This window comes from Beta vulgaris, chromosome 5, assembly GCF_026745355.1.
Source record: "Beta vulgaris subsp. vulgaris cultivar EL10 chromosome 5, EL10.2, whole genome shotgun sequence".
NCBI lineage: Eukaryota > Viridiplantae > Streptophyta > Magnoliopsida > Caryophyllales > Amaranthaceae > Beta > Beta vulgaris.
This window is the reverse complement of record NC_079206.1, coordinates 29,144,767-29,216,855: the sequence shown is the minus strand read 5'-3', so window position 1 is coordinate 29,216,855 and position 72,089 is coordinate 29,144,767. Positions and strand designations below refer to the sequence as shown.

The 72,089-nt window shown below is 36.4% G+C and overlaps 1 protein-coding gene and 1 long non-coding RNA gene across 2 annotated transcripts; one reads left to right on the top strand and one right to left on the bottom strand.

Moving 5' to 3' along the window:
* Window positions 1-38,719: 38,719 nt before the first annotated feature.
* Window positions 38,720-67,969, bottom strand: LOC104893371 (exocyst complex component SEC3A). Its single transcript, XM_010679466.3, has 25 exons — window positions 67,602-67,969; window positions 62,897-62,967; window positions 62,479-62,559; window positions 62,237-62,304; window positions 62,045-62,147; window positions 61,256-61,407; window positions 55,298-55,415; window positions 53,798-53,902; window positions 49,741-49,842; window positions 49,535-49,672; window positions 48,824-48,952; window positions 48,654-48,734; window positions 48,503-48,577; window positions 47,553-47,726; window positions 47,311-47,464; window positions 47,144-47,208; window positions 46,141-46,311; window positions 45,989-46,068; window positions 45,310-45,391; window positions 42,985-43,082; window positions 42,792-42,900; window positions 42,575-42,643; window positions 39,492-39,557; window positions 39,286-39,375; window positions 38,720-39,143 (listed from the first exon to the last, which is right to left on the bottom strand). The coding sequence occupies exons 1-25, from the start codon at window positions 67,774-67,776 to the stop codon at window positions 39,033-39,035; spliced, it is 2,667 nt and encodes an 888-aa protein (XP_010677768.1). The 5' UTR covers window positions 67,777-67,969; the 3' UTR covers window positions 38,720-39,032.
* LOC125497517 (uncharacterized) lies at window positions 57,406-58,496 on the top strand. The gene is made up of 2 exons (XR_007274377.2): window positions 57,406-57,647; window positions 58,212-58,496. It is a non-coding gene; the product is annotated as an uncharacterized LOC125497517 (long non-coding RNA).
* Window positions 67,970-72,089: the final 4,120 nt, after the last annotated feature.

The window sequence follows — 72,089 nt, the reverse complement described above, 5'->3', positions numbered from 1 at the left end:
GCTCGAGGCACCACTAGGGATGATATTTACCATGCTTACTTCAGGTATGAATCGGAAACTGAACCTGAAGAGGATGAGGATACCATACCCATTAGAAGATCAAAGATACAGAGGAAATTCATTGATTATGATGAGGATGGGGAAGAAGAGGATTATGAGGATGCTACACTCCTGCCTGAATAATATAAGGAAGATAAGGATAAAGATGGCAATGTAGGGCCATAGGTTATACATATATATATATATGTATATATATATATATATATATATATATATGTATATATATATATATATATATATATATATAATATATATATATATATATATATATATACAGATATACATAAGATATTAGTTATAGGAATAATGTTGGATGTGTGCAAACAAGGACAAAGGTGTTTTATAGAGTTATCATTTTAGGAAAAATATAGATACTATTATATTATTTTTATTTTTATATTTTTTTCCCTTTTATGGAGGAATAAAGATATTATTTACCTTACTTGAGTGAGTAAGAAATTTTGTGCACGTGATGGGAATATTTTTTTTATTTTCATTATGTGATCATATTTTTTTGTATTTGCTCAATCCTAGTTCATGTTGATATGTATATATTTACGTGAACAATTATGTGATCATTAGAGAACACTTCATGTTGAAACTTAGTGGAATTGTTTGTTGATGCGATCTTTAATGATCAAATCAAATGTTGCCTTATTAGATGACTATGTAAGTTATACAGGAACCTAAGTAGAGTTATATTACTTTTAGGTCCCGGAGTAGAATGGCTAACAATACTGAGCTAGCTGATGCTATTCGCCTCTTGGCGGAGAAACTGAATCAGGACAAGGTCGAACGTCCTGAGACTGCTGGAGAGATGTTCGAAAGACTGGCCAAAGTGAAACCACCCTACTTTAAGGGACGATCTGACCCTACCTTCCTAGAGAATTGGATTAGGGAATTTGAAAAGCTATTTAAGGTAGCGAACTGCCCTGCCAATATGAGAGTAGGTCAGGCTGTGTTATATCTGAAAGATGAGACTGACTTATGATGTAAAGAGAATGAGATTATACTTAGTATTGTGAAAGAGTTAATTGGAAATCCTTTATTGCTGCCTTAAGAGGAAAATTTTACACTGCTTTTATGAGGAAACTAGAGTTTATAAACCTTAGGATGAGAAGTATGACTATATCTAAGTATTATAACAAGTTCATAGCATTGTCTAGATTTGCACTTGAAGTAGTAGCCACTGAGGAGTTAAAGGCTCAGTGATTTGAGCAAGGTTTGATTGAGGAAATTCAATTCACTAGTAGAATAAATGCTATTTGCTGCGGTTAAAAAGTGCCCTATTGCGGCGGTTTTGGACGCGCAGCAATTAAGGGGGCAGCAATAGGTAATTAATATATTGTTGCGGTTTAAAACCGCAGCAATATTTGAACATATTGCTGCGGTTTTTGGGTAAAACCGCAACAATATATTTGTTGTATATCAGATTTATAAAGCATATTGCTGCGGTTTCTGGGTAAAAATCGCAGCAATATGCTATATTTAATAATAAAAAATGGACATATTGATGCGATTTCTTGGGAAAACCGCAGCAATAGGTACTGTACAAGTAAAAAAAAAATTTTTTTTTTTTTACATTTTGCCATCAAATTTGAATTGACAAAATTTAAAAGAAAATAAAAGACTATTGATTGATAGTAATGACAAAAAATTATTATACAAAATTTAAAAACATAAAAAATACAATATAAAAAATTATTATACAAAAAAACTACAAATATGAAATGATATATGAATATCATTAATATATAAAAACAAAAAAACCAATTATATAAATGATACAAAATAAAATGAAAAAACTAAAAAAATAGTTATTACAACTCACTCACCAATTAAAAAAATAATAAAAACAAAAAATTAAGAACTGACCCAAAAAAATCCTATAACAATAATTTACCTACACATATTAAAAAAACGAAAAAAAAAGAAAAAAAAAACGAAAAAAACAAAACAGATGAACCCACGATCTGATGAAACCGTCACCGACGAACCTTCGCGGCGGGATTGAGAAGGTTGAACCCACGAGAGAAGGTTGACCGACGAACCTTCGCGGCGGGATCTGATGAAACCAACGTCGACATTCACCGTCGACAATCACCAGCCACCATTTCGAACATTCACAGACGAACCTTCACCGACGAACCTTTGCGGCGTGATAGAGAAGGTTCACAGACGAACCTTAGCTTCGCGGCGTGATAGAGAAGGTTCACAGACGAACGTTTATAGACGAACCTTCACCGACGAACCTTTGCAGCGTGATCTGATAAACCCACAAGAGAAGGTTGAACGACCGGCGTGAGAAGACAGCCAATTCAACCATCGCTGAGCCAATGAAATGGATCTTTCATAGACTAAATGATCTGATTCTGACTTGCAAGCTTCATCATTCAGTCAGTCTCTCAAATATATATACAAGTATCCTTCAGTGGATTGACAGAAGCTCCAACTTTCTCATCATTGTATAGCACCCATTTACCGTCTTTCTTGATATGAGCAACATAATGGCCACAATGGGTTGAAGTTCCCATGTGACTCACAAACCCAAGAAGCCTGTATCCTGTGTTATAATGTTGAACGAACGAACGAAATCTGGCGAGGGATCTTGATTGGGAGGAGAGAGAGAAGATGAGGAGAGGAGAGAGAGAAGATAAGGGGGGAGGCGTGAAATGATGAGAGGAAAAGAAGAGAGAGGAGGAAACCCTAAATGTTAAATGAGAGAAATAAACGTACTTATGGGCCCTTTTATTATAATTCTAAAAGCCTATTGCTGCGGTTTTATATAGGAACCGCAGCAATAGGTTTACATAATATTTTTTTATTTATTTTTTAATATATTGTTGCGGTCCTACGAGGAAACCGCAGCAATATTAGCTGGCCAGGGCCCCACATTTTTTTCAAAATATTTCCGTTGAACAATATTGCTGCGGTTTTGGGCGGGAACCGCAACAATATTGTTATTTTCTGTTTTTTCTTTTCTTTTTGCATGTTATATTGCTACATATAGGTAAAACCACAGCAATATCACCGCAGCAAATAGCATTTATTCTACTAGTGATTGGGGTTAGTAGAATTCGAATCAATTGACTTGTCTATTAGTATTCCTAATGGGGAATTCATATGGTGTACTAAGTTGTTCAAAAACCTGCCTTTGAAGATAGGAGGGAGCGTTTTTCCATCCGACTTAATTGAGTTTAACTTGGGAGACCTAGATGTGATTCTTGGGATGAGCTGATTGAGTCTTTACAAGGCTAACATTGATTGTGAAGTTCAAAAGGTAGTGTTGAGAAATCCTTCGGGAAAATTGACCTCATATAGACGATTTGGGAAACCAAGAAGTTTGGAGTGATCTCTGCTATGCAAGTGCAGAAGTTGATGAGAAAGGGGTGTGAGCTATTCTTCTGTAGCGTGCAGGATGTTAGTATGGAAGCTGAACTAAAACTTGAGGATGTCCCAATAGTGAACGAGTTTATGGATGTATTTCCAAGTGAGATTTCAGGCATGCCACTTGCTAGAGCTGTTGATTTCACCATAGACTTAGTTCCTGGAACTGCACCTATATCTAAGGCACCCTATAGAATGGCACCTCCTGAGATGAGTGAGTTGAAGATGCAATTGCAAGAGTTATTAGATAAACGTTATATTAGGCCTAGTGCATCACCTTGGGGAGCTCCTGTATTGTTCGTAAAGAAAAAGGATGGTAGCATGAGGCTATGCATTGATTATAGGGAGTTGAACAATGTAACCATCAAAACAAATACCCTTTGCCTACAATAGATGACCTATTCGACCAATTGAATGGAGCGAGTGTGTTCTCGAAGATTGACTTACGTTTTGGATATCATCAATTGAGGGTAGCTGATAAGGATGTACCTAAGACTACCCTTAGAACGTGTTATGGTCACTATGAGTTCATTGTAATGTCATTTGGGTTAACCAATGCTCCTGTAATATTTATGGACTTGATGAATAGGATCTTTCATGAGTTTCTGGATAAGTTCGTAGTGGTCTTCATTGATGACATTTTGATATATTCAAGGAATGAAACCGAGCATGATGAACATTTAAGGGTTATTTTGGAGACTTTAGGGAAGAACCAGCTATATGCCAAAATTCTCTAAGTGTGAGTTTCGTTTGGAGAAAGTAGCATTTTTGGGTCATTTTGTGTCTAAGGAAGGAGTCTCAGTAGATCCTGCTAAGATTCAAGCTGTGAGTGAGTGGCCAACTCCAAAGAGTGTGTCAGACATTAGGAGTTTCTTGGGTCTAGCTGGCTATTATAGGAGATTTGTCAGAGATTTCTCAAAGATAGCAAGACCTATGACCAATTTGATGAAAAAGGAGTCTAAGTTCGAGTGGAATGAAAAGTGTGAGGAAGCTTTCTAGATCTTGAAGGATCGTTTAACCTCTGCACCTGTTTTAACCCTGCCTGATGGAAATGAGGGGTTTGAGGTCTATAGTGATGCATCGAAAAATGGTTTGGGTTGTGTGTTACAACAGAATGGTAAGGTAATAGCTTATGCGTCGCGTCAACTAAAACCTTATGAGGCTAATTACCTACCATGATTTAGAGTTAGCTGCCATAATGTTCGCACTGAAAATTTGGAGACATTATCTTTATGGAGTAACTTGTAAGATATTTACAGACCATAAGAGTTTGAAATACATCTTCACCCAAAAAGACTTGAGTATGAGACAGAGAAGATGGCTGGAGTTGATTAAGGATTATGATCTAGACATCTAGTATCATGAGGGGAAAGCCAATGTGGTGGCTGACGCTTTGAGTAGGAAATCGAGTCATAGTTTGAATACTTTGATAGTCCCTGAGGAATTGTGTAGAGATATGCAAAGGTTGAGCCTAGAAATCTTAAATCCTGGGGAAAGTGAGGCTAGGCTTAGTACTCTTTCTTTGGGAGTGTCGGTTTTCGAGGAAATTATTGAGGGTCAAGTTGGTGATGAGCACCTAGACAAGATAAAGGAGAAAATGAAGCAAGGAAAGGAAGCTGACTTTAAAGTCCATGACGATGGGAGTCTAAGGTTTAAAGGGAGGTGGTGTGTACCACAGAAGTGCAATGACCTTAAGAGACGTCTTATGGACGAGGGGCATAATACTCCATATTCTGTGCACCCTGGGGGTGACAAGTTGTATAAAGACCTTAAGGTATCTATTGGTGGCCAAACATGAAGAGAGAGGTAGCTGAATATGTGTCTAAGTGTCTAACTGTCAGAAGGTGAAGATAGACCATAGAGACCTATGGGAAAGGTTCAATCGTTAGAGGTCCCTGGATGGAAGTGGGATTCTATTTCTATGGACTTTGTGACTGCCTTACCTAAGACGAGAAGTGGAAATGATACCATTTGGGTTATTGTGGATAGACTGACCAATACCGTTTCATACCATTAAGGAGACATGGAAAAAGAAGCAACTCGTTAAGACTTATATCAAGCATGTAGTGAGATTGCATGGATTTCCAAAGGACATTATTTCGGACCGAGACTCTAGATTCCTATCGAAGTTTTGGAAAAAGGTCCAATTAAACCTTGGGACAACATTGAAAATGAGTAATCAGCCTTTCACCCTGCGACGATGGTCAGACTGAGAGGACTAATCAGACTATGAAGGATATGTTGAGAGCATGTGCGATCGATTTTCAAGGAAGTTGGGAGGACCAATTAGATTTGATTGAGTTTTTCTACAACAATAGTTATCATTCGAGTATAAAGATGGCACCATTTGAGGCATTATATGGACGGAAATGTAGGAGTCCCATTTGCTGGAATGGCTTTAGTGAAAATATAGTCTTGGGGACTGAATTTATTGAGGAGACCATTAAGAATGTCCGATTAATTCAGGCTCGAATTCAAGCTGCGCAAGATAGGCAGAAAAGTTATGCGGACTTAAAACGACGCGAAGATGAGTTTGTGTAGGTGATAAAGTATTCTTGAAAGTATCACCCACTAAAGGCGTTATGAGATTTGGGAAAAAGGGCAAGCTAAGTGCAATATGTAGGCCCATATGAGATTTTGGAGCGCATTGGGAAAGTAGCTTATAGATTGGCATTGCCAATGGAGTTTGAAAGATGCATGATGTGTTCACATATCTCCAACTTAAGCGCTATATCCCTGATGAGCGTCATGTGTTAGAGCCTGAAAGAGTTCGGATTGATAGTAGCCTCACATACGAGGAAAGACCTGTCAAGATTCTCGACAGGAAAGTGCGTAGTACACTCAACAAGGATGTTCGCATTGTCAAAGTTCTTTGGTCTAACCACAGTCAGAGAGGCAACGTGGGAAGCCGAAGATGATATGAAGAAAAAGTATCCAGACCTATTCCTTGAGGTGAGTTACGAGGGCGTAACTCGTTTTCTTTAAGGGGGGTAGAATGCGATAAATTTCGCGCTTTTGTCTATTTTTATGAGATTTTCATGCATATGTATGCCTATGTTGGGCAATTTGCACATGTTAGTGCAAAAGAAGTAGAGTCTCCACATAAGAAAAGTGTTCATAAGTAACACAAGTGTTTTAAAAATGGGAAAGTGCACAAGAGGCACTACCTTGTTTCAAAAACTTTCGAAATGATGAGTTCAAACTTTTGAAAGTACGAGGATTTTGTGTCAAGTTTCGGGACGAAACTTCTTTTAAGGGGGTAGACTGTAATCCCCACAATTTTAAAGAATTTTATAAATATATTTAAGTAATTATGAGTTGTATTTAAATCCAAATGAGTTTGGAAAATGTTTGACTTTTAAAAAGGGTTGACTATTTTAAAAGTCAATGAAATTATTTTTCATAGCTTAATAAAATTAGAAATATTTTAATTAAGCATGTTTTAATAAAGTTTTAAATATTAAAAGTATATTGAAAAGGAAGTTTAATGGAATCGAAAGCCCAAAAAGTGATAAAAAGGAAAAGAGTCATTTGATGACTAAAGTCTTAAATAGCCCATCTTATTAGCCATCAAGTTTCTTTAATTAAAATCTCTTTTCCTAAGCCCATAAGTAAAAGCCTTTATATAAATATCCTAAAACCCAAATATTTTCACCCTACACATTATTTTCCATTTCACGTCACTTTTCTCTCTCTCTACTCGACATTCCCTCTCTTCCCTTGTGCGTCGTTCTTCAGTTTTTTTTCTCTCAAAAATTTGTTTCTTCTTCTTCAAGTAACGTTTCTTGTTCAACAAGAAACGTCACAAATCCTCCTCAAGCACCGAAATTCTGCGGTTCCTCCTTGCTGCCGCTGCTGTCCGGCGCCCCTTCCTTCCATTGTTGTCGGTTGTTTTCTTTCTTCCTTCCTAAGAGTCCATTAAAAGACTAGTTTTTATGTTAGTTTTATTATTATTTAGCATGTTTGTGAATTAAATTACTGTTTTATTTATGTAAACAATTTCGGTCATCATGATTATTAATATATAAATTTCAGATTTATATGTTAAGTTTATTTTTAGTTTTAATCATGAAATAATAGTTTTCTAGGTTTTTAATTCTAGAAACTAAATATATATATTATAAATCATGAAATTCATGTAGTACGTAATTTTAAGTACGTTTTAAATGTTTTAAGGATGGTTATTAAATTTTATAAGTGTTGTAATTTCATAAAAGAATGATTTATGGTGTTTTTAAGGATTTTTAATTGCTAGAATAGTTATACTATACTAGGAATTAAAAATAACGTAAGTATGGTACTTAAAAACGATTTTTAAAACGTGTTTCATGGGGTTTTAACCGTTTTAAAGTTGCTGGAATTTTTAGTTCAAGTTATTAATTTTCATTACCTTATATTCTAGGCGGAGATTACGATGTAGGAGACTTTTAACGACTTAAAAGTGGCCTACAGGCTAGTGTATTCAAGGTACGTACATATTCTACGTGCTATGTGATTTAGAAGCATGCTCTAAGAGTATTTTAATATTAGTATCATGTATAGGAACTTGTTTGTTCATATATGTGGATGCTGGAATTTATTTTACATGTTATGTGCCTATGTGCAACATGTGATCTAGAAGTGATTATGTTATCAGATTATAAATGTTTGTATGGAATGATGTGCAAGCATGCTAAGTTAGTTTATTTATTAATTCGTGAGTGAATTAATATAAGTTAAAGTGAATCATGTATTACATGTATTCTTTGAGTATTATTTACTATCTTATAAGGAGCGTGGACCTTATTTGGTAAGTTACAAGTTATACCTATATAAAGGTAAAGTTTGTTGTTGGCTAGGTTCAACAAGTAAGTTAGTAAAGTATAAAAAGGAAGTTAAAAGAGTCTTGGTTGATAAGTTGTGATCACTTGTTAATCCAAAGATAAAAAGAAACTCTGTTATGACTGTTTGGTTATTAATTATGTGTTACTTGCTTGTTTGTGTCAACACAAGTAATAAAATGTAATTAATGTAAAGTGCAACGAGAATAAGTTATAGACTTTAGACTGGTGCACGTCTAGAGTTGGACATAAGGGTTGGGTTTATGGTGAGCGTGCCATAGCTTTTCTAGGAATGGATTGATCACCATCCTCTTTATTTCAAAGGTTCCTCGATATCGCAGGTCACTCTGAAATGCGGAGTCGCGCCCGCATTTCACATTAGTAGGCAACACAACTCGTCCCAATAACTATTTAATTTAAGTGATAAAAAGTTGGTTTAAGTTTAGTTCAGTAAAAGTTGTCTGCAGATTATTATATACATATGTTATTATTTATTCCTGCATGTTATTTTTTGTAGTATCATGTTTAGGATTACTTATGTCTGATATGTAGTACTTAGCTTTGCTGATTACGTGCTTGTTTGTGTGTGTGATCATGGCTTTGCCTATTGATCCTGTGATGCTCCTTCTGGTGAACGGAGTCAGTATTGCATTGATATTACAGGTTCGCAGATGAATCTCATTGGGAATCTGGAATGGAGAGACATTACAAGTTGCATTCGTTGAAGTACGATTTTTCGTGTTTCTTTCCTACTCATCTTGGCCCAACATCGTAATTTGGGCCTAACTCCTAGCTCGGACATCATAATTGAGCGATTCCAAAGCCTAACATGTTTTTTTTACCATTTCTAAGGGGTTCGTGAGCTCAAAAGCTGAATTCCTTGCAGTCAGATTTTTTGTGTCTGTTACTACTCATCTGTGCCCAAAATCGTAATTTGGGCCTAACTCCTAGCTCGGACTTCAGAATTGAGCGATTCAAAAGCTTGAATTGGTTTTTTAACATTTCTAAGGGGTTTGTGAGCTCAGAAGCTGAATTCGTTGAAGTCCGATTTTTCGTGTCCCTTTCCTACATCTTGGCCCAACATCGTAATTTGGGCCTAACTCGAAGCTCGGACATCATAATTGAGCGATTCCAAAGCCGAACATGTTTTTTTTACCATTTCTAAGGGGTTCGTGAGCTCAGAAGCTGAATTCCTTTGCATCAGATTTTTTGTGTCTGTTTACTACTCATCTGTGCCCAAAATCGTAATTTGGGCCTAACTCCTAGCTCGGACAATAGAATTGAGCTATTCAAAAGCCTGAACTGGTTTTTTTACCATTTCTAAGGGGTCATGAGCTCAGAAGCTGAATTCGTTGAACTCCAATTTTTCGTGTCTGTTTCATGCTCATCTTGGCCTAACATCGTAATTTCGACCTAACTCCTATCTCGGACATCAGAATTGAGCGATTCCAAAGCCTGACATGTTTTTTTTTACCATTTCTAAGGGGTTCGTGAGCTCAGTGTGTAACCTTCAAACTCCTTAAGTCGCTTAATGTCTAAATTGATGATATGATAACATCATATGTTCATCATACCAATATTCAAGTCGTTCCTTGAAATCTGAGTTCGAACTGTCGAAACAAATGATTAACTTCTTAATCCATTTGAGCACGGCCATGCATTTTCAGTTCTCACGCTTCAAGAGGCCAAGACACCAATCCTAACTCTTAGGAGGACTTTATCCCATCTTGTATGACCAAAGCTCCCACTCAATTCATAGCATTTCCGATCGCTGCTTTTATAACCTCCTTTTACGGCACGACGTTTTGCAGCGTCAAAAACATACTAATCCTTAAGTAAGAACAGTGTCATACTCATGTCAAAGGAATCCACTAAACATATTAATAAGAGTCTCATAAACCTTTTAGAGAACTCCCACTAGGTCTGCCCAGCGTGTATCAACTATACAAGCCTATGCAAATGACTAGACATCTCCATGTCCCTATAGCCCATGAAACTGCGCTATCAATCAACTTGCAATCTAGTCCATGAAACTGAATCATTTACGTTCAACTTAATGATTGAACTAGGGACTAAGGTATATTATAACTCCTGTTCATTGGATAGAGTTCCATTTGTCAAATCACGTATTTGACAATTCTATCAAACGTTATAAAATACTTTGAACGTTTTATTTAATACTAAACCAAGATTAAATAAGAACAAAACTTTTATTGATAAACATAAACATAACATATCAAAGCGAGTAATTATAACTGTGAACTAATTAAAAGTAAATAGTACACAATTAAACCCACTCTCCTATATGCTTAAGCCCTATAGCCCTAGTATGACTCTCATGCTTGGGCTGTGGCAAAGGTTTAGTCAAAGGATCAGCGACATTGCTATCCGTATGAACCTTCCAACTATTACATCCTTTCTCTCAACGATTTCTCGAATGAGATGAAACTTTCTAAGTACATGTTTACATCTTTGATGTGATCTTGGTTCCTTAGACTGAGTTGGCACCATTGTTATCACAATGTAAAACAATACCATCTCCAACACTAGGCACTACTCCTAGCTCCAGAATGAACTTCTTCATCCAAACGACTTCCTTTGCTGCAGCAATATACTCAGCTTCTGTCGTAGAATCAGCGACAGTGCTTTGCTTTGAACTTTTCCAGCTCACTGCCCCTCCATTTAGACAAAAGATGAAACCAGATTGGGATCGGAAATCATCTTTGTCAGTTTGGAAACTTGCATCTTGTAACCCTCAACAATTAACTTACTTTCACCCCCATACACTAAGAAATTATCCTTAGTCCTTCTCAAGTACTTTAGGATATTCTTAGCTGCACTCCAGTGTGCGTCACCTGGATTTATTGGAATCTGCTACACATGCTCAAGGCATATGAAACATCTGGGCGAGTACAAATCATGGAGTACATAATGGACCCTATAGCTAACACATAAGGAACATTACTCATTCGCTTAATCTCATCAGGCCCAGAAGGACACTGAGTCTTGCTAAGCGACACTCCATGTTGCATGGGTAGGAAGCCTCTCTTAGAGTTTTCCATGTTGAACTTAGTGACGATCTTATCTATATAAGTTCGTTGGCTAAGTCCGATCATCCTCTTAGACCTATCCCTATAGATCTTGATCCCCAAAATGTACTCAGCGTTTCCAAGGTCTTTCATAGAAAAACAACTTTTTAACCATTCCTTGACTGACTCAAGCATGGGAATGTGTTTCCTATGAGAAGTATGTCATCTACATACAAGACCAAGAAGACTATGTTACTCCCACTTTCCTTCTTGTAAACACAAGACTCTTCTCCATTTTTGAGAAAACCAAACTGTTTGATTGTCTCATCAAAACGAAGATTCCAACTCCGAGAGCTTGCTTCAATCCATAAATGGATTTTTGAAGCTTACATACCTCCTAGGATTTTCTGGATCCACAAAACCCTCCGGCTGTGTCATATACACATCCTCTTTCAAGAACCCATTCAAGAAAGCGGTTTTGACATCCATTTGCCAAATCTCGTAATCATAAAAGGCGGCGATCGCTAGGAGTATCCGAACGGATTTAAGCATGGCTACCGGTGAAAAGGTTTCGTCATAGTCTATACCATGAACTTGCTTGAACCCTTTTGCAACCAACCTTGCTTTGTAAACCTGAATATTACCATCCTTGTCTGTTTTCACTTTGAAAACCCATTTGCAACCAATAGGTGTAACCCCATCGGGCAAATCTACCAAGTCCCATACTTGATTTTCAGACATGGATGCCATTTCGGACCTCATGGCTTCAAGCCATTTTTCGGAGTCTTCACTCATCAAAGCTTGCTTGTAAGTAGTAGGTTCCTCAAATTCTAAAATCATTATCTCAGAATTTTCGGTTAACAAGAAATCAACAAACCTCTTGGTTGGTATTCTTGTTCTACTAGACTTACGAGGGGCTGCAACAGGAGAAATTTTCTTTCAACAATTTGAGAATTTTCGCACGAATTTGATTCGAGTGGGACAGTAGGAGGTTCGTGTACGGGATGCACGTCCTCCAACACTTGGTCAGTTATGGGAGAAGATTCCTCCAAAGGAGGAACTACTTCAAGCCCAACATCTGGCTCTTGTGTCGTTGTCTCTAACATAGGATGAACTATGTCCATTTGTTGCTCTTCTCGAACTTCTTCGAGAAATACTTACTCCCACTTGCCTTTTTGGAAATAAAATCTTTTTCCAAAAAGACACCACGACGAGCAACAAACACTTTGCCCTCAGTGCGATTGTAGAAGTAATAGCCCTTGGTTTCCTTGGGATAACCCACAAAGAAACACTTATCTGATTTAGGGGCGAGTTTATCTGAAAGTAAACGCTTTACATAAACCTCACATCCCCAAATACGTAGAAAAGACAAGTTTGGAACTTTTCCACTCCATATCTCATATGGTGTCTTATCTACTGCCTTTGATGGAGTTCTATTAAGTGTGAAAGTAGCAGTTTCGAGAGCATATCCCAGAAGGATATTGGAAGATCAGCAAAACTCATCATAGACCGAACCATATCAAGTAGAGTTCGGTTCCTCCTTTCCGAAACACCATTCAACTGAGGTGTTCCAGGCGGAGTGATTGTGAAAGAATTCCACAACTCTTCAAGTGATCATTAAACTCTTGGATCGCAGTGCTTTGATTGTTTTGTCAAGCTGGTTTTGGACTTCATTTTGGAATTCTTTGAACTTTTCAAATGATTCCGACTTATGCTTCATTAAATAGACATATCCATATCTACTTAAATCGTCCGTAAAAGTAATGAAGTATCCAAACCCTCCCCTAGCTTTTGTGCTCATTGGTCCACATACATCAGTATGTATTAGGCCCAATAGATCACTGGCCCTTTCACCCTTTCCAGTAAAAGGTGACTTTGTCATTTTACCCATTAAACATGATTCACACACATCAAATGGCTCAAAGTCAAAAGATGTTAGAAGTCCATCTTTATGAACTTCTGAATGCGTTTCGCGTTTATGTGTCCTAAACGACAATGCCATAAGTAAGTAGGATTAGTATCGCTTGATCTATGTTTTTTGCTGTCTATGTTAAGGACATCTTTGTCTAAGTCTAGGAAATATAGACCATTAGACCTTTAGCAGTGGCATAAAACATTGAATTCAAATAAACAGAGAAACAACCTTTCTCAATTGTAAATGAAAACCCTTCATTATCCAAAACAGGAATAGAAATAATGTTTTTGGTAATAGCAGGAACATAATAACAATTATTAAGCTCTAATATTAATCCAGAAGGCAAAGGTAGACTATAAGTCCCAACTGCAACGGCCGTACTCTTGCACCATTTCCAACTCGCAGTTCCACCTCTCCTTTAGCCAAGGTTCTACTCCTTCTTAGTCCCTGCACATTCGAAGTAATGTGAGAAACACAACCGGTATCAAATACCCAAGAAGTAGAGTTGCTAAATTAATGTCAATGACATAGATACCTGAAGAAGAAGCCCCAGACTTCTTATCCTTCAAGTACTTTGGGCAGTTACGCTTCCAATGACCTATTTGATCACAATAGAAGCACTTGGCATTTGCGGCCACCTTTGGCTTTGCCTTTGCCTGTGGCTTAATAGCAGTCTTAGTGGCAACTTGCTTTTTCTTGCTTGCCCATTCTTTCTTAAAACCCTTTTCCTTTTGAACCATAAGAACTTCCTTCTTAGGTAATAGTGATGTTTTCTCGGAGTCATGAGCATCCCATGTAACTCAGCAAGGGTTTTCGACACCCCTTCATATTGAAATTCAATGAAACGTATTGAACCCTATGAAGTGAGTGCAGAATGATGTCAGTAGCCAACTCTTGGCTATAAGGAAACCCAACCTCTCCATGGCTTCGAAATAACCAATCATTTCGAAGACATGAGTGGCGACCGGCTTGCCTTCAACTAACGAACACTCAAGAATAGCCTTGTGAGTTTCATACCTCTCTATCCGAGCTTGTTGTTGAAACATGGTTTTCAACTGTCGGATAATGCTATAGGCATCCAAGCTTGCAAACCTCTTTTGAAGGCTTGGTTCCATAGCCGCTAGCATAAGGCAAGTAACAATTACTGACCTTTCTGCAACGGCCTTATGGGCCTCTTTTCAGCATCAGTAGAGGTAGTAGTTAAAACTGGGATCGGGGTTTCAAGAACATCCTCTCGACCTTCGGACCTAAGAACAATTCTTAGATTCCTTTCCCAATCAAAGTTGTTCCCTTCAATTTATCCTTCTCAAGGATTGAACGTAAGTTAAAAGGTGAATTATTGTTGTTACCAGACATGATATCTACATAGAAGATGCAAATAAAAGTATGTTTATCATAATAGCTTTTAACAAATTTTAAACACTTTAAAATATAAGCTATGCACTTGACCAATTTTAACGTGTCCCTTTTTTTTTTGAATCAAGTGGTTCTAAAATCCTATCAAACATGATTTATAAGTGGACTTTGGCCTCAACTTAAAACCAAGTTTAAAAGGTAAGTAAACTCCTTTACTAATTACAACATTTGTATTCTTAGTTAATGGGTGTTTGTTAAGGTGATTACGCTCCCAGGTAAGGAAGTTACCCACAACGTTGGGGAGAGCCTTCCTAATCCTAGACAGAGCTTGTCACCCAAACACAAAACCCATAAACTTTGCTACAAAATCCAAAACCTTTTTGATGATTTTGTTGGGCCAAACCAAACTAAACTTGCAAATTTCGGAAATTTACGCTACTTAGCCCAAGATTGAAAGTAATACTCTGCTTTGGCAGAACCTATTACTAAGATCAAGTTTTAGTAGGTGTTTTTTGGAATAGCAAAAACCCAATATTTTATTTAAGGGACCTAAGTAAATTATTATGTTGATTTAATTACTAGTGAACATTTAAATAATTAAATCACAAGCATAATAAACTTAGAAAGCATTTAAAAGCAATATTTAAATGCATAAAATAAAATGTGATCCTAGTATGGCCCCTAAACCTAAAGACTACTCTTTAAGGCTCCCTTGTTGAATCACCTGGATCTCCATCCTTGTGCTTCATAGGATAAGATTGAATCACCATTCTTCTTATTAATACTTGAATAAATATTTTTGGAATTATAAACTAAAATATTACAAAAATACCAAGATGCGTAGATCGTATTTAGATTACAAAAATACATTAACGATACGCAGATCGTATTTTCTATCCAAGTTTTGGGCCATACTAGTCACCGCATGCATTCAAATATATATAATAAAACATGCATTTTAATCAACTATTAAAAATAAATTATCATGTTTTAACAACTTTAAATCATAATAACACCATGAAGATTTAATCTCACATTAAATCCTATGGTTGGTACCTTAAGACAAAATTTAATCATATTAGAATTTCATCTCACAAAGGCTTTAAAATAATAATCCAACAAATTTAATCATATTAAACTTAAAGGAAAAAATTAAAGCAATAGTAGGCACCACATATATTTTAATCATATTAAAAAAAAAAAATTAAAATGATGACTAACCACATAAAGAGGCATGGAAGAATTAATCAACTATTAATACTAACAACCGAAAATGTAATTAACATCATAATAATATAAAATAATAATAGTTACTAACTTCTTAGTAACCCCACTTAAAATTAACTAGTCAATTATCACATATAATTAACTAATAAAATTAAAGCTCATTATTTTAATTCAATTATGACTTAAATATAAAATTAATCACCATTAATTAATCAATTTGCAATATTGGAATATACTAAAAAAAAAAAAGGCAGCTGCCAAGGCAGCAGTGCAGCACCACTGCCACCTCAGCAGCAACCCACCACCGCGTGACCAGCCTCGGCAGAACCGGCCACCGCGTGCTGGCTACGACGACCATCGGCAGTGCTGGCGGCCACGACACAGCGCAGGCAGCAAGCCGCGCCAATAGCAGCGCCCAGCGCAGGAAGCTCGCGCCACGCGAGCCACCACGACGCCGGCCACATTCCGGCGGCACGCCAGCCACATTCCGGCGGCACGCCAGCGGCCATGTCGGTCGAATTCCGGCGACCCTTCCCCTTTTAACTTTCAATTATCAACAACCCTTGTGCATAATTGAATAAAAGTTACAACAAATTGATTTGGGGAAAAAATTAGAGTTCATATCAATTTTGTTTAACAAAAGCCAAAAAAAAAGATATAAACTAATACACAAAATCTGATATTTTGTGATGTGAGATTTCAATTTTGAGTATAATATATATTTATATATACATAAAAATCCAATTTTTATGTTTCCAATCAATTAATATCATAATATCAATTATGCAAATAAATTTATATATAAAGCCCTCCCTTAATTGAATTAAAAAATGAAATAAACATGCATCAACATGATCATATTAATCTATGCAATAGGCTAATTGATACCACTGTAGGAACTTAGATGCATAATGCGGAAAACCAAGTATCATATACTTGTACATCTATCCCAAGATCATTGCATAAAGTAGTATGAATCAAACAGTTAGTATAGAATTATACCTTTGATGCGTATGTTCCTCTTGTCCACCAAACTTCTAGTGGAGATCACCTTAGAACGTCAAGCGCCGTTCCTCTAATGTTAGTCCACGAACAACACTTGGATCACCACGTATGCTAGGACGGAAGAGAGAAAAACTCACTTGCTTTTGGTGGTGTATGAGGGCCGAAATATGGGGAGGAAAACTAGAGAGAAAAATCAGATTTTTCTCTTAAGAAGATGACAAACAAAAAGATGCTCAACAATGTAACTCCTAATACAAATATATAGGAGTGTTTACAAGTGAACTTCATGAGGTTTTATTGGCCTCATAATGTGATACATTATGAGCCTAATAAACTCATAAGTTACACATCTTTTCCATCCACCATAAAACCATCCAACCCATTTCACAAATGGTTTGGATATTATCCAAGTGTTATTACTTGTGTGACCTCATAGGACCTAATAATACTAGTAGTTGGCCCTAATCATATTAGTCCAACAAACCACAATTAGCTTCTAGCAAAACGTTGTGATCATCTAATATTATTGAATATATTATCTTCATAACTTATCCTAATATTATTTAGTTTATTACACTTGATCGAGGACAAAATCCTTCACTCAGATGCTGAATTCCTTGCAGCCCAATTTTTCGCGTCTGTGTCCTCATCTTGGCTCAAAATTGTAATTTGGGACTAACTCCTAGCTCGGACCTCAAAATTGAGCGATTCAAAAGCCTGAAATGTTTTTCTACCATTTCTAAGGGGTTCGTGAGCTGAGAAGCTAAATTCGTTGAAGTCCGATTTTTCGCGTCCGTTTCTTGCTCATCTTGGCCCAAAATCGTAATTTGGGACTAACTCCTAGCTCGGACATTAGAATTGAGCGATTCAAAAGCCTGAATTGTTTTTTTACCATTTCTAAGGGGTTCTTGAACTCAAAAGCCGAATTCGTTTAAGTACGGTTTTTCGTGTCTGTTTCCTTCTCATCTTGGCCCAACATCGTAATTTGGGCCTAACTCCTAGCTCGGACATCATAATCAGGTGATTCCACAGCCTGACATGTTTTTTTTACCATTTCTAAGGGGTTTGTGAGCTCAGAAGCTGAATTCCTTGCAGTCAGATTTTTTGTGTCTGTTTACTACTCATTTGTGCCTAAAATCATAATTTTAGTGGCCTAACTCCTAGCTCGGACATCAGAATTGAGCAATTCAAAAGCCTGAATTGGTTTTTTTTACCATTTCTAAGGGGTTCGTGAGCTCAGAACCTGAATTCCTCGCAGTCAGATTTTTTTTTGTCTGTTTAGTACTCATTTGTGCCCAAAATCGTAATTTGGGCCTAACTCCTAGCCCGGACATCAGAATTGAGAGGTTGAAAAGCCTTAATTTGTTTTTTTCCATTTTTAAGGGATTCGTGAGTTCAGAAGCTGAATTCCTTGAAGTCAGATTTTTTGAGTCTGTTTAGTACTCATCTATGCCCAAAATAGTAATTTGGGCCTAACTCCTAGCTCGGACATCAGAATTGAGCGATTCAAAAGCCTTAATTGGTTTTTTACCATTTCTAAGGGGTTCGTAAGCTTAGAAGCGGAATTCGTTGAAGTCCGATTTTTCGTGTCTGTTTCATGCTCATCTTGGCCTAACATCGTAATTTCGACCTAACTCCTATCTCGGACATCAGAATTGAGCGATTGCAAAGCCTGACATGGTTTTTTACTATTTCTAAGAGGTTCGTGAGCTTAGAGGCTGAATTCCTTGCAGCCCAATTTTTCGCGTCTGTATCCTTCTCATCTTGTCCCAAAATCGTAATTTGGGCCTAACTCCTAGCTCGGACATTAGAATTGAGCGATTCAAAAGCCTGACATGTTTTTTTTTACCATTTCTAAGGGGTTCGTGAGCTTAGAAGCTGAATTCCTTGCAGTCAGATTTTTTGTGTCTGTTTACTCATCTGTACCCAAAATCGTAATTTGGGCTTAACTCCTAGCTCGGACATCAGAATTGAGCGATTCAAAAGCCTGAATTGGTTTTTTACCATTTCTAAGGGGTTCGTGAGCTCAAAAGCTGAATTCGTTGAAGTACAATTTTTCGTGTTTGTTTCCTACTCATCTTGGGCCAAGATCGTAATTTGGGCCTAACTCCTAGCTCAGACATCATCATTGAGCAATTCCACAGCCTAAAATGTTTTTTTTACCATTTCTAAGGGGTTCGTGAGCTCAAAAGCTGAATTCCTTTTTTGTGTATGTTTACTCATCTATGCCCAAAATCGCAATTTGGGCCTAACTCCTAGCTCGGATATCAGAATTGAGCGATTCAAAAGCCTGAACTGGTTTAACTCCTAGCTCGGACATCATAATCAGGCGATTCCAAAGCCTGACATGATTTTTTTACCATTTCTAAGGGGTTTTTTGAGCTCAGAAGTTGAATTCCTTGCAGTCAGATTTTTTGTGTCTGTTTACTACTCATCTGTGCCCAAAATCGTAATTTGAGTGGCCTAACTCCTAGCTCGGACATTAGAATTGAGCAATTCAAAAGCCTGAATTGGTTTTTTTACCATTTCTAAGGGGTTCGTGAGGTCAGAACCTGAATTCCTCGCAGTCAGATTTTTTTGTTTCTGTTTAGTACTCATCTGTGCCCAAAATCGTAATTTGGGTCTAACTCCTAGCTCGGACATCAGAATTGAGCGATTCAAAAGCCTTAATTGGTTTTTTACCATTTTTAAGGGATTCGTGAGTTCAGAAGCTGAATTCCTTGCAGTCGGATTTTTTTGTGTCTGTTTAGTAATCATCTATGCCCAAAATCGTAATTTGGGACTAACTCCTAGCTCAGACATCAGAATTGAGCGATTCAAAAGCCTTAATTGGTTTTTTACCTTTTCTAAGGGGCTTGTCTGATTATTCGTGTCTGTTTCATGCTCATCTTGGCCTAACATCGTAATTTCGACCTAACAACTATCTCGAACATCAGAATTAAGCGATTCCAAAGCCTGAAATGATTTTTTACTATTTCTAAGGGTTTCGTGAGCATAGAAGCTGAATTCCTAGCAGCCCAATTTTTCTCGTCTGTATCCTTCTCATCTTGGCTCAAAATTGTAATTTGGGACTAACTCCTAGCTCGAACCTCAAAATTGAGCGATTCAAAAGCCTGAAATTTTTTTTTACCATTTCTAAGGGGTTCGTGAGCTGAGAAGCTAAATTCGTTGAAGTCCGATTTTTCGCATCCGTTTCATGCTCATCTTGTCCCAAAATCGTAATTTGGGCCTAACTCCTAGCTTGGACATTAGAATTGAGCGATTCAAAAGCCTGACATGTTTTTTTTGACCATTTCTAATGGGTTCGTGAGCTCAGAAGCATAATTCCTTGCAGTCAGATTTTTTGTGTCTGTTTACTCATCTGTGCCCAAAATCGTAATTTGGGCCTAACTCCTAGCTCAGATATCAGAATTGAGTGATTAAAAAGCCTGAATTGGTTTTTTACCATTTCTAAGGGGTTCGTGAGCTCGAAAGCTGAATTCGTTGAAATACAATTTTTCGTCTTTGTTTCCAGCTCATCTTGGGCCAACATCGTAATTTGGGCCTAACTCCTAGCTCAGACATCATAATTGAGCGATTCCAAAGCCTGACATGTTTTTTTTACCATTTCTAAGGGGTTCGTGAGCTCAAAAGCTGAATTCCTTTTTTTGTGTCTGTTTACTCATCTGTCCCCAAAATCGTAATTTGGGCCTAACTCCTAGCTCGGATATCAGAATTGAGCGATTCAAAAGCCTGAACAGGTTTTTTTAACATTTCTCAGGGGTTCATGATCTCAGAAGCTGCATTCGTTGAAGTCCGATTTTTCGTGTCTCTTTCCTACTCATCTTGGCCCAACATCGTAATTTGGGCCTAAATCCTAGCTCGGACATCATAATTGAACGATTCCAAAGCCTAACATGTTTTTTTTACCATTTCTAATGGGTTCGTGAGCTCAAAGCTGAATTTCGTGCCATCAGATTTTTTGTGTCTGTTAACTACTCATCTGTGCCCAAAATCGTAATTTGGGCCTAACTCCTAGCTCGGACATCAGAATTGAGCGATTCAAATGCCTTAATTGGTTTTTTACCATTTCTAAGGGGTTCGTCTGATTATTCGTGTCTGTTTCATGCTCATCTTGGCCTAACATCGTAATTTCGACCTAACACCTATCTCGGACATCATAATTAAGCGATTCCAAAGCCTGGCATGGTTTTTTACTATTTCTAAGGGTTTCGTGAGCTTAGAAGCTGAATTCCTAGCAGCCCAATTTTTCTCGTCTGTATCCTTCTCATCTTGGCTCAAAATTTTAATTTGGGACTAACTCCTAGCTCGAACCTCAAAATTGAGCGATTCAAAAGCCTGAATTTTTTTTTTACCATTTCTAAGAGGTTCGTGATCTGAGAAGCTAAATTCGTTGAAGTCCGATTTTTCGCATCCGTTTCTTGCTCATCTTGTCCCAAAATCGTAATTTGGGCCTAACTCCTAGCTTGGACATTAGAATTGAGCGATTCAAAAGCCTGACATGTTTTTTTTTACCATTTCTAATGGATTCGTGAGCTCAGAAGCAGAATTCCTTGCAGTCATATTTTTTTGTGTCTGTTTACTCATCTATGCCCAAAATCGTAATTTGGGCCTAACTCCTAGCTCAGATATCAGAATTGAGTGATTCAAAAGCCTTAATTGGTTTTTTACCATTTCTAAGGGGTTCGTGAGCTCAAAAGCTGAATTCGTTGAAGTATAATTTTTCGTGTTTGTTTCCTGCTCATCTTGGCCCAACATCGTAATTTGTGCCTAACTCCTAGCTCATACATCATAATTGAGCGATTCCAAAGCCTGACATGTTTTTTTTACCATTTCTAAGGGGTTCGTGAGCTCAAAAACTGAATTCCTTTTTTGTGTCTGTTTACTCATATGTGCCCAAAATCGTAATTGTGGCCTAACTCCTAGCTCGGACATCAGAATTGAGCGATTCAAAAGCCTGAATTGGTTTTTTTAACATTTCTAAGGGGTTCATGAGCTCAGAAGCTGCATTCGTTGAAGTCCGATTTTTCGTGTCTCTTTCCTACTCATCTTGGCCCAACATCGTAATTTGGGGGTAACTCCTAGCTCGGACATCATAATTGATCGATTCTACAGCCTAACATGTTTTTTTTACCATTTCTAAGGGGTTCGTGAGCTCAGAAGCTGAATTTCGTGCCATTAGATTTTTTGTGTCTGTTTACTACTCATCTGTGCCCAAAATCGTAATTTGGGCCTAACTCCGAGCTTCGACATCAAAATTGAGCGATTCAAAATCTTGAATTGGTTTATTTTACCATTTCTAAGGGGTTCGAGAGCAGAGAAGTTACATTCGTTGAAGTACGATTTTTCGTGTCTCTTTCCTACTCATCTTGGCCCAATATCGTAATTTGGGTCTAACTCCTACCTCGGACATCATAATTGAGCGATTCCAAAGCCTGACATGTCTTTTTTACCATTTCGAAGGGGTTCGTGAGCTCATAAGCTGAATTACTTGTAGTTAGATTTTTTGCGTCTGTCTACTACTCATCTATGCCCAAAATCGTAATTTGGGCCTAACTCCTAGCAAGGACATCAGAATTGAGCGATTCAAAAGCCTGAATTGGTTTTTTAACATTTCTAAGGGGTTCGCAAGCTCAGAAGCTGCATTCGTTGAAGTCCGATTTTTCTTGTCTCTTTCCTACTCATCTTGGCCCAACATCGTAATGTGGGCCTAACTCCTAGCTCGGACATCATAATTGAACGATTCCAAAGCCTAACATGTTTTTTTTACCATTTCTAATAGGTTCGTGAGCTCAAAGCTGAATTCCTTGCCATCAGATTTTTTGTGTCTGTTAACTACTCATCTGTGCCCAAAATCGTAATTTGGGCCTAACTCCTACCTCGGACAATAGAATTGAGCGATTCAAAAGCCTGAAATGTTTTTTTACCATTTCTAAGGGTTCGTGAGCTAAGAAGCTAAATTCGTTGAAGTCCAATTTTTCACGTCTGTTTCTTGCTCATCTTGGCCCAAAATCGTAATTTGCGCCTAACTCCTAGCCCGGACGTTAGAATTGAGCGATTCAAAACCCTGAATTGTTTTTTTACCATTTCTAAGAGGTTCGTGAGCTCAAAAGCCGAATTCCTTTAAGTACGATTTTTCGTGTCTGTTTCCTGCTCATCTTGGCCCAACATCGTAATTTGGGCCTAACTCCTAGCTCGGACATCATAATTGAGCGATTCCAAAGCCTGACATGTTTTTTTTTACCATTTCTAAGGGGTTCGTGAGCTCAAAAGCTGAATTCCTTTTTGTGTCTGTTTACTCATCTGTGCCCAAAATCGTAATTGTGGCCTAACGCCTAGCTCGGACATCAGAATTGAGCGATTCAAAAGCCTGAATTAGTTTTTTTAACATTTCTAAGGGGTTCATGAGCTCAGAAGCTGCATTCGTTGAAGTCCGATTTTTCGTGTCTCTTTCTTACTCATCTTGGCCCAACATCGTAATTTGGGGCTAACTCCTAGCTCGGACATCATAATTGATCGATTCTACAGCCTAACATGTTTTTTTTTACGATTTCTAAGGGGTTCGTGAGCTCAGAAGCTGAATTCCGTGCCACCAGATTTTTTGTGTCTGTTTACTACTCATTTGTGCCCAAAATCATAATTTGGGCCTAACTCCAAGCTCGGACATCAAAATTGAGCGATTCAAAATCTTGAATTGGTTTTTTTTACCATTTATAAGGGTTCGAGAGCTGAGAAGCTACTTTCGTTGAAGTACGATTTTTCGTGTCTCTTTCCTACTCATCTTGGCCCAACATCGTAATTTGGGTCTAACTCCTACCTCGGACATCATAATTGAGCGATTCCAAAGCCTGACATGTTTTTTTACCATTTCGAAGGGTTCGTGAGCTCAGAAGCTGAATTACTTGTAGTTAGATTTTTTGTGTCTGTCTACTACTCATCTATGCCCAAAATCGTAATTTGGGCCTAACTCCTAGCAAGGACATCAGAATTGAGCGATTCAAAAGCGTGAATTGGTTTTTTAACATCTCTAAGGGGTTCGCAAGCTCAGATACTGAATTCGTTGAAGTCCGATTTTTCGTGTCTCTTTCCTACTCATCTTGGTCCAACATCGTAATATGGGCCTAACTCCTAGCTCGGACATCATGATTAAACGATTCCAAAGCCTAACATGTTTTTTTTTACCATTTCTAATGGTTCGTGAGCTCAAAGCTGAATTCCTTGCCATCAGATGTTTTGTGTCTGTTAAGTACTCCTCCGTGCCCAAAATCGTAATTTGGGCCTAACTCCTAGCTCGGACAATAGAATTGAGCGATTCAAAAGCCTGAAATGTTTTTTTACTATTTCAAAGGGGTTCGTGAGCTAAGAAGCTAAATTCGTTGAAGTCCAATTTTTCACGTCCGTTTCTTGCTCATCTTGGCCCAAAATCGTAATTTGGGCCTAACTCCTAGCTCGGACGTTAGAATTGAGCGATTCAAAACCCTGAATTGTTTTTTTACCATTTCTAAGGGGTTCGTGAGCTCAAAAGCCGAATTCCTTTAAGTATGATTTTTCGTGTCTGTTTCCTGCTCATCTTGGCCAACATCGTAATTTGGGCCTAACTCCTAGCTCGGACATCATAATCAGGCGATTCCAAAGCCTGACATATTTTTTTTACCATTTCTAAGGGGTTTTTTGAGCTCAGAAGCTGAATTCCTTGCAGTCAGATTTTTTGTGTCCGTTTACTACTCATCTGTGCCCAAAATCGTAATTTGAGTGGCCTAACTCCTAGCTCGGACATTAGAAATGAGCAATTCAAAAGCCTGAATTGGTTTTTTTAACATTTCTAAGGGGTTCATGAGCTCAGAAGCTGCATTCGTTGAAGTCCGATTTTTCGTGTCTCTTTCTTACTCATCTTGGCCCAACATCGTAATTTGGGGCTAACTCCTAGCTCGGACATCATAATTGATCGATTCTACAGCCTAACATGTTTTTTTTTACGATTTCTAAGGGGTTCGTGAGCTCAGAAGCTGAATTCCGTGCCACCAGATTTTTTGTGTCTGTTACTACTCATTTGTGCCCAAAATCATAATTTGGGCCTAACTCCAAGCTCGGACATCAAAATTGAGCGATTCAAAATCTTGAATTGGTTTTTTTTACCATTTCTAAGGGGTTCGAGAGCTGAGAAGCTACTTTCGTTGAAGTACGATTTTTCGTGTCTCTTTCCTACTCATCTTGGCCCAACATCGTAATTTGGGTCTAACTCCTACCTCGGACATCATAATTGAGCGATTCCAAAGCCTGACATGTCTTTTTTACCATTTCGAAGGGGTTCGTGAGCTCAGAAGCTGAATTACTTGTAGTTAGATTTTTTGTGTCTGTTACTACTCATCTGTGCCCAAAATCGTAATTTGGGCCTAACTCCTAGCAAGGACATCAGAATTAAGAGATTCAAAAGCTTGAATTGGTTTTTTAACATCTCTAAGGGGTTCGCAAGCTCAGATACTGAATTCGTTGAAGTCCGATTTTTTCGTGTCTCTTTCCTACTCATCTTGGTCCAACATCGTAATATGGGCCTAACTCCTAGCTCGGACATCATGATTAAACGATTCCAAAGCCTAACATGTTTTTTTTTACCATTTCTAATGGGTTCGTGAGCTCAAAGCTGAATTCCTTGCCATCAGATGTTTTGTGTCTGTTAAGTACTCCTCCGTGCCCAAAATCGTAATTTGGGCCTAACTCCTAGCTCGGACAATAGAATTGAGCGATTCAAAAGCCTGAAATGTTTTTTTACTATTTCAAAGGGGTTCGTGAGCTAAGAAGCTAAATTCGTTGAAGTCCAATTTTTCACGTCCGTTTCTTGCTCATCTTGGCCCAAAATCGTAATTTGGGCCTAACTCCTAGCTCGGACGTTAGAATTGAGCGATTCAAAACCCTGAATTGTTTTTTTACCATTTCTAAGGGGTTCGTGAGCTCAAAAGCCGAATTCCTTTAAGTATGATTTTTCGTGTCTGTTTCCTGCTCATCTTGGCCCAACATCGTAATTTGGGCCTAACTCCTAGCTCGGACATCATAATCAGGCGATTCCAAAGCCTGACATATTTTTTTACCATTTCTAAGGGTTTTTTGAGCTCAGAAGCTGAATTCCTTGCAGTCAGATTTTTGTGTCCGTTTACTACTCATCTGTGCCCAAAATCGTAATTTTGGCCTAACTCCTAGCTCGGACATTAGAAATGAGCAATTCAAAAGCCTGAATTGGTTTTTTTAACATTTCTAAGGGTTCATGAGCTCAGAAGCTGCATTCGTTGAAGTCCGATTTTTTCGTGTCTCTTTCTTGCTCATCTTGGCCCAACATCGTAATTTGGGGCTAACTCCTAGCTCGGACATCATAATTGATCGATTCTACAGCCTGACATTTTTTTTTTACGATTTCTAAGGGGTTCGTGAGCTCAGAAGCTGAATTCCGTGCCACCAGATTTTTTGTGTCTGTTACTACTCATTTGTGCCCAAATCGTAATTTGGGCCTAACTCCTAGCTCGGACTTCAGAATTGAGCGATTCAAAATCTTGAATTGGTTTTTTTTACCATTTCTAAGGGGTTCGAGAGCTGAGAAGCTACTTTCGTTGAAGTACGATTTTTCGTGTCTCTTTCCTACTCATCTTGGCCCAACATCGTAATTTGGGTCTAACTCCTACTCGGACATCATAATTGAGCGATTCCAAAGCCTGACATGTCTTTTTCCATTTCGAAGGGGTTCGTAGCTCAGAAGCTGAATTACTTGCGTAGTTAGATTTTTTGTGTCTGTCACTACTCATCTATGCCAAAATCGTAATTTGGCCTAACTCCTAGCAAGGACATCAGAATTGAGCGATTCAAAAGCTGAATTGGTTTTTTAACATCTCTAAGGGTTCGCAAGCTCAGATACTGAATTCGTTGAAGTCCGATTTTCGTGTCTCTTTCCTACTCATCTTGTCCAACATCGTAATATGGGCTAACTCCTAGTCGGACATCATGATTAAACGATTCCAAAGCCTAACATGTTTTTTTTACCTTTCTAATGGTTCGTGAGCTCAAAGCTGAATTCTTGCCATCAGATTTTTGTGTCTGTAAGTATCCTCCGTGCCCAAAATCGTAATTTGGGCCTAACTCCTAGCTCGGACAATAGAATTGAGCGATTCAAAGCCTGAAATGTTTTTTTACTATTTCAAAGGGGTTCGTGAGCTAAGAAGTAAATTCGTTGAAGTCCAATTTTTCACGTCCTTCTTGCTCATCTTGGCCCAAAATCGTAATTTGGGCCTAACTCCTAGCTCGGACGTTAAATGAGCGATTCAAAACCCTGAATTGTTTTTTACCATTCTAAGGGGTTCGTGAGCTCAAAGCCGATTCCTTTAAGTATGATTTTTCGTGTCTGTTTCCTGCTCATCTTGGCCCAACATCGTAATTTGGGCCTAACTCCTAGCTCGGACATCATAATCAGGCGATTCCAAAGCCTGACATATTTTTTTTACCATTTCTAAGGGGTTTTTTGAGCTCAGAAGCTGAATTCCTTGCAGGCAAATTTTTTGTGTCCGTTTACTACTCATCTGTGCCAAAATCGTAATTTGAGTGCCTAACTCCTAGCTCGGACATTAGAAATGAGCAATTCAAAAGCCTGAATTGGTTTTTTTAACATTTCTAAGGGGTTCATGAGCTCAGAAGCTGCATTCGTTGAAGTCCGATTTTTCGTGTCTCTTTCCTACTCATCTCGGCCTAACATCGTAATTTGGCGCTAACTCCTACCTCGGACATCATAATTGATTGATTCCAAAGCCTAACATGTTTTTTTTTTACCATTTCTAAGGGGTTCGTGAGCTCAGAAGCTGAAGTCCTTGGCATCATATTTTTTTTGTCTGTTTACTACTCATATATGCCCAAAATCGTAATTTGGGCCTAACTCCTAGCTCGGACATCAGAATTGAGCGATTCAAAAGCTTGAATTGGATTCTTATCATTTCTAAGGGGGTCGTGAGCTCAGAAACTGAATTCGTTGAAGTCCGATTTTTCGTGTCTGTTTCATGCTCATCTTGGTCCAACATCGTAATTTCGACCTAACTCTTATCTCGGACATCAGAATGGATCGATTCTAAAGCCTGACATGTTTTTTTTACCATTTTTAAGAGGTTCGTGAGCTCATAACCTGAATTCCTTGCTGTCAGATTTTTTGTTTCTGTGTCATTCTCATCTTGGCTCAAAATTGCAATTTGGGACTAACTCCTAGCTTGGACCTCAAAATTGAGCGATTCAACAGCCTGAAATGTTGTTTTTACCATTTCTAAGGGGTTTGTGAGCTGAGAAGCTAAATTCGTTGAAGTCCGATTTTTCGTTTCAGTTTCTTGCTCATCTTTGCCCATAATCGTAATTTGGGACTAACTCCTAGCCCAAACATTAGAATTGAGCAATTCAAAAGCCCGAATTGTTTTTTTACCATTTCTAAGGGGTTCGTGAGCTCTAAAGCTGCATTCGTTGAAGTACGATTTTTCTTGTCTCTTTCCTACTCATCTTGGCCCCACATCGTAATTTGGGCCTAACTCCTAGCTCGGACAATATAATTGAGCGATTCCAAAGCCTAACATGTTTTTTTTACCATTTCTAAGGGGTTCGTGAGGTCGAAAACTGAATTCCTTGCAGTCAGATTTTTTGTGTCAGTTTACTACTCATCTGAGCCCAAAATCGTAATTTGGGCCTAACTCCTAGCTCGGACATCAGAATTGAGCGATTCAAAAGCCTGAATTGGTTTTTTAACATTTCTAAGGGGTTTCTGAGCTCAGAATCTGCATTCGTTGAAGTCCGATTTTTCGTGTCTTTTTCTTACTCATCTTGGCTCAACATCGTATTTTGGGCCTAACTCCTAGCTCGGACATCATAATTGAGCGATTCCAAAGCCTCACATGTATTTTTTTCTCATTTCTAAGGGGTTCGTGAGCTCAAAAGCTGAATTCCTTTCAGTCAGTTTTTTTGTGTCTATTTACTACTCATCTATGCCCAAAATCGTAATTTGGCCTAACTCCTAGCTCGGACTTCAGAATTGAGCGATTCAAAAGCTTGAATTGGTTTTTACTATTTCTAATGTGTTCGTGAGCTCAGAAGCTGAATTCGTTGAAGTCCGATTTTTCGTGTCTGTTTCATGCTCATCTTGGCCCAACATCGTAATTTCGACCTAACTCATATCTCGGACATCAGAATTGAGCGATTCAAAAGCCTGAATTGTATTTTTACCATTTATAAGGGGTTCCAAGCTCAGAAGCTGAATTCGTTGAAGTACAATTTTTCGTGTTTGTTTCCTACTCATCTTGGCCCAACATCGTAATTTGGGCCTAACTCCTAGCTCAGACATCATAATTGAGCGATTCCAAAGCCTGACATGTTTTTTTTACCATTTCTAAGGGGTTCGTGAGCTCGGAAGCTGAATTCGTTGAAGTCCGATTTTTCGTGTTTGTTTCATGCTCATCTTGGCCCAACATCGTAATTCGACCTAACTCCTATCTCGGACATCAGAATTGAGCGATTCCAAAGCCTGACATGTTTTTTTACCATTTCTAAGGGGTTCGTGAGCTCAGAAGCTGAATTCCTTTCAGTCATATTTTTTGTGTCTGTGTCCTTCTCATCTTGGCTCAAAATTGTAATTTGGGGTTAAGTCCTAGCTCGGACCTTAAAATTGAGCGATTTAACAGCCTAAAATGTTTTTTTTTACCATTTTTAAGGGGTTCGTGAACTGAGAAGCTAAATTCGTTGAATTTCGATTTTTCGCGTCCGTTTCTTGCTCATCTTGGCCCAAAATCGTAATTTGGGCATAACTCCTAGCTCGGACATTAGAATTGAGCAATTCAAAAGCTTGAATTGTTTTTTTACCATTTCTAAGGGGTTCGTGAACTCAGAAGCTGCGTTCGTTGAAATACGATTTTTCATGTCTCTTTCCTACTCATCTTGGCCCAATATCGTAATTTGGGCCTAACTCCTAGCTCAAACATCATAATTGAGCGATTCCAAAGCCTAACATGTTTTTTTTATCATTTCTACGGGGTTCATGAGCTCAGAAACTGAATTCCTTACAGTCAGATTTTTTGTGTCTGTTTACTACTCATTTGTGCTCAAAATCGTAATTTGGGCCTAACTCCTAGCTCGGATATGAGAATTGAGCGATTCAAAAGCTTGACATTGTTTTTTACCATTTCTAAGGGGTTCGTGAGCTCAGAAGCTGAATTCGTTGAAGTACGATTTTTCATGTTTGTTTCCTACTCATCTTGGCCCAACATTGTAATTTGGGGCAAACTCCTAGCTCAGACGTCATAATTGAACGATTCCAAAGCCTGACATTTTATTTTTACCAATTCTAAGGGGTTCGTGAGCTCAGAAGCTGAATTCCTTTCAGTTAGATTTTTTGTGTCTATTTACTACTCATCTATGCCCAAAATCGTAATTTGGGCCTAACTCCTAGCTCGGATATCAGAATTGAGCGATTCAAAATACTGAATCGGTTTTTTACCATTTCTAAGGGGTTCGTGTGCTCAGAAGCTGAATTCGTGGAAGTCCGATTTTTCGTGTCTGTTTCATGCTCATCTTGGCCCAACATCGTAATTTCGACCTAACTCCTATCTCGGACATCAGAATTGAACGATTCAAAAGCCTTAATTAGTTTTTTACTATTTCTAAGGTATTCGTGAGCTCGGATTCTGAATTCCTTGCAGTCAGATTTTTTGTGTCTGTTTAGTACTCGTTTGTGCCCAAAATCGTAATTTGGGCCTAACTCCTAGCTCACACATTAGAATTAAACGATTCAAAAGCCTTAATTGGTTTTTTATCATTTCAAAGGGGTTCGTGAGCTTAGAATCTGAATTCCTTGCAGCCCAATTTTTCGCGTATGTGTCCTTCTCATCTTGGCTCAAAATTGTAATTTGGGACTAAATCCTAGCTCGAACCTCAAAATTGAGCGTTTCAAAAGCCTGAAATGTTTGTTTTTTACCATATCTAAGGAGTTCGTGAGCTGAGAAGCTAAATTCTTTAAGTCCGATTTTTCGCGTCCGTTTCTTGCTCATCTTGGCCCAAAATCGTAATTTGGGCCTAACTCATAGCTCGGACATCAGAATTGAGCGATTCAAAAGCTTGAATTGTTTTTTTTACCATTTCTAAGGGGTTCGTGAGCTCAAAAGCTGCATTCGTTGAAGTACAATTTTTCGTGTCTGTTTCCTACTCATCTTTGCCCAACATCGTAATTTCGCCGAACTCCTAGCTCGGACATCATAATTAAGCGATTCCAAAGCCTAACATGTTTTTTTTACCATTTCTAAGGGTTCGTGAGCTCAGAAGCTGAATTTCTTGAAGTCAGATTTTTTGTGTCTGTTTATTACTCATCTATGCCCAAAATCGTAATTTGGGCCTAACTCCTAGCTCGGACATCATTGAGCGATTCAAAAGCCTGAATTTGTTTTTTACCATTTCTAAGGGGTTCGTGAGCTCAAAAGCTGAATTCGTTGAAGTCCTATTTTTCGTGTCTGTTTCATGCTCATCTTGGCCCAACATCGTAATTTTTACCTAGCTGCTATCTCGGACATCAGAATTGAGCGATTCCAAAGCTTGACATGTTTTTTTTACCATTTCTAAGGGGTTCGTGAGCTTAGATGTTGAATTCCTTGCAGCCAAATTTTTTGCGTCTATGTCCTCCTCATCTTGGCTCAAAATTGTAATTTGGGACTAACTCCTAGCCCGGACCTCAAAATTGAGCGATTCAAAAGCCTGAAATGTTATTTTTTGCCATTTTTAAGGGGTTCGTGAGCTGAGAAGCTAAATTCGTTGAATTCCGATTTTTTGCGTCCGTTTCTTGTTAATCTTGGCCCAAAATCGTAATTTGGGCCTAACTCCTAGCTCGGACATTAGAATTCAGCAATTCAAAGTCTGAATTGTTTTTTTACCATTTCTAAGGGTTCATGAGCTCAGAAGCTGCATTCATTGAATTCCAATTTTTCTTGTCTTTTTCCTATTCATCTTGGCCCAACATCGTAATTTGGGCCTAACTCCTAGCTCGGACATTATAATTGAGCGATTTCAATGCCTGACAGGTTTTTTTTACCATTTCTATGGGGGTTCGTGAGCTCATATGCTGAATTCCTTGAGGTCCGATTTTTCTTGTCTGTTTACTACTCATCTGTGCCCAAAATCGTAATTTGGGCCTAACTACTCCTAGCTCGGACATTAGAATTGAGCGATTGAAAAGCTGGGATTGTTTTTTACCATTTCTAAGGGGTTCGAGAGCTCAGAAGCTGCATTCGTTGAAGTACGATTTTTCGTGCCTGTTTCCTGCTCATCTTGGCCCAACATCGTAATTTGGGCCTAACTCCTAGCTCGGACATCATAATTGAGCGATTCCGAAGCCTGACATGTTTTTTTTTACCATTTCTAAGGGGTTCGTGGGCTTAGAAGCTTAATTCCTTGCAGTCAGATTTTTTGTGTATGTTTACTACTCATCTGTGCCCAAATTCGTAATTTGGGCGTAACTCCTAGCTCGGACATCAGAATTGAGCGATTCAAAAGCCTGATTTAGTTTTTTACCATTTCTAATGAGTTCGAGAGCTCAGAAGCTAAATTTGGTGAAGTTCAATTTTTCGTTTCTGTTTCATGCTCATCTTGGCCCAACCTCGTAATTTCGACCTAAATCCTATCTCGGACATCAGAATTGAGCGACTCATTATAATGATATAAATCAGGGGGGATATAATATATATGATTTATTAGATTATCAATTACTAATTTCAAATATTTACATGTTTGTAGTGAAAAATGAGAGATCTAATGAAAATACAATCTAACATACTAAACCTATCTGCGCAAAAGTTTTTAGAATAGACGGTGGATGCACAAATGAATTTAAAGGCCCAAGGATTGGAACATATGATTAAAGGTGTTACAACCCAACAAGGGGATGCAACTAAGTCGCATCAAGTAAAATTGCAACAAGACAAGAAAAGGCAAAAGCCTTAGTCCTTCTCAGGCATTATTTACATGACAGATCAAAAATTGAATATCTACTTGTCGAGGATGCCGAACAACTATGGAATAGCCTAAATGAAATATATGGGAATCACAAAAATGTGCTCCTCCTAGAGGCACATTTTAACTAGACCAATATGAGGTTTCAAGATTTTAAAACAGTCAATAATTACACTTCAACATTGTTTAGAATTGTGTCATTGTTGAGATATTGAGATCATCCCATCACGGAATAGGAGATGATAGATATAACGCTCTCCACTTTCCACGTGACTAATATAATATTGGCACAACAATACAGGTTCAGAGCTTTTAAAATATATTCTAAGCTAATCTCAGTATTTTGCTGAAATATCATAATCTTAGACCTACGTGGTCTTCAGCCACCCATGAAATAAACGCAATAGAAAGTCTTGATCCACCAGAAGTGAATGTTATTGGATGCGGTAATTACAATGGTCGTGGGAGAGGATATGTTAATTACCGTGATCGAGGGCGTGGACGTGGCAGAGGCTGATTTTTTTTCCAAGAAATAACAATTTTAAAGATTTTGATAAGAATTGGGAACAATCATTTGAAAATCAAAGGCAGACGTCCTACAAAGGAAAAGACACTTGCCACATATGTGGTATGACTGGACATTTGGGTCGCACATGTCATACTGCCTAACACTTGGTAGACCTATATCAAGCTTCAATAAAGAACAAAGGGGAAAATGGTTAAGCAAACTTTGTTAATGAAGCTAGTACATCCATGCGCAACCTTGATGTTTCAGAATTTTTTCATGGATGATGCTGAAACTAAAAACAACTCCGTGTCAATAGCAATGCATGAATATGCTTAGTTTTTCTAACTTGCTTCAATATTTACTTTAATGTATTCCCTTTTTGATTATTAATAAAATATGTATTATCTTATACTGATCATCATATTTATTATTTATGAAGATATGAATTTACCAGAAGTTGGAACCAAAAAACAATGTCTTCTCGATAGTGGGATAACATACACCACATTGAAAAACAAAGAGTATTTTTTAAAACTTACAATATTCCAAGCAAATGTTAGTACAATATCCAGGAAAGCCAAGTTAATTGAAGGCTCAAGGAAAGCTTGCATTATATTTTCAAAAGGGACAAAATTGATAATCAATGACGCATTATATTCGAGTAAATCTCGACGAAATCTCATAAGTTTCAAAGATGTACGTCAGAATAGTTACCATTTGGAAACAATGATGGTGAGCCAAGAGGAATTTATATGCCTCGCGGCAGAAAAATGTGAAAAAAAATACATCTATGAAAAATTGACAGCAATTTCCTCGGGACTATGTCGCATAGATATACGTGCGATTGAAACTAATAGGATATTCAACAAAAAGTTAGATAACAGAAAATCATTTACTCTGGCATGATCGAGTAGGCCATCCTGGCACAAGAATGATGCATAAAATCATTGAAAACTCAATTGGACACTCTATAAATCATGTCCAAAATTCTCAGTCAAATGAATTATTATGCTCTACGTACTCACATGGCAAATTGATAATCATACCATCTATAAATAAGATTTTCACTAAATCTCCAACCTTATAAGAAAGAATACAAGGAGATATTTGTGTCCCTATTCATCCTGCATACAGACCATTCCGCTATTTCATAGTATTAATTAGAGCTTATCAAATTGAGCCCGACCTGACTCGGCCCGAAAAATCAGCGGCCTTGGGAACAAAAAAAACTAGCCCAAAGATGGGATCTCCCACAAACTTGGTGGCCTGTATTAATTTTAGGTCGGATTATGGGCTGGAACAAACCTGACTTTTGACCTGGCCCGGCTCGGCCCGCGAATCAAAAAAATGAGGGACTGCATTGTACAACATATTGCACTACTATGTTTAACGTGCTTTGGGTTTCCAAATTTGTTAGGGTCTTTGGGCTTCTTTTACAATATCATAAAAGGTAAAAAAAGAAAAACATTAAGAGCAACAAACTAATAAAGCATGACTAAAGTCTACACGTGCAAAATAATAAGCAGAGAGAAATACAAAATGAAAACTGAAAACCCTTAATTCCTCATAGCACTGTAGCTGTTTTACATTTCTTCAGTTCTCCACAATCGTTGTTTTACATTTTTTCAGTTTTTCTCTACTCCATTATCCTCCTCTCTTGTTGAGTTTTCTCTACTTTATTTCACTTAATTACTTGCTTATTTTTATTTTGCTAATGTTAGCAATAATATTGGTTTTTTGTAGTAATAAAACACTGTTATTTATTTTGTAGTAATAATATTGTTGGGTTTTTTCCCTGTAATAATATTGTTATTTTTCAATTTCCTACAATTTCTTTTATTCTAATAATATTGAGTATTATAATACTGTAATAATATAGTTAATCTCTTAGTGTAATACCAAAAATCAGGCCCGTTTGGCCCAAAATAACTCATTTGGCCCGCATGGGACGGGCTTCTAGCAGAGTGCCCTGGTCCGCTGTGCAGATTTTTAGGTGTAAGGCCTGGCCCGAACCTAGTCTGGTTGGGTGTTTAATCAACTCTAGTATTAATAATTGATGTCTCCAATTGATGGTCACATGTGAGCCTTTTTGTCAAATAGAAATGTTGCTTTTGCAAAACTTATGACTCAAATAATTCGATTAAGAACTTAATTCTTATATCAGACAAAAGAGAATAAGATTAGACAATGATGGGAAATTTACATCCCAAACTTTTAATGACTATTGCATGTCTATTGGGATTGTTGTAGAGCACCTTGTGATTCATGTTATCATGTACATACACAAAATGGTCTTGATGAATCATTAATCAAGAGACTACAATTAATTGCAAGACCATTAATGATGAGATCAAAATTACCCTCTTCTGCTTGGGGTCATGCTATATTACATGCAGCGGCATTGATAAGATTGAGGCCGACAACCTATCACATAATCTCACCATTACAATTGGTATCAGGTCGAAAATCGTATGTCTCACATTTGAAAAAATTTAGGGGCATTGTACATGTACTTATTGCTCCCCCCCTCCCAACGTAATAAGATGGGTCCGTAAAGAATGATAGGAATATATGTTGGATTTGAGTCTCCATCAATTATCAAATATTTGGAGCCAACAACTGGGGATTTATTTACACCTCGATTTGCTGATTGTCATTTTAATGAGTAAGAATTCTCATCCTTAGTGGAGAGAAAGTGGACCCACAAAACATAAAAATAGAAATTACATGGAACGCATTGCAGATGTCATTTTTGGACCCAAGAACAAATTCATGTGAACAAACAGTCAAGAAAATTGTTCATTTGCAAAGTACTGCAAACCAATTGACAGATGCATTCACAAATACTAAGCAAGTGACAAAGTCACATGTACTTACTGAAAATAGCCTGACAAGAGTTGAAATACTTAGTGACAACAAGGCCTTTGAAAATGAGTCAATAGCACGCCGAAAACGTGGTTGACCACCCGGTTCTAAAGACTTAAAATCGAGAAAATGAAAAAGTAAGGTGAAAAAACATACAAAATTAATATAGATCCTCTAACTGAACATGATGAAATTCTTGATGAAAACAAAAATAAAGATAAGCATTCTCCAGAAGAAAAGGAACATGACAACATAGAAAACAATGAAACCTCAATTAATTATGTTTCTACAAAGAACAATGAAATCAAACAGATATTGTTTTGAATGAAATCTTTTCTTACTCCATAGTGATTGAAATGAGATATGATGAAAATGATATAGAACCAAATACAGTAGATAAATATCGCCGTAGAAAAGATTAGCCAAATTGGAAGAAGCAATTTATGCAGAATGGAAATCACTTGAAAACGTGCGTTATTTGGACAAATAACCCAAATACCAAAAGGTGTAAAACCAGTTGGGTACAAATGGGTATTTGTGAGAAAACGAAATTAGAAAAATGAGGTCACTAGATATAAGGCAAGGCTAGTAGCCCAAGGTTTCTCGCAAATGCCAGGGATTGATTATCATGAGACATATTCTCCAGTAGTTAATGCAACTACACTAAGATTTTTGGTGAGTTTATCAGTTTCGAAAGGATTGCAAATGAGCTTGATGGATGTAGTGATTGCATATTTGTATGGCTCACTTGACACATATACTTATATGAAAGTTTCCGATGTATAGACACTACCAGAAAATCACATGCCAAAAGATATGGTTTCAATAACTTTGAAAAAGTCACTATATGGGTTAAAGCAATTTGGAAGAATGTGTTATAATTGTCTTAGTGAATACCTATTGAAATTAAAGAAGGATTCAACAATAATCAAATAAGTCCTTTGCATGTATTCATTAAGTGATTTAAATAAGGATTCACCATCATTGTTGTCTATGACAATTTGAATATTATTGAAACTCTTAGAGAATTCGAAGTGACTGAAAAGTATTTGATGAAAGAATTTGAAATGAAAAGGAATTTTTTTCGCCTTGACTTGCAAATGGAACATTTGAGAAATGAGATTTTTGTCCATCAATCAAACTATGCAGAAAAAATTCTGAAATGTTTTTCATTATTGGACAAATCCACCCAATAAGTTCTCCAATGATAATGTGTTCCCTAAATGTAAAAGATGATCCATTCATACCATGAGAAAAAAACGAAGAAATTATTGGTCCTGAAGTGCCATATATAAGTGCAATTGGCGACTTAATGTACTTATCAACAATACTGACCTGACGTAGCTTTTTCAGTAAACTTGTTAGCTAGATACAACATTGCACCCACACAGAGACATTGATATGGAATCAAGTACTTATACACATTATCTTCAGTCTTGGATTACCCCATAAGTAGAAACCAAATGCGTCAGTCATTGGATATGCGGATGTTGGGTACCTATTAGATCCACAAAAAGCTAAGTCTTGATCCGGATATCTGTTCACTTATGTACTGCAATATCTTGGAAATCCATGAAGCAAACTTTGACTGCCACATCATTAAATCATGCAAAACTAATTGCTCTTTCTAAAGCTGGAAGAAAATGTTTATGGTTGTGGTCATTATCTAGAATATCCAAGAAGAACGTGAAATGGGAACATTAACAACAGATCCAACAATCATCACAAAGACAATACTGCATCTATCACCCAAGTATGCGAAGGGTGTATTAATAGAGACATAACTAAAAATTTATCACCGAAGCTCTTCTTCACTCATGACCTCCAAAAGGAAGGGATGATAAACATCCAATAAATCCAATCATGTAAAAATCTTGTAGACATATTCAAATCCCTTCCGCAAAGAAATGTAAAGATTAGTTTGAAATATTGGAATGCATCATCTTCGTGATATATGCTAGATTCAAGGGGGTATTATATACGTTGAACTCTTTTTTCCTTAGATCAGGTTTTTGTCCCACTAGATTTTCCCTGACAAGGTTTTTAATGAGTCAGTTTATTATAGCATATGTGATTATATAGAAGTTGCTTTTTTTTTTTCTCTTATTCAAGTTTTTATCCCACTAGGTTTTACCTGATAAGATTTTAACGAGAATAGACAATTGATATCTCCTCTCTTTTCAACATGATGGACATTCAAGGGGAAGGGTTATAAGTCAAAAGGTGAATGTCATACATTTAATATATGACAAACTTTTTCCCAAAGCCTATACTAGGATTGGTGTGATGTAATAGTATTCTTGTAGTATAAATACGGCATTTGCCATAAGGTGCAATGCACACATCATACTTGTAGTATAAATATGGCATTTGCCATAAGGTGCAATGCACACAGCGGGAAGAAAGCAAGCAAAGCATTTCTATGCTATCTTTCATTCTATAATATTTCTATTCCCTTTGTTTCACAACAATACATAATATATACTATACTATTTTGAAACCCATACATTGTTGGGCTAGTAAGGCCCTGAGAATTGAGATAGTGAGCTGCTGCACAGTTACCAATACTTTTTAATAAACAAAATGAATCAATCAAAACTTCAAAAGTACACATGATTATATGCTCTCCAACTTTATCCCTGTAACAAAGGAGCATCCCTGATCCCACTATAACATAATGTAGCAGTACATCAAATATCATTACTCTCTTCCTATGTGTATCAACGAATTAGCTCCAAGTTTGACCCTCAAAAGATATTCAGTAAACTACAACAAATTAAACCACGAGAAACATTTTACGGTAGCTAATTTTCTACAGAAAAAATCTAAGAAAAACACATGATATTTCTATACAAAAATATTTCTCACAGGGAGGCCAAAAGATCTCTCATTTCAGCTACTGAGGGGATGTTCTCAGTGGGGTAAACCTTGGCAACAAGTTGTGCAAAGCTCTCATACTTGTCCAGAAACTCTTTCTGTCAAGTGTCAAGGCTTTCCATTAGTTATCTTTCTCATGATACAAAATTAACTGAGTTGTAAAACGTGTTATATACATAACATGCGGAATCAAGATGAAAACGATTGAAACAATAGAAGTTCATCACTGATTTTGCTCACCTTGCATTTATCCCACAAAGAGGGTAGTAAGTCTTCTGAAGTCAAGTTTTTCTGCAGTTTCTTGGACATCGCTTGGATTGATTTGTCAACCTGAAGCACATCACAGCAGAAGTGATGGTAATGCAGGAAATTTAGGAGTTACTTAGAATCCAACAAACAATAAAGAAGTTTTAGATTCTTAGGATTTGGTTTCCACATGGACTTACCCCTGACAAGCTTCCTTTCAACACTTTCCGGAGATCCATTTTCGACAAACCAAGCTGGAAAGGGATCTGAAGTGGAGAAACAGACAGACCAAAGTCATGCACCAACTTCACTATATTAACTTTCTTTTCTTTGTATATATTACTGGGAACTGGAAAAGATTAATAGCGTACTGCAGTAACCATGAATCGTGCATGTATAATGCCAAATTTTGCTTTATAGATGTACGAATAATTTACCAAAAGGTGCAACAGAGACTAGAGAGTAAAGGCATGTTCCCCAATGTTAAAAGTCAAGAAAAAATTGGATCTTAAATTACATGGGGCAAATTTTGTAATAATCAGGGAAGAACATCAAAGTAGCAGTCGGAGAAACTTCAGGATCATGAAAAGTTACCACACAAACCAGTGCCGAATGAAACTGACCAATAGTTCACTAATTTTCTTGCAGAAAATTCTGTTTCATACACGCAATCGACATACCAATTGTATCAACATAGAAAAGAAAACGACGAAGCTAAAAAACAGAAATATACAAGTTAGGCTCCCAACTATTTCCAATGGTCAAAAGCCATGTGTCTGTTTCAACTGTGCAGAAAAGTCATGAGTTCTCCATTTCTCTCATCCTTGTCCCTCCTCCAATGGCTTCACTAAATTATAACGCCTTTCAAAAAACCACATAGATACCAATAGAAGGCAGATCCTTCGATCTACTCCCTCATTTTTTTTAATTGTTACACTTTCCTTTTTCTGGTCATTTATTTTAACTTTTACACTTTCACTTTTTCCTTATATGGTAACCAATCACATCAACTAATCACACTTTTCCACCTCGTATACACTATACTCATTTTAATAACCCACCCAAAATCTTCCCACCTACCCCATTTTTCTCTCTCCTACATTAATTTAATGCTTCATTTACATTTCCCAACACCAAACATTCTTTTTCTGTATTTCTTCCTTGTTTTTCGCATTCCTTGGTTCTCCCCCAAAAGTGAAGTGTAACAATTAAAAAGACGGAGGAATTATCATTTGAGGGGTTTGACAAGCGATGTCCAGGACAAGTAATTGCAGAAACCTAAGAAGGAAATTATTTGTTTCTTTTTAAAAAGAAATGGTAGAGCTGTTGCTTGGATGAAAGCCCAGATCTAGTTCCAAGAGACCTTTCATAGAGCTGGGGTTATCTCTGAGATGTGAGTTGGCAAATTCTTTTCCCTGAATACTTTGCTGGGTGATTGTGGCCAACTGTGAGTGGTGCAAGACATCTATCTGAGTAACATATCCATCAAATGGAGGGTTAGGACAGGAAAAAGAGATGCAAAGAAGTCGCTTAGTGGTTAGTTATGCATACCATGTGGCCTACATGCCTAGTGGATGAAGGGAGCCCTGATTGGCTTCATGATCTGGGTTCTCTTTTTATCTCTTTTTTTTGAGCAATGAAGGAACAACTGGATGCACGTAAAGGAAATGTGGATCATGTGCTGGCATGCATTCAGGGACTTGTCAATGCACACGTGCTCTTTCAGCACATATTCAGGACTAGGTGTTATGAATGAAGATACCTACAACTACATGTCCGCCGCTTGGATTCTGGCTAGATTTCAAATTCCTAGGTGTTACGAATGAAGATGCCTACAACTACATGTGCTCTCTCAGCATATATCGTCATTGGTTTTGCAAATTAATCTCTTTTATGCTCAGCATCCCTACACTTCACAGGTAAGTAGATAATTTTGAGTACAAGAAAGTTAAAAAAACACCTGCACGATGTGCTCTCTGCAGAGGAACACAACACCTGATAATTATGGGGTTAATGAATCCCCCTGGTGAAGAAGTGCTTTCTGTGCAAGGGGAAAGTGGTTGTTTGTAGCTAGGATCAACGGGAAATGATATCACAACTTTATAGTGAAAGGTTCTAAGGTGGTCTTCGAAAGCCGTTTGTGCTGAAAACGGGGAAAGGTTTTTTAGACGGGAACAATGGCCTTAGGTCAGATGATCTTTACTCCTTTAAACTTAAAAACGACCAACAATGGAGCAAAATATATGCAGGGTGATCAGCTTTTGGTTCCCTCCAAGAATTAGACTCAAGGAACCGGAGGTTCTACCAAGGAATGTTCTTTGCCAACTCCAACGTCTACTCCCGCTAAACAGTATGGTTCAGTTAATTTAGGCAATAAGAAGGCAGATGCTTGTGCTCTTGAGGGAAATAGAGCTGGTTAGTACATCCAATTAAGAAGGAACTAAAAGCAGTGACCTAAGTTTACTAGCAAGAAGAATAAACAAGAGTTGGAGAGAATCTGATATTGATTATATTGCAGGCTATGGAATGGGATGGTAACCATTGCCACCAACTAATGGATTTTGTTACTTGAGGGGGAGAGGGAGGTAACAAATTGGGGGAGTCCATTACCACCAAGTAATGGAATCGATTGGTGAGGGCTTGAACCAAACATGAAGAAAATTGATTCCGTTTCTTGGAGCCTAAAAATACTGAACCAAACGGGCTCTTAGTGTGTTCTCCTGTTATTACAAAGAGAAACCTTTATATTGTAGAGGAAAGGATTCAAATTTCTTGGTCAAATGTGCTCTACGTAGTTGCGTTACACACTTACACTCAGAAGCCAATCTGCACCTCACTAATCAACAGGCCAAAGGAATTAACCATTTGGTCTTTAGCGTTAAAGCTCTATAAATATAGATTATAGACCATGCCCTCTGTCAAGTCCAATATCCCTGTCAACCATATACATGGGAGACTCATGAAAGGCAATGTGATAACTGACAAGGTTATTGTACAGAATGATAAGCAATTTCAGATTTGTGTGACAGCTAACAGACACCATATCCACTAAAATGAAATTCTTTGTTCCTAGGAATACAACTTAATTAATGACTAATTTCTGTCAGCAAACACCACGAATCTCTCATAACATAGTTTCTAGAATTAATCGGGAAAAAGAAAGAGTACCTCACATCATATGTACATCCACAATTAAACCATGAATATCAAAATAACCATTGCGTAATGTTAAGTAGCTAAGAAACGCAGATTCCTATGAATTCTGCATGCATCTGATACTTACTTCTTCTGGGGTTATGGTGTACATGAGGTCTTCAATCCTTCTAGCGAATTGGAAAAGCCGTTCAAATTGCTGTCAATAGATGATGAAAAAATTCTGGCTGTTAAATTTGCCAAACTAGTCCTAGCCTCCTAGGAATACTAACCAAAAACCAGGTACTGCACAAGGATGACACCATAAACAAAACATTAAACTTTAATGACATAAACAGCTTACTCACGTAATATATGATCATGCTTATATGTCGCGTGCATGCTTGCTCATATGCTTCGCTTGCCTGGTGGTAGAACTTTGCTAGAGTTGGCACAACGTTTGCAAGATCATATAAACTGCAATTAATTGCCTATCGAGTTAGCTCGTTGAATGAGATTAATAGCAAAAAGTTGGTGCAAGTATGAAGCAGAAATTAGCACCTATTCTGGAATGCAGCATAATTCTCCAAAAGAAAAACATCTGCATATTTTGGATCAGTCTGTGCAATTTTCTCCAAGGTCACAAACATAATGCTAACCTGTCAACAAATTAAGTGCCGGTGTCTTTACTTTTATATACATATTAACAAAACAATCAAAAGTAGAGTGGCCCTTAGTGTAGTTCTCATCAATTAGGTTCACATTCATCAAACTCTACATCAATCAAGTTTGCTAGATATGGACCAATAATTAAACTAGAAGGCCTGACCTACCGTTTAGACTGTCAGGTGGAAAGGATCATTAAAAGCTTCAGACTGACATAGAAAGAAGCTATGGTCCTTTCATCCTACTCTGTAAGACAATCCCACTTTTACACAAATTGCGAGGTCTTTTAGAATTAATATGTAAGACAAAAGGCTCTCTAGTGAGTCCTAGAAATATGCATTGAATCAATAATCTAACATTTGTCAAGATCAACCATTTTGCAAACAAGACCCCAATATTATAGTTTTACCTCACTTTCGATAACTGATTATGCAACTAGGCACCTCATAAATGAAACTACACATAAGTAACACTACATATTAGGGGCTGTTTGGTTCACAAACAAAGAAAGGAAAGGAACTAAGAAAGGAAATAGAGGGGAAAGGTTCCAAGAATAAGAAACTCAAAAAACTGGATCGGTTCATAACCCCCGGTCCCACCAAATCTTTTTCTCTTTTCAAAGTGACAAAGACCACGACCGATTCTTCCTATTTTCCGTTTCTCCTTTCTAATACTCCTCACGATAACCATCTTCTTCACTATTCCCCTCCAAACACTCATCAACAGTGGTCAGAAATTTTTTCAGGTTGTTGCGGTGGTTTAAGGGGTCAAATTCCACCATTTCAGCCACAAATGTGAAGCTTTAATGCTTCATTTGGCCATGGAAGTCCAAAAATATGCGTCTCTTGGATTCATCTACCGGATAAAAAATTCTATACTAGTAGATTTTCTAATTTTCCCTCAGTTTATTCTCCCTCCACTGCCTATTGCCTTTTTTGGTGATGTGTTTGGCCTATGGCCTCTAGTTGGCGGTGATCGAGGGTAGGGATTATCTAGGGAATGGAGGTGGAAGGCAAGGTTATCGAAATCGCGATTGAAATCGTAAAATCACACGATTCTATGATCTAACTTGGGCTAAATGATTTGAATCGTTCATAGAATCGCAATTGAAGAAAATCGGATATAGAAGTAGAAAATTGGTAGAATCGTACTATTGCGATTTATTACCGATTCTAACAATTCAGCATTTACCCCTTCAATTGAAGTCTATTGATGGATATTAGAATAAATGGACCAGGCCCGTGAAATCTCATTTATTTCAAGCCATGGCTGCCTCATTTTTACCCTCACATCTAGCACGCACGCACACATTTCTCTATCTTCTTCGGTTTCTTGGTTCAATATGTTTATTGAATCATTTCATTTGCTTTTGACTTATAAAAACATGCATTTTCTATACCTCTTTTATTCCCTTGATGGCATCATTTCTCATCTCATATGATTATCATTACGGCTAAAATAGATTTTTAGTGTTCTCCATTATAAAAAAAAGGTAAACAGTTTACATATTCTATCATAGAATCTATTCCCGCAAAAGTCGTAGAATCTTATTTTTTACGAGATTTTAGGACCCGATTCTAAGAGACCATTCCGATTTAAAGTAGAATCGCGATTTTGACAACCTTGGTGGAAGGAGTGATGGGAGGATGGGAGGATGGGAGGATGGGCGGTGGTTTCTAGATGGTTCTTAATGATGCTAGCACAGTGCAATGGTGGGATGTGGTGGTGATGGGTGATGGTGAATTGGTGGTAGAGTGCAGAGGTGGAACATCGCGGTGAGTCGGTGACTGATATAGTGAAGGTACCCCAAACCCTGAATTGGTGGAGTACAAATCCGGGGGGGAAGGAAATCAAGAAGTTGTTTGGGGTATTTCTATTTAGCTGAAGTGGGGAAAGAGAGTAAAAAAGTAAGTGAACCAAACATCAATAAAGAGAACATAGCATAGCAATTCCCTTTCCCTTTCCCTTTCTTGATTACCCCCACCCAAACAGGAGCAAGTTTAAGTTAATTAAAAGTAGTAAAGTACGTTGAAACATGAACTCACAGTATTGGTAGCATGGTTTACAGACAACTAAGAAGTTAGAAGAAGACATGTGTAATATTGTTAAAGCCAAAACATCCATTAGCAGTGATCAACCCATAGCTGACATTATAATATAAACACAAGTTATATTACAGCATGCCAATACATAAGAATCAGCAAAGGAATAGATACTCACAAATTTTGTATATGCCTGGTCAACCAAATCCCTGGATTGTCCCTGGATATACTGCTCCATACGAGTTGCAAGAGTGGCGAATCTATGAACCAAATATATATGTGGCTTTATATTATGAATAATTACAGCATCTTCAAGATAGAAAGCATTGCACCAATTGTGACTCAAATGAATAATCAAACATCTCCAAAAGAAAAAGAGGCATTGACTTATTTTTAGAAACAGTATAGTTATTATCGTTGTTATTTGTACAGATACAGTTTAGCTCTTTGTGCTCTTTGATTTCAAAAATGATGAGCAGTACTTCAAGTATATTCAACCAAAACCAGAAAAAGAAAATGTGGGTAGGAAATCATACACATTTCATCTTCTCACAACTAACCTAATAAGAGTCAAGACGGCACAAAAAGAGTGGAAAAAGGCATTAACAAATAGAAGTTCCATAATCATCTAATGTGCCTTAAGTAAAATCAATAGAATTTTACCATCAGTGAAGCATATATGACATGGGCTCACCAAGCCATTTTCGAGCTAAAGCCAACATCATGAACTACCTAGCCTTGGAGAGAGCTACCTCCTCCACTAATGGAGGCACTGCATTAGAAGTACCTAGCTTTCTAAGGGGCAGAGAGACTGAGGAGAGGGGTTCCTGTATCATAAGATGTAAAAGTAATTTCACCTAGGGATATATGACAGGACACCCATTTGTCGGACATTTCTCTCATTTCTTTCAATCTGGTGACAAGCTTCATCAACAAACTGCAAGAGAAGCATAATATTATAATTCAGTTCCAAGTAAATAGTTGGTGCACGTTGAAGGCTGGTACTTACTCTGCTAAACTGCATGGAGATCCTAGATTCAAGATCACCAAGCAAGAGGCGAACAAACCCAGCCGCATCAGCTTTCTGTCCAGAAAGATAGCGTTCTGTGATCCCATGCATCGAAATGCACCGCAAGGGGTCAATTTTGTAGGCCCAATCCACAACAGCATAGAAGTCTTCCTGAGATTTGATTGCAACACAAAATGGTTGAGGCGGACGCAGGTACCAGGGATTATCTAGAGATTAGACATTGCTACAGAACCTTAAGCAAAAAATTATCGCCAAGAATAACTTTCAGCTACCTATGAGGCTATAGATATATATGAGAAGTAGCACACCCCTGCACTCCCTCCAAAACAAAAGGGGAAGGTAAGCGTCAAAATGATGTGAAGCACAGTTTTTTCATTAATTATCCATTCATATAAGGAATATATTACACACAATTTATATTATGTGAGGATAAGCTACAAGAGAGCTCCTTCTGTTTTTTAATTATTTTTTAAAAAAACACATAAAGTTCCATTCACATTAGAAGAGGATGCATATTTTTTTTTTAAAAAAAAAGAAAAAATCTCTGAAAGGTGACAACACAGAAAAAGGCTACAAAAGAAGGCTTCTAGTGCCTGAAGCACTGTAAGGTGGAAGTCAACCCCTGACCCCTGTGCCTTGTGGAGCTTCCTTTTTCACATGCTGACAACGAAACTTCATACTTTGTTTCCTTTCTTTAGTTAGTAGATAATGTCACCTTTTATTATTCTTTTAATGAATCACATTTCCATTTGTTACAAACTTTCATATCTGGTATAGATCCCACTACACTGCAGAAATATGGATACTTCAAAGAAAAGCGGCAGTCACATGGAGCAATACCCATCATTCACATGCTAGAGAACGAATCCCTCAACATGGCGGGTCAAAGGCATGGAAAATGCCATAATTTATCAATGATAAAATTACAAATACAATACCTGCTATTTAAGAGAGAAAATTGAACATCTTTCCAGCAAATTACCTGGATTCCATCAAGCAATTCCTGAAGACATTCATTTAATGCTGCCAACTCAGCAGAATTTTTACCTAGTTATATCGTAATATAATCTGTCAGTTACGTGTATGAGCCTGCATAAGCTAAATGCATTATACTATAATATACATTTGGCGCCAAAAGTTGAGATAGACCTGCTTTGCTATCATTGTCATCAATATCCATAATTCCAAGATCATCATCATCAGCATCATCAACATTTGATGCAGACTTGTTCCCATTGGGAACACCTCCTGGAGGATTGAGAGCAGGAACTTCAAAGCACATGAAGTGAGCAAAAAAGGAACTCTGAGATTCAAACATAATTCAAGTAAGACACCTAAAAGTTACAAGTTAGAATATATGACTACAATGTGCTGGGATATAACTCTATAACCTCATCAACAAGCAGGGGAACAAATATTGTTAGCATTTTGGCATAGGCATCCGACACAGCTGAAGTGTCGGCATTGCTCACAGTTTGACCAGCACCAGCAGAAGCATCCAACCAAACAGTTGGATTTCTAGAAGCTTTAGTGCTGGCTCGAAGCTCATTTGCAAACTCGCGAGCCTGCATATAATCGAAACAAATATAAAAAAAAGGGATGAGATAGAAGGAAAATAAACTTACTGAAGTAGTTAGGGAAGATAGTTATTATTCCTGTAGCTGAAAGTTTAGTCGAAACAACTCTAGACTAGCAACATTACCTTGTTTATTTATTTAGTTTTTCTTTTTGCTGAAAGGATGTTTGTGGAGAGAAACTATGAAGACAATATCACAGCCAGAAAATTATTCCAATTTTAGATTATGTTGGACAACAATACGCATAAATATTGAGTAAAGGTTTCACCATTAACCCATTTTGCAGTTTACACCAGGTGTTGATATGGGATTGGTGCTACAGGGGAAAGGGGGGAAAAGGTAAACAGTAGGTCAGACATAAAGAAACTTTGCTGACCTTTGTTCTTTTTATTTGTGTGTGTGTGTGTGTTGACAGAACCAAGGTTAGGAGTAAGCTCTCAAGTCTCGTTTGAGCTTCCTTATTTGAGTTTCCTTATGACTATCATAGTTAAGTTGAATACGTAGCAGAACTGTTCCATTTTCAAACGAAAGTAAATTATGCGTACACATGATATTTGTGGGACATTCATAACCAATAATGGCAAGGCTCGCAAACCCTAAAACAAGTTACACAGCAGCTCATATCTCACAGCATATGAACATATCAAAGTTCTTTCCTGATTATCATGCCAGTACACGCTTACTCTAAACGAACCAAGTTGTTTGTTTCTAAATATCAAGTTGGCAACATGTCAACAAAATTCAGAATTAATTAATTGCCTCACCTCTCTACGTAGAAGCGAGTTGAGGGAGCTACAATATGCTTTCCTCAATGGACTCAAGCAAATTTTATCAAGGCACTGGAACATCAGAAGAAAGGAATGAGATTGAACATGAAAACACCATATATATATGCCAATAATTTCAGTATAGAACCTTCAGATGTTGCAGAAGGCGAGCATATGTCCTGCATTTGTACCGCAGATCAGCGTGGTCTGGTCGTTTCAGCTGTCCACGCTGTTCAATGTCACACATAGATTAAAACTCAACCAGCATGATAACCTTGCCATATGCGTATCAAACTAAGTTAACACTTGACACTATACCTGCGAAAAGTAACTCTTGTCGCTTGTCATGAAATCCACTAAGCTGGCAAAGTAGTTCCTCAAGAACTCAGATGCTCTCCGAACAAAAGTACTTTTGAGCTTTTCAAGTTCTGCCTTCTTCTCTCTAACCTATAAAATATTTTATGAAAAAAGAAAGAGATGAAGCAATCAAATAAAATTTTACAAGCAGTACTCACAAAGTTACAAGAATATAGGAGGTGGAAAACAATGACAATATAGTTTGACAACCACTGTCCCCTGAAAGTTGTTCCACGAAAGACCAAAATCAACTAAGAATACCACCTTGCATCAAAATCAATCCAACAGAGAGAGCTAGACTTGAATTGGGCACAAGGCTCAAACACTACAAGTCCACAGGACCACAACAGCAAATTTAAGATGTTTACACTGGGAATTAATCAAAAAGGGGAGAATTTATCAGTTTATCACAACTATCTTGACAAACAATCCTTAGTGGATGTCATTTTATCCTCAGCTTTTGTAATCCTACAATTCTGCAATATGTAAAATATTAATTTTGTCTATAAGTTTTTCGTTGCAAAATTTATAAGGCAATTAGCCTACCTGAACTTGTTACTATAACATAATAGATTCTCCATTTCAATTACTAAATTCCCGTGTAATTCAAGTGCATGATATTACTTTCATATAAAAGCAATGAAACAAAAAACCAAGATATTTGGAACATACTGCTCGCATATTTGCAAAAGTCGTATCCAGGTTTGGGACTTCCAAGCCATGGAGAGCTCCACTTAGCCATTCACATGCTTCTATGTTTTTTATCATGTTTGATTCATCGAAGGAACCTCCTGTCAGACAGGATGCATACTAGATGCAGAAAAAATCGTCAATTTTAGATTGAAATGAGCAGGCAAGCAGAGATAGGAGGGACATACCTCATTAGGAACATGCAATCGCTCAAGAAGCTTGTCGAGTTCCTCAATCAATGCTTTGTTATTTACAGATTGCATTTCCAGCTTGTTATTTCGGGTTTCTATCTGAATAAACAAGGAATTCGGTTAACAATTAAAATAAAGCCTAAGCAACTGGAATCCTAAAACTACTTATAGATCTGCATGCATATTGTTTTTCCAAATCTAGCACTCCTGTGAATTACACCAGCATAAACAGACCTTTCTTTGGGCTAACAGATAGTGCTGCTGCCTCACCCAGCTGATATTGCCAGGCCCGTACTTTTGCAATAGTCAGAATGGTCTTTGAAGGTCAAATATCTCAGATACTCTACCATCGAGTTCATTGTTTGGGGGTCAACCCACAGCTTGTAAGCCAGAGAGGCAAGGAAGGGTTTTTGAATCAAAGGCATTTATAGTCCCCACCTGAATATGTAGCAGAACTGTACCATTTCTGGTCCAGAAGAAGGCAGATGAGGAACATTATACCAGAGTTAAGACTTGCTACACATTGGTGTATTAGGTTCGCAAGTTCTCAGAAAGGAAGGGCCAGAAATGGCAACAGATATGACAATTTATAATGTTTTTGAAAAAAGGCCATTTACGATAGGAACCATCCTCCACCCTTCAATCTACTTATCCTTCAACCTTCTCTTCTATGCTAGAATACTTCTATGGCATTGTTAGCATTGTTAACACATGAATTCAAGCAATATTTCATGAGGGTCTGAATAGTTGAAACCAAGTTATTTGGTCTAATTAACACCTGCCCTCAGTTTTTCAGAAGAGATCAATGGAATCTTAGAGCTTGAAAGGATATTTCTTTCATCCCTAAACATCTATGATTAGGAGTTTAGTAAACATCTATGATTAGGTGTTTGTCAAGTTTAATTGCTCCATATTTCTCCCTCACCCTGTTCTTGCATACAGGTGAATCATTGACAATCCTTCTCTTCATACATAAAGTTATTTACTACTCCCTTCGTTTCATTTTAATCTACACACTTACACTTTTCACGCATGCCAGTGCAAAACTTTGAGGACATATATCTTTAGTTTTGTATTTGTAAAAATTATAAAAAGTACATATCAATAAAATACATGTTATGATGAATCTAACAAGATCCCACATGACTATATTTTCATCCGCGTATAAATCACAAATGATGGTCAAAGTGAAATTTGTGAATAGTGTAAAATATCAAAGTGTAACAATTAAAGTGAAACGGAAGGAGTACATATCAATAATCAAATTCATATTAGAATGATTGAGGAAATATATGATATAAAACCCTGACTTTTCTAATTTTTTATCCTTTTCACCCCAACTTCACAAACATTGTATCTCTCTCTGGGCGCCCTTCTTATTGGGAGGGTTTGGGTTAATCTGTGACGCTGCTCTCCAATAGCTACTCTTTGAAAAAAAAAAAGATATATCTTGGAAAGAATAGGGTTCTGGCTCAAAGAAGATCATATGAAACTACCAAAAAAAAAACCTGAATCTATAGCGACTCTATAGGTGCATGTGTGATATTATCATGTGCGTTTATAATTTTTGGTAACATTTTTCATATATAGGTGGTATTCTTGTGGATTTTGTACTTATATTTTGATGAAAAGATAAAGGAGTTATGAACTTTAATATAAAAAAATATGCACAAAGGAATAACACATAACAAACTAGCTTCAGGAATAGAACATCAACTATAGAAAAGTGAAGCAGTAATAAGTTGCCAAGACTAGGAGAAAAAGAGAGAACACGAAATACAAGACAAAACTTCGAATAGGAAAGATAATCTCCTCAAATATTCACTAATGAGCTAACTACAATCTTCGCCATCTTTACATTATCATAGGGAGGCACCTAATAGCAAAAGCCAAACGTAACTATATATGAAACCTAGACCACTATACCAAAGCAGGGTGAAATTGAACTGCAAAAGAGCTAGAAAACACATGATGAACTATGCATAAAAATGGCTGCATAACTTGCTCGAGAAAGACAGACTTGTTTCACAAACTAAATCAAACAGTTTCTGACAATACACAAGTAGCACAACCTGCCTACAAGAAAATAATTGTAGGTAGGGTGACCCATCAAATGGCCACAACTTGCTCCTTATATAGTCAAGTTGTTCTATACAATCACCCACAAGCCAACTTTCATTTCCAAATATAATCACATTTGAATGATGCATAGCAAAAGAGCTACTGCTCTTTCAAGTTGACCCTTGCTTCAACACCAAGCGTTACATTAGCAATGAAATAACTATCCTTTCCTCAAAAACTTCCATGAAGGAGACTTAAAGCCAAGTCTCATGTTCAGACGCCAAAATATTGTGGATTTCATCTACTAAAAACTATTTTTGGTGTCATGTAATCCAATAAAGAAAATTAAAGAATCATCCATGCCTCAAGCCAAACTTAAAGGTTAAAGGTCCCAACTCACACATCCCACCCTTCCTCACAAGAATAATTGTCCTCGATTTCACAGGAATTACTCACAAATATCACACACAATCATAGGGGAAGAGTGGCGCCCTTTGTTAAAATGCATAACCTAATCTAAGCAAGGACACTCCAAGAAACGATACAACCACCAAGATCATAGATCATAATCACAAACCAGGAACTCACGCACAATCAGAATCATCAATGGGCAAAGCGAGCTTATCTTGACCCTACCAATGAGAATTTATAGAAAGATGACCAAGCTGAAAAGTCAATACAAGAATAGCCATCCATCAAAGAGCTATGTTTTCTAAATCTTCTGTATCTAATCTTGCTAAACAAAAGAAGAAGAGAAAAAGTTGATGTATACAATCGTGCAAATTCAGATGGACCCCAACTTTGTAAGAGAATGTCCAATGACTGCTCAAATCTAAGGAAAAATGTCGTCATTTCTTCCACAACCAACCTCAAGCATATGATCACTAGTTCGAGAGTGAAGAAATTACATATGTACATTAATAAGGCCTGAACCTTGCTGGAAAAGAGTTCTCTCTTTGAAGTTGGCTCTTGTGCAACAACATGGCTCTTGCAATATGTTTCAATATCATGCATCCCATTAGCCAAATTTCAGCCTTGCCCCAAACACTTATTGGAAGCATATGAAAGAGCTTAGTCTCATGCTAAGACATGCTCTAGGGCAAGTCGCAACAACATTTGGTATAAAATTAAATTTCCAAACAACAATTTAGACAAAATAAGCTACAGTTTCAAAGGAATCAGTTTGAAAACTTAGGACAAAAATGGTTCCTCCACTTTTTTTCCTCTGTAATTGTAGTTAGATTCTAGACCTCTTATCTATCTCTATTGTATCATTCTATTTCTTTGGCTCTGTGAAGAGAATGTCAATAGAAGAAAGGAATAGAAGGTAACAAAAATAATATATGCAAGATTTGAGTGCAAAAATGCCAATTCGAGTCAGATTAAAATATAAAAGGACTTTCAGTCAGAATCAAGAAAAATGCAGCACATCTGTTATTGCAAATGAATAGCTTTATAGGGGAAAAAGAGGGAAATAAAAGAACCAAAACAGCTAGAAAACTGTTGAAAAACAATGGCCAGGAGAAGACAAATGCATTTCTTTCTATAATACTCCCTCCGTTTCTTTTTTATCTACACACTTTCCTTTTTGATTTGTGTCTTTCTAATCTACACTGTTTTTTTTTCTATTCTTGGTAACATTTACCGTCTACTTTCTCCTCTTTTTCCACCCATCTCATCCTCGTTTTAATATTTTAACCCACTTTTTAGTTTCTCTATCTTACTTTTCAGTCTCTCTCACACTTTTGTACTTCCTCCTTGATTCTTCCCAAAGTGAATTGAGTAAACTAAAAAAAAACGGAAGAATGTACAACCTTAGGAATTTTTCTTAGAAAAATTTGTACGAGCAATTTATGCTCAAAAATGAAAAACTTCGGAAAATGAGCATGAGAAAAGTTCCATGTTTATTTGAAATGCTATCAAACTAGATGAATGGATTAATCTACTGATAATCTGACCTAAAAAAGTCCCTCGAATGTTGTATCCACCTTACCGACTCAATGTCTTCTCTCATGTGTCTCAGTTTCACATTGAATATTCCCAGCCATTCATCCATATCATCCACACAGTTCAAGGCATTATCAAGCCCTCTTAGAACCTGCATTAAGCAAACATGTTAGTCAGCTAAACAATGTAAGTCATGAACTACTTCAAAATAAATTGTATACTATCACGCAATTCCTGGAATCTCTTAAACGGCAATAGCAATGGTTAGTACTTTGGCTATGTTTAGTTCACCTGAAATTTTTTGATCTGAACTTATCTGATCTGAACTTATTTTTTCTGATCTCATCTGATCTGAACTGATCTGATGTGATCTGATTTACAAGATCTTATCTTTTAGATTTTTCTCAATATATAAGAAAAAAATATAGTCATGTGGGGTCTTGTTTGATTCGTCTCAATGAGTACTTTATTAATATTCATTAATTATAATTTTTACTAATATGTAATGAAAGATATTTCATAATAATAATGATTTTTAAATATAAGCATGATCTGAACTGATCTGAACTTATTTTTTCTGATCTGATGTGATCTGAAATAAGCAAAAATACGGTGAACTGAACATAGCCTTTGTCATCACGAACGAGGGCTGAAATTCTCCCAATCCCAAATCACACTCTTCGTTGATCATTTATGTAAGTTTAATCGTCAAAATTGTATGGAGAAAAAGGGGCTGAGCATTATTCAAATGTGCATGTTTTGTGTGTTTTTATTGAAATCAGTCATATACAGGATCTCAATCCTTAATTTCGCTCTTCATAGTTCATGGAATATGCGAAATTTCTCCTTGAGGTAAAAGTTTTTGGTCAGAATGCCATTCCTATTTTTATAGAATCAAAATCTATCGGTACTGGAAAAAGCGATGCTTTCTATGAGACGAGCATCTCTTTGTTGTAACTCTAGTCTGAAAATTCTGAGTTCATCCTGGAACATGGCTGACTTTAATAAAGCACTGCATATATATGAAATGTAACCAGAAATTAGTCTTCATATATACTCATCACATAGAAGCTATTTGAGCCAATATGGAGTACAGTGACTTCCTCGTCATTGTTCCAGCTGAAGCTGTAAAAATTTCTCTATGTATTATCTGTGGTGTATCAGCAACGTGGAGAAGTTACAAAACTAAAACTTTGACATTTTCTATTTATCTATTGAGAACTTGAGAGGCTAGAAGCAAACAAAAAAGTTCGCATTCAAATCTCTATATTTAGCAAAGTCTGCTATTCTAAACAGGAAATCTGGCTATACATTTACAAGGGGAAAACATGTACAAGGCAGTATGACACTAATTTTATCTTTTTGTTGCATGTAGTCAATAGTTTTAAAAGTTAGGCTGCTCGAACATAAAGGTAAGACACAACATAGAACTTTCTAATAATCCAAGGAAAATTTACCTCTTAAGGTAAAGCTAGATGAATTCATTGTAAGACAATCCACAAAGGGCATTTTAAAGAGAATATGAACAAAGTAAAAGGAATTTCACCTGCTCCACCAGGGTCTCTGTTTCCAAGATAGCATGAACATTTGCTGCTTCCAAAGCCTGAAGTTCACGCTTCAACCTTTCAGAAAAAGCTTCTGCTTCGCCAATACCCATGACATAACTGCATTCAGCAAACCAATCAAGCCCGTAGAATGTTAATGGATTGTTATTAAGAGCTGATGCCTTCTTTCCGGAAGAAAATAAAATAAGGATCTTTCAACATGTTATATTCCCAACAGCGTGTAGGTGGAATACTGGAATATATAAGCCTAATACCGTAACAAATGAGAAGCAAACTAAACAAGTATACTCCAAATAATAAGCAGAATTTACAGAAGCTATCAATCGTCAACAACATATCCAGATGGTTAGAACCTAGTTTTGACAAGTTTGAAGAAGAGAGCCTAGTATCAATCATCAATAAACAGAATTAAATAGATATGCTCCAAACAAATTTTAAGCAAATTTTGGTAACGAAGAAGAGAACCTAGTATTTTAACTGATCTAGATCTGATACAGGAAAACAGAACATATAAGGGAATAGCCATTGGAAGAAAGAGTCAACTACTAACAGATTCCTTTAAGGAGCCTTTCATATAGATTAGATACCAAATCCTGCTTAATTCTCCTCTTTTGACATAAGGAAAGAGCACACTAGTTTGTTTTCAGAAATTTGATTCCTGAGCATCCAAACCCTATTTGAGATTTTTCATGGAGTTCGAGCTTTGATTTCAAGTTTGTGTCTGAATCTTGAAGTTTAGAACCTGTTTGCCATTGTTTCTCTTCAGTTTCTAGTTCTTTTAAGAACTAAAAACAGAATTATGGAAACCAGAATAAGTTGTTTCCATATCCTTTTTGCTGTCAGTTTTCATAGAAAAACATGATCAGAATCAGTTTGACTAATTTGACTTTATTAGATAACTTATCATATAAGTTTTAAAATCTTAAAACCAATGGCCTTACTTTGTTCTATGGTGCAGCTAAGGTGAATAAGGAAGGTTCTAGTTTTAGATCGACCATCATCCACCAAAAGCAATCCTCCTCTAGGAGTTAACAATTTATTGCAATCAGATAAACAGAAGACAGACTAAATGTTATATTCCGAAATCATTTTCACAAATTTCGTTATAACATTCTGTTTTACAAAATTATATATTTTGTTACATTTTTACACTTTTTACCTTAATACATTATTTTTATAATGCATAAATAATAATACATTTTATTAAATAATACAATTTTTACAATAATACATTATTTACCTTTCCTTATGACTCAAATTTCAGTTACGTATTATGATATTACATTTGCAAACCAATGTCTGATTTCAACTTTCTCCTTAGATTTAGTATTCAAAAAAAAAAGGAACAAGGAAGAGAAATTATTCTGTTAACATCTTCCTTGAATAGACAAAACTTAATATTTTTCCTTCCATTTTTACTTTCAATCAAAGATTACAATCAGGGATGACTTGATTTTAATCAACAATCCGACTTGCGTGGACCCGGTTCACACTAAAAATAGTGTGGACCAGGTCCAGGCACATGACCCGTTATATCACTTTAACATACACTATATCATTTTAACGTACACTATATCATTATAACATACACTATATCACTTTAACACACCCTATATCACTTTAACATACACTATATCACTTTAACATACACTATATCATTGTAGCATACACTATATCATTTTAACACACACTATATCACTTTAACACACCCTATATCACTTTAACATACACTATATCACTTTAACATACACTATATCATTGTAACATACACTATATCATATTAACACACACTATATCGCTTTAACATACACTATATCACTTTAACATACACTATATCATTTTAACATACACTATATCATTATAACATACACTATATCACTTTAACATACACTATATCACTGTAACATACACTATATCATTTTAACATACACTATATCATTTTAACATACACTATATCACTGTAACATACACTATATCATTTTAATATACACTATCATTTTAACATACACTATATCACTGTAACATATACTATATCATTTTAATATACACTATATCATTTTAACATACACTATATCATTTTAACATACACTATATCATATCAATATACACTATTATAAACTCACGTGATATGGATCGGGTGCACACTAATTAGTGTGCACCGGGTTCATATTAGTTTTTTTATATAATCAATTAGCCTCCAATCAATCTCATTGATTGAGAAATCAAGCAATCAAAGATCCATCTACCCTAAATTACTCTTGATAATTACACTATAAAAACCCACAACTCTCTCCCACCAGATCACTTTGCTGAACTCTTCCTCTTGTGTGGGTACTGATTTTGCTCCTTTAAGTTCCACTTCTTCATCATTACTCTCGACCTTCGCCGGAAAATATAAAAGAAAAAGATGAACCTGTTAAGTCGACCCACTACTTGCCACCGCCGCTAGTTGCCGGACTGGTTGGCATGACCCTTCTTTCTTCTTCTTTTTCTTCTTTTTTCCTTGTTTTTCTCTTCTGGTCTCTGTGTTCTTTTTCGAAGGAAACTGATTCTAAAGAATCAGAAAGTTTTGTTGTTTAAGCTTTTGGTCTTCTTCCTACTTTATTGTGCTTTTTGTATTATTTATCTTTTGCAAACAATCTGCCCACGTTTCATTATTTGTTTCAAATGACAACAGTCAATTGCCATGCTTGTTTTTTTTTTTTTTTTTTTTGAAAAATCTTTTTCTTTCTTTTGTTCCTCCATTTTTAAACACTGACCTATGTACAACTTTTGACACTTAACTTTATATTTTAATGAGAACTTTTATAGTATCTTCTACCTTCAACTTAACAACTTAGAAAATTTTCGAGTATTACTAGGTGACTAATTTCGTTTGTTACCTTACTATTGTAGACGGAGATTTTGTAGAAGGAGCTTTCGAGGGGTGACTTTATTATTCATATTTGCGCTACTCGAGGTAATTTGTATGTCCATCGTACTCTAATTCCCATTGTAAAACGATTACCTATGTAACTGTGTGATTACGTGGTTATGTATGTGACAAATAATCTATAGACTAATGTTATTAATTTATGAGTTAGTAATTACTATTATAAGCATATGATTCTCGTATTACTATAATAGTTGATTATGTTATTTTATTGTTGCTAATAATATAAATCTTTTATTATCATGTAATTATTTTGGAACAATGACTACTAATAAGTAATTACTAATGTGATTATTCTTGTAAAGAACTTATGACTTGAATATGTCCTATATTGAAAAGATTTGTGAAATTGTATGGTTATTAAATTGAGAACTTGTGTACTTTATTATCCTTTTAAATAAAGCTAAGGGTAATGAAGCCTGAAAGGATTTTGAACAAGTGGCCCTATATGATAGTATAGCTATCTATAGGTTTACTATTATATTCGATACAAAACTGTTGTATTCCTTCTATTTGTTGAGAGCCAAGTAGAAGGGGTGTGCGCACTAGAAACTTTATGATATTGGCCAATGGCCATGGTGGAATAGGGTGACCACCTCTTTTTGAAGTAGGCGGATAATAGGGATTAGTTCCGGCCTACTGGCGTTCATATTCCCTCAATTAAAATTATGTTTGATAATTGTGGGATTACATGTTATTTGATTTTGTGACTTATGACTGGAGTTATTAATATAAACGTTTTAGAACCCAAGCATTATTATTATTATTTGTTCATCTTTCCTTCTAAACTTAAAACTTATTTTTTTAGAATTTATTATTTTTACGAGATGGAGTCGAATTACTCAGTTTTTCGCATTTTTGGGAGTTATCTCTTCTTGTTGTCTTCTTTTCTATTACCTTGCAGGTCGACTTTGTGATGGGATCTCGAGCGACGCTTAGTTAATTCACCTAGATGACTTTATTTAGTTCTCCTGTCATAGAATTATTTATTTTTAGTATTGTCCAAATTTTGGTTGTAATAGTATTCTTAACTTCAAATTCTCTTACATTAGGTACTTTGAGTTAATTAATTAGTTTTGTTAGCCTTTCGTTTACCCTTAGAGAGTAAATGGGCAGTAATATCCTTCGAGTTTGACTAAATGATTTTCGCAAACTAAATTTATTTGAGTATTTGTTTATTTAAAAATTGGAGGGTGTTACACTAATAAAAACATAGATATGTATAGTTTTCATAATGAACTAGAAAGATAAAGAAACTTGAGAGGTTCTAAACATTAAATAAAAATTTCTAGAAAGCAGAGAAAGAACAAGAGTGAGAATAATGACAGGGAGAGAGAGCAATTGACTAAGCTTACCAAAACCACAACATAGGTAGCTCATGTTTCTCTGTCATCAATTCTCCTTATCAAATTTTGCCAAGATATCAGATTAGAGATGTGTAGTAATTCTCTTATAGATCCTTACTCCCAACATGTCTTACATATGTCAAAACCATCTAGCTTTCTTAAGCTTCAAACATGTCTTATAGGTAGCTCATGTTTCTCTGTCATCAATTTTTTTGACGTCATGCTCAATCCGACTATAAAATATAATTTGACAGTAGTTGCAATTTGCAAACTCTGGAGGAGGTTACCTTCATTCTTCCTCCCAAAATATCTGTATCTATTTGTTATATGGCATTACTTTATGAGAGGATCTCTAAAGACTTTCCAGGTGTTCCCTATAATATGAAGTGATCACTTTGCTAAATATTGTCTTGTGAAGTTGTCACCAATATTTTCATTTTGAAAGCCAAAAGTCAAGAATAGAAGAATCTTTTTGTTGAAATAGAAACTTCAAACAAATTAAAAAAAAATAAAAAAAAATACATTCATCGATTGAAGTAAATGAACCTACATTCACCCAATATTTTGTGCTGTTGCAGAGCAGTAATGGAAGGGACAAAACTACATCCCCCTCCATTTATCAGAGCTAGCCAATTCCTAGAATCCCCCTCCATTTATCCGAGCTACCCCAATTCCTATTAAGAGCTGATCAGAATAAGGGGAAGGCAGGCTGTCTAATACATTGCAATTTAACTCATTCTCCAATAAGGGAAATTATATTTTAGATTCTTATAAACACAAGTGCTATTCAATATGGCTGACATATAAGTGCGATCTAATAATATTTTAGGTTCTCATAAACACTAAGTACTATCCACTAATGAAATTTATAGTTAAGGTTCTCATGACTTTTCCTTTTTCCTGTTGGTCAACTTCAATGAGGTGATTTACTTTTGATGAGGGAACTGAGCTAGCACTATCCAATATGGCTGACATATAACCGTTCACTGACCTTCCTGGCTTCTCCCCTACTTTTCATTCTCTTTTATCATCTTCACACGGGCTTAAAACTAGTCTATATTAAAAAGACACCAAGGTGGTGCTATTAATGTAGAAACTAGAAACGAAGGGATAAAGCCAAAAAAAGCATGCCCTAAAGCTATCATAGTAACATGAATTTGACAACCAATAAGACACAAGACCGTAAAATCATTTTCAAAAAGTCTCCTTTAATCAATTCTTTCATCTAAAGCCAATCATGGAATGTAATATAGACTCGTGTCAATTCATAACTTCTAAACTTTTGGGTATTAAAACCTATCTTTTCAAGTAAAATCTAAAAAAACTGACAAGAAAATTTCCCAATTTGTCAAATAATACCATGATGGCTGTGACTGTGTGAGTAATGCAATCATGTAACTCATGTAACATTCACAAGGTGCATCCATTACAACACACTTCACAACCACAATTTTTTCTATGTTTTACTAGCTTTACCTTTGGTTAGGTTTGATATTTTTGTACATCATCAATATTTCAAAACCATATAAGAAAACAGCCCCTGTAACAATCTAGACAAGGCACGATAGGGTTGCATACTTTTACTCAGTTGTTCTAGTTTATCTTAAAAACAATTCTTGAAAAACAACAAGCTAATGAAAAGTGAAGATAAGAACGCATACGTGCCAAGAAGAGCTTCCATGTCCTCTTCCTCTGCTTGGGATACAAGATCCTTCTCCACATTAACCTTCATGTCCTTTTCAGTGATTGTTGTAGGATCAGGCCCATCTTCAGAATTCACCTGATTGGTTGTGGCGGTGGTAGTAGTGTTCTCCTGTAGTGCATCAAGATAAATTAAACAACTACACAGGGGACTGGAATTAGATGAAAGTTAAGGGAGGAGGATTCATAGGATAACTGATGGTGGATATCTATTAAAGGGGACAAATTTTATCCTTTCAAAAGTTCAGGAAGTCAAAAGGGAAAATTACTGTTGAAATTTTTTTCTCTCTTTATCCTCCCCTTTCTACTCCATCCTTCCAAGCACGAATGGTTTGGCAACCTGACCCATGGTCAGATCCAGACACAAGATGAGGTTCATTGGTGACCTTTTTTATAATTTCTACTAACAGACAATTAGTGATACTAATGGTCAAAGTTGTTCATGGACAAGAGCAAAAGCCCATATGATGCAACAGGAAAAAAAAATAAAGAGGAAATTTTAAGAGGATATCGAAACATCATACATGTCGTTTCCCACATCTGCAATGCCACATATATTACCTTCTAATAGTCCCAAATACATATAATAGATTTCCGTATATTATATGATACATTTTCAGAAAATTAATGTATAAAGCAGCAAAAACGTATGTAGTAAGATCAGATTCAAATCTTTTAGCCGAAAGACGGCTTGTACAGAAAGAGTATACAAAGATATCTGAAGTAAAGTCACACATATAGTTTTGTACCTTTGCCCAAAGAGCCATCTCAACAACATCTATCCCCACAACTTTTGGGAGACGACCAAGCATGTCTTTACAGACATTTAAGATACAAAGTAAGAGACGGTTCCTGCATGTACAATCAGAGGTATGAGATGTGAATGAATGTAAAGACAACTTTCTTGACTCTTGAAAGAAATAAGGCTCCACAGATAATACCTATCATCAGTATTCCGCATAGTCCATTGCGGAGGGGCAACTGTTTGATTCCTAAGGTTATCAAAACCCTGAAGCGATAGAAAGAAAGTCAGGAGATTATCGACTTTTTAATAGAACAGAGGAACATTATCAATTTTATTTCTTCTTTCTCTACTTTGTGAAACAGCAAACTGTAAAGTCACGAAAACTTAAAAAATACAATAATAAATTTCTCCCAAGTTAAAAGAGAGAGTAGGCAGTACCAAAGTGAAAGTACATCCACTGGGATCGTTTGAATTAACCTCCACCTTTGAGAGATGTTTTAACTTGTATATTTTTGCTGGCTACAATAAATAATAAATAAAATGAACAAAGTAGGACAGGTTAGTCCAATATAAACCTAATATACCAATTTGAAACGCATTAAAAACCCAGGGGTCCAAGTTAACCATCTAAATCCTAGAATACATCATTTACTTCAGTTTAGACAAATTATCTTCCAATTGTTATTCTAGTTAATTTTTCTCAACTTGTTATTAAGTCATAGTCTAGCTCACAATTGTACTAAATACCGATGGAAATATTTTCATCATCATACTCAAGATACCCGAGAAAATTGCCTTTCCTGAGATTGTAAAAGAGGGTGACAAAGTAAAAACTGCATTGAAATGACAAAATTACCTCGAGAATACCCCCATTAGAATATTTTAAGACACGAAGGAAAGCTTTCGTCCGCTGGGCCTTCTGTTTTACTGTATTAAGTGGAATTTGTCAAATTTTAAAGCTACATGACATAGATAATTACAAGGAACACATACAGAAAAGGAGACTGAAGGAGACAGTGATTGAAATTTAAATGGGAAAATGGCTAACTAATGCATAATCAGAAATTATGAAGAATTGAAGACTGAGAATTGCATCTTCAAACAACAAAAAACCTATGGAGAATTCAACAACACTAAAATACATCTTATCATGGAGTATTGCTCAACTGATACTCCTATCAAACTTCATAAAACCCATCAAGCAAAAAGTTGCAAGCTACATGACACATGTATAGCTTTCCCCCACAAATTAACATTCCGAATCTGCAAATGATATCACCATAATCTGTACAGGTGAGTAGGTTATGTGGCACAAAATTGAGGTAACTTATAGATTGTATTATATAGGCATGCAGCATAATCTTCACAGATTATCTTACATAGGCATGTAGCATAATCTTCACAGCACTACAGCGTGCAACTACTTCCTAAGAACACTAAAATACATCTTATCATAGAGTATTGCTCAACTGATACTCCTGTCAAACTTCATAAAACCCATCAAGCAAAAAGTTGCAAGCTACATGCATAGCTTTCCCCCACAAATTAACATTCTGAATCTGCAAAATGATATTAGCATAATCTGTACAGGCTGAGTAGGTTATATAGCACAATATTGAGGTAACTTATAGATTATCTTATATAGTCATGTAGCATAATCTTCGCAAATTATCTTACATAAGCATGTAGCATAATCTTCACAGCACTACAGAGTGGAACTACTTCCTAAGCTAGATGTATTTCATTCCCCTGCAAATTAAACTCCCTTCCATACAACAATATGAGCATAATTTCTACAGGCTGAATTGGTTAATTTGGTACAAAAATAAGATAAATAACTTACAGAAAATAATACGACAAAGTCATGTCGCTTCTCTTTTTTTCGAGGGAAAAGATAAAGGTCATTAATTCAAAGCCATATGGCATCTAAAATAGGTATTGAAGAAAAAACCAATCTAAATTGACTAAATAGAATTCTTCTTAGTTCTTATCCATGATAAGGATGAACCAAATTTGACAATAAAGCATACCCTCACTTTGGTTGCTAAATCATGCAGCTTTCTATGAAAGCATCTATCGTTGGAACATAGTTTTGAGAAGAAATTTATTTAATTAACCGTGTAGACCGCAAACGAAAATCTAATAACGATAGCAAAATTGTATATTGTACAATCAGTGAACTGCATCTTTTGAAAGAAACCATAAAAATTCAAACTTTAAACTCTCACAAGGGGAGAGAAAAAACCCAAACTCCAAACACCTACTAGGAGACAAAGAATACAAACATTGGGCAGAAAACTGTTGAGCAGAGAGATAAAAGAGGATTTCAATAACGAAAAAAGCACACTGTAATAAAAGCAAAAAATGAGCTAACCATGAACTAGTAAATATGGGCTAACCATAAGCTAGTAATGAAAAAAGTAGGAACTAGTAATAATAGTATAAACTAGTAATAAAAGTAAAAGCAACCTCTCTTAGTAATACCCATTTAATTTACGTCCAAATTCACTATCCATGCTAGTGAGAGCTATAGCTAGAGAAGACTGAAAATATGACTCTTATGGGCTAACCATGATTCTTCAACGAGTTTCAATTAGGTTAAGTGAGAAGATGTGTGTTGCCCAAGCATAATGGAGGCCTTGGTATTAGGCCCATTCGTATCATGAACAATGCTTCTAAGGCAAAAATGCAGCATAGACAAAAGGATATCACTAAGAACATCTATAGTGTAGAGAAGCTACAATTCTTTCATGGAGTAGGCATATGGAAATCCTTTCTAGGACAATAGCATGCTGTCAGGTCCTGAGTTGGTTTAAGGTAAAGAATGGTTCAAAGGGGCCTTAGTATCAAAGAAGTTATCAAAATGTTTCTTTTTTAAGACTTTAGGGAAGAAAGATCGAACCCAAGGCTATTAGAATGTCTTTCTTGTAGCATGATGAGAATACATCCTTTTGTGTAATGAGTTTTTGTAGCACAAGTCATCCCATCAGAAAAATAATTTCTTAATTATCTTTTAATCTTCTACCATAGGGTTCTTTCTCTTTGGCACTTTATCATTAGCCTTGTTTCAGATAGGTTTGGTGCAAATTTCTCTATGCAAGAAGTTCTCCTGGCTCCAAAAAAAAGAAAGAAGGATGAGTAAAGGTTGGTTTAGTGATTTGTGGAAGATCATTACAATTAGATGGTAGCCACAAAACAAACGGAAGAATTTTTGAGGGTTGATCTTATCAGTTACGAAGGTTCCAAGTTTCTATTTTTGGGGTTTTTATAGCTGAAGTTCAAGTATCAGGCTCTTATTGACATTAGAGTTTTTTGTTGATTTTGGATATAATTCTTATATGAGATCTTGAGGACATAACTTTTATATTCTTAACCCTCTTCTAACTGGGTGACACCCCTAATGTCTTCTAATAAGATCCATTGGCAGCACATGCAAGCACATGTGTCATTGTATCTTCGTCATTCTCTACTTGTATCCCGATTCCAATTTCCAACAACCACTAGGAACCTCTGAACTGCAAAGTTGTATTTTCCTTTCAAAGGAAAAACATATTGTACTATTCATTGTTTGTTCTTTGGGGTTCTCTTCTTTTCTTTATTTTTTTATATCCAACTCTTCATCTTTTGGTTACAATATTTAGGAATCTCTTTCAATTTAATGCCATAAGGCAAGAAAGCCTTACAGCACAACTTGATCTCAAGTAAGCCATCTTTATAACATTTTTCATTTGACAATCTACATGAATCCTAAATAAGTAGGAGAAGAACAAGCTTGAGGACAAAATGTATACAAAACAGAAGAACTTAAGGGCCATTGAGGAACTCATCAGTCATCACCACCAACAATACCCTCCTTAAACTCATACCGATTTTAAAGAAATTTCATTCGCATCTTGTGTTTTCTTCGTCTCTTGACTTGATAGCCACAATCAAGGCTCTGCCGGTTTCCCAATTGAAGAGATAACTCAAAACATGAATGAACCCAACCGGTGGATATGATGATCTAAGGTCGAAACTGAAAAATAAAGCATTCCCTTTATGACAAGGGCGGTTCAATTATAAAGAGGCTCCGTGCAACAAATATAAATTTTCTCCCATTATTAACTCTCATCATGTAGTTTTCCAAAATCCTCCAAAAACTTTAAATTAGAAATTATTACCCCCAATAGCTAATCCAACCCTCAACACTAACAGCATATACCCCGGTCCTCTTGCACTATAGAGTATACACACTTGCTTAAATTAGACCTTGTATTGACCACACTGACAATATACGCCCACTATGAGACAAAGCTACTAGAACTGTTTGTGTAAAAAAGTCTATATCCATGATTCAAATTCCAAGAACCCCTAATAGCTTATCTTTTCATTCAAAGACAACATTTACCCATTACTCCTACTAGCTGGCAGCAGCTCTATCTAGTGGCTCTGTTTAGAGCAACTCCAATGGTTGTAATTTTGGACATGATTGCAATATTTGAAAGTAGTAAGCAAGTTGCTCAACTATTGGAGCAAGATAATTGATACCTGCTTGAGAGCAACACTTGCTCCACCAAGCTAGTTTCTTAACTTCAAAAAGGCACTATGACTTAAAATTGGAAAAAGAAAGGTGATGTTTACACGTCATATGACTTGTGAGTGCATCTCCATCAACAATAAAGACACAATTGTTTTATTTCCTCCTCATTATAATTGAATAAAAATTATAGTTGTAAATATTAATTGAGATGTGGGACCATTCAAGCAATAATGTGTTGTAGCCTACCATTGAAAGAATTGTAGCTAGAAAACAATATTGCTTAAAAAGGTGATGTGGCAAGTCAAGCTACAAGGTGTTGTAGCTCACCATTGGAGTTGCTCTTAGCAATACTAGATGAAAATAAACTCAAACTGATAAGTTCACTGAAATTGATAAGATAAAAGCTAAAACCCATGCAGGAGCTTATAAGGTAGCTGATTAGCTCAACTATTTCACAATATTACTTGCTTAAGTTGATGCAGGAACGACTAGAACATTCCTATCTGCAACTTGGTAAGGTCCTCACACTAGCTTGACATGGATCATGGATGGACAGTCATATTAAAACTTAATATAGAATATCCTTACACTCCTTCAAATGCAAAAATCTTAAGCACGGAAAACTTAAAAGCCATAACCCATATAGCACAACTATCTAAGCATGGGAATTCCACATTCCTGTAAAACCATGACATACAGTCTGCAAACAATTCATCATAATACACTGCTAGACTTTTCCTACTTAAGCGATTGGTTAACCATTTTAAAAACACAAAACTAGCAGTTTTGAAACTTGGAAGTGGCATCAGATATAACCAAAACACCATTAAAACAAAATTTTGAAGGAAAAAGAAATCTATCATTCAATCGCGAATCCAAGTTTACTCGATTGCAATTTGCCTAAATTCGACAACTAAGACGAATCATAGAGTATCATAATGACAGACACAAAAGAGTAGGCAATTCAAACAGAGAATTATTAAGCAGTACACTCGTAAATCAGAGATCAAATGCGAAATGAAAAGAATAAGATGAACGTAACTGGAAATGGCAAGAACCCTAGGTTTGGCCATTTGACGGCCTAATTTGCCGGATTTACCCCAAACACCACGACTCTTGGCGACTCGGATCGACATTATGATCTTCTGTTTGGTGCCTTCAATGGCGGATTCACATGCTCGCCGTAGCTCTTGATCGTCGGCGCTCGATTTCGCCATTGATGATGCTTGTTGTTAGCTAAGTTCCACCAAGGTGGAGAGAAAGAGAGATTTGTGATGTTATGAGGTTGAATTTTCTTTTTATTTTTGTTTTGAGGTGTGAGCTCAAATGCCACGCAAATATTTACAGTTTGCTACTTTCCCATGCGGATTGCTGCTGTGCTCTGGCCTCTGAGCTTTACGGTGGATCAAAGAAAAATCATTGTGCCTCTAGTTTGAAAAATCATTAAAATATTCCTTAATGATGCCCCAAGTAGGAGTGTTAATGAGTCAGGGTGGTTCGCAAATTATTCGAGTTCGACTCGGTCAAAATTCGGCTCGAGTGGGCTCGACTCGGTCAAAATTCGGCTCGAGTGGGCTCGCCTCGAGTTCGGGTTTGGCTCGAGACTCTAACGAGTCGAGTCTAAGCTATCTAAGCTAAGCTCGAAAGCTCGCGAACAGGCACGATAGTTTTTTAATTGCTAAAAATATTTCACTGATTTTTAGTAGTTTTTATTTATTAAAAATATTTCATTAATTTTTAATATAATATAAAAAAATGAATTAATAATTATGGATAAAAGCAACCATACATGTTAGTAGTCATAATATTTTAATAACAAAGTTGAGATAGCCGCTGAAGCCCACTTGTAGACTTTTTCGCTTCATGATTTGGGACAACTAGGGAATGAGACGGATCCAAGATTTTAAGTTTTGGGGTCTTGAACAAACCATCTAATAACAATAATTATATGATACACATATTGGCAATGAGAATCAAGTCAAGCTCAAGGTTTATATTTTTCATGTCAGTTATTAGAAAATCCTTCCATTGTAGTTATTTTTTTCATACATCATAATCTTTTCGATATAAATAGCACTCTAACTTTTAAAAAAAAAAAAACAACAAGAAATTTAACTTTAATACCTCAAACACACAATTTTGCCCATTAATTTTTTAATTACTTATTTATCAACAAAAAAGTATAACGAGTTGATAATTAGAAAGTAATATAGAGATTAACAAGTAGTTCAACATACTATATAATTATTCTTTTACTTAGTCAAATTTAGTACTCCCTCTGTTTTTTTTTATCATTCTCACTTTCCTATGCGCGTCTTCCAATGCACGTTTTAAAACTTAAATATCTTTCATTATATATTAGTAAAAATTATAACGATTGAATATTAATAAAGTACTAATTGAGACGAATCAAACAAGACCCCACATGACTATGTTTTTTCTTATAAATTGAGAACATTTGAGAAGATTCTCTCTATGTATGAATAGTGTCAAGATTCCAAGTGAGAAAGATAAAAAAAACAGAGGGAGTACTACATATAAAAAGTAAATGTAGTCAAATTATCGTATTTATTTATTTGGGAGCAAATAAATTAATTGTTAGAAATGTATGATTTAAAAATCACTTGTTAAAGACTTGGAGCACATAAAAACAAATGAATTTGTAGTCTTTAAAATCGTTTAAAAAAATGGACAAAAATCAGAAAGAAGAAAAAAGGAAAAGAAATAATAAAAATCAATTACTACTCTTTTTTCGATAGGAAAAGTTCATACAACAAAAAGCAAAACAAACTCCAAACAAGTCAATCATTATCATACACAAGAAACTAACATAACCGTCAAAAATTTTCAAAGCACCAAATGTAGTTACAGTATGGTTGTTGTCCATATAAGGTGTGGAGGCAGGTGGTGCACCATAGAAAAAGAAATAACAAAGCTGTATAACAAATAGAAAATTAAAGAGCAAAGTTTCACCTTGAAAAACAAAAATTTTGGCAGATACACATCCCACATTAGTGGGATAGCTTGAGGAAATGCTTACAAGTTGTTACAAAAGAATTCCTTCACCTTCTAGTTCCCTACAGCAGGCTGGCTATTTGCTTGGGCTTTGCTAACAACTGTTTAGACATTGTGCCATTAAATTATCAAATGTTTGGGCTCATAAAATCTAATCTTGGTTGAAAATGTATTGCGAGCTTGTCGAGCCTTTCGAACTTGAGCTGAGCTGTAAGTTTTGAACTCGAGCTCGAGGCTAATATTTCAAGCTCGACGAGCTTCGAGCTTGAGCCAAGCCTAATAAAATATATTTTCAAGCTGAGCCAGCCTTTCAAACTCGAGTCGAGCTGTAAGTTTTGGACTCGAGCTCAAGCCTAATATTTCAAGCTCGACGAGCTTCGAGCTCGAGCCGAGTTTTGTAAAATACGTTTTCGAGCCGAGCCTAGTCAGGTTCCGTCTTGGTTCGGCTCATTGACACCCCTACCCCCAGGTTTGAAAAATCAAGCTAATTAATATAATATTTTTTCAGTTCATTTTCCTTTACTTTCAAGAAGACATATTTTTCAAAAAGTGGACGCCACCGATCGTCCTTTATGGGAGTGGATTTCGAGAAGTAAGTCAAAATAAGTAACAATACGTTAATTTTTGTGCATGAGTTTTGAGGGAGTCAACGACACTTTTAACCTTCACAACGACTATTTTGGATAAATGCACGCTCCCAAATCCTTAGAGGGGCTCGAATATTGAGAAGTCGGTCAAAATAAGTACCAAATACGACATTTTTTTGGGCGCGTGATTTGCAACGATCAAAATCAGATGATTTTGACCATTGAAACTACTTTTATTGAAAAAATTAGACGCCGCCGAGCACCCTTTATGGGCTCGAATTTCGTTAAATCAATCAAAATGAGTACCAATATGTTAATTTTTGGGCACGAGTTCGAGACCATTTTAAACGACACTTTTGACCTTCAAGATAATTTTTTCTAGAAAACATACTTCACCAAGCGTCCTTAAGGGGCGAGAATTTCGAGAAGTAAATCGAAATAAGCACCATGCTGACAATTTTTTCTGGCACGTGTAACAAGGTGATATTAAATGACACTTTTGTCCTTTAAGATAACTTTTTCTGTTAAAACGGATGCCACCAAGCGCCTTAAAAGGGTGGGGTGTTATGGGGATCTAATTATTAACTAGTGGTAATGTAACACCCCGATAATTCTCTCTTTTCCAAAATACATTTTCAATATAAAACTTAGAGAATCATCAAAGCATTATCGCCCGTGTGATAACGTGTCGGCTTATTCAGAATTTTGCAGCGGAAAACATATAACTAAACTTTAGAATTGAAATATTATAAATATATAAAGTACTTTAAAACCAAACAACACTACCAATGTTAACTTCAAACCAACTTAAATAAAATGTATCTACTAAAACAATAATTAAGTCAATTTGTTACACAAGCTCTCCATTCCCAGATCCCCGTGATGTAACATCTGCAAACTTGTAGATGTCAATGCACTAAAGAATCTGCTCACCAAAAATGAGTCATCACATGATCAATAAGGCAAAGCCACGATCAACACATACAAAGAAAGCACGTAATCAGCAAAGCTGAGTACTATATAATAATAAATAAACATTCCTAATATGGTACTAATAAATAATTAAGCAGGGATAAATAATGACATAACAATCTAAAAATCTGCAGATAACTTTTACTGAACTAAACTTCAACCATTTTTTTATTACTTTAATGGAATAGTTATTAGACTGAGTTGTCTAACTAAAAACCAACCTTCACCTAAGAAGACGAAATACGGGCGCAACTCCGTATTCCATAATGACTTGCGATATCGAGGAACCTTTTAATAAAAATAGGAATGGTGATCAATCCAATTCCCAGAAAAAGCTGTGGCACGCTCAGCATGTACCCCAATTCATGATTATCCAACTTCAGACGTACACCAGTCTAAAGTTTATTACTATCCAAGTTTCACTTTACATGATTTACCAGTTATTACTTGTTATGACACACAAGCAATACAAATACATATAATCAAACATTCACAACTTAATTCCTTTTTATCTTAGGATTAAATAAGTGATCACACAACTTACAACCTAAGATTTATTCCTTCTTTATTTCAATTCTTCTTATTTGTTGAACCTAGCCAACAACTAACTTACCTTTCAAAGGCATAAATTATCAGCTTCCCAAATAAGGCTCATAATCCTCATAAAAGTAGTGAAAATCTCTATTATATAAGGGAAAGGGGGGAGCAATGGTGTCCTCTTTTGAAATGTCTATTTTGCCCCCTTTTCCTTTCTGAATTACAAAAGGAATGTCAAAATCATAATCGACACTCAAAAAAAACTACCGAAAATTAATTTACAACACTCACAAATCATTTAAAAGAAGAAACATTACAAATCACTCATACAATTGAGAAAATCACGTGATAAAATCACAAATCACTCAAATAATCAAGAAACTTTATTAAAACTTAAAATTAGCATACAAACTAAAACT

What these genes read in the sequence shown, in the direction of transcription:
- LOC104893371 (XM_010679466.3), bottom strand. Translation starts at nt 67,776, where the DNA reads ATGGCGAAATCGAGCGCCGACGATCAAGAGCTACGGCGAGCATGTGAA. An exon ending in TGAAAGGAAGCTTGTCAGGG is followed by an intron (nt 39,376 to 39,491) that starts GTAAGTCCATGT and finishes GATGTGCTTCAG; the next exon opens with GTTGACAAATCAATCCAAGC. An exon ending in CTTTGTGGGATAAATGCAAG is followed by an intron (nt 39,144 to 39,285) that starts GTGAGCAAAATC and finishes GACACTTGACAG; the next exon opens with AAAGAGTTTCTGGACAAGTA.